Source organism: Choloepus didactylus, chromosome 6 (genome assembly GCF_015220235.1).
Source record: "Choloepus didactylus isolate mChoDid1 chromosome 6, mChoDid1.pri, whole genome shotgun sequence".
NCBI lineage: Eukaryota > Metazoa > Chordata > Mammalia > Pilosa > Megalonychidae > Choloepus > Choloepus didactylus.
In genome coordinates this window covers 34,069,685-34,141,441 of record NC_051312.1, presented here as the reverse complement: position 1 = coordinate 34,141,441, position 71,757 = coordinate 34,069,685, and the positions used below count along the sequence as shown (strand labels likewise).

General features: G+C 49.1%; 1 long non-coding RNA gene across 1 annotated transcript; it reads left to right on the top strand.

Annotated features, from left to right (window-relative positions):
• The first annotated feature begins 34,537 nt into the window (after positions 1 to 34,537).
• On the top strand, positions 34,538 to 67,936 carry LOC119535920. Its single transcript, XR_005217316.1, has 3 exons — positions 34,538 to 34,563; positions 37,118 to 37,153; positions 67,744 to 67,936. It is a non-coding gene; the product is annotated as an uncharacterized LOC119535920 (long non-coding RNA).
• Positions 67,937 to 71,757: the final 3,821 nt, after the last annotated feature.

Genomic DNA, 71,757 nt, shown 5'->3' with positions numbered 1-71,757 from the left:
GTGGTGATAGGAGCAAAGGGGGAAAATACAGCAGGGGAGGGGACAGAGCTGGGGATGCTATTTTTAGATGAGTGGCCAGGGAAGGCCTCTCTGAGAAAGTGACATTTGAGCAGGGACCTGGAAGACACAGGCGGTCACCGTTCTAGCTTTGGAAATGCCCAGAACTTTGCATCTCGGGAAGAGGAGCTCCCCACCCCCTCCCCTTACCTGGAGGCTGGCTCTCATCCCCTCCTGGCTCTCTCCCAGGGGACCCTGGCTCTCCAGTCCTCCCCTCACTGCCACCTTCTACTCCACCCACTCGCCCGTCCAGGTAACTCCCAAATCCACCTTGCTGCCGTTTGCCTCCTCTCTGCTCAGCCCCACTGTCCCAACCTCCAGCTAGATGTCTGCACACGGCTGCCTGGCTCCCGCAGACACTAGGACTTCTAAACCTGGACTCGGTCCCTTTCCCAAAGGCCCACTCCTCCTCCTCCCGGCCGCTGGCTGCTGCAGATGACACCCACTCTTCAGCTCTCCAGGCTCCACACTGGGCCGTGCCCCCCACTCCTTCCCTCTCACCCCTGCTCAGCTGCCAATCTGGCATCTGTCCTCTGCTCCCGTCTCACAGTCGCCAGCCTCTCCCTCATCTGCCTCATCTGTTTGGAAACAATCTTGGCAGACATTTGCTAAGAACTTACTGCACACAAGCCACTAAGTGCTTAGTGTTTATGAACACAATTACTCATCACAACGACCCTTTGAGGAAGAATTATTATCATCACCCCCATTTCATAGATAAGGAAACTGAAGCATAGGGAGTGAAGTAATTCACTCAAGGCCACGTAGCGAACAAGCGGTTGTCTTAATCTGGTTCCCCAGAAACTGACCCCAAGGAAAGGATTCAAGTGCAAGAAGTGTATTTGGGAGGTGATTCCAGGAAACACCAAAAAGGAAGTGCATTCATTTCCCAGGGCTGCCGTACAAAAGTACAACAAATTTGGTGGCTTCCATCAGCAGAAATTTATGATTGCACAGTTCTGGAGGCCAGAGTGTGAAGCCAAGGTGTCAGTACGGCCATGCTCCATCAGAAACCTGTAGGGGAGAATCCTTCCTTGACCTTCCTGCTTCTGGTGTTTGCTGGCAATCCTTGGGGTGCCTTGGCTTTTATAGCTGCAACACTCCAGTCTTCGTCTCTGTCTTCTTCCCCCGTGTTGGTGTCACCTCTACCGGTCGTATTGGGTTCAGGGCCCGCCTTACTCCTCATCTCAACTAATTCCAACTGCAATTACCCTATTTCCAAATAAGGCTACGTCCTAAAGTACTGGGAGTCAGGAGTTCAACATATTTTTGGGGGTACCCAATCCCACCCGTAACAGGGAGTAAGGAGGTGAGACAGAGAAGAGAAGGCAGCCGGTATGGGGTGTGCCTCCCACTGTGGGAACTGGAGTGTAAACCCTCCGGGGAACTCTGGGAAACCATGCAGAACTGGGAGCTGGGGTATTGATACACCAACGCCCGTGTGCCCTTGGTGGAGGCGTGTCCCCAGTGAGCAATAGTTCCTGGCATTTCTGGGCTGCTGGTGGAAGCAGGGTGGGCTCCGGCAGCCTGAGAAAGTCCTTGGCAAAGCAATGTTGGTGCCGACAGTTGGAGTTGGGCTGGTCAAGGGGACGTGGACAGGCACCAACAGTGCCTCTAGCAGGGGTAGAGCTGGATCCAAATCTGGGCAGCAGCTCCACTACCAGCCTTGTCTCCCGCTCCTTTCTGCAGCACAGCATGTCTTACGCATCCAGCCCTGCACCTTTGCTTGGGCTGTGCTGCTCCTTGGAACGTCCTCTCTTCATCTCTGCCCGTTGGTGTCCTGGGCTTCTGAGAGTCCACTTGGCCCTCACAGCATCTCCTGAGCGCTGGAGCCAGAAAGAAGCCCCCCGACCCCTGCCTCCTCTGAACTCAGCAGCTCCTGTTTGCCCATTTCCTAGCTCACTCACCTCCCTGCTTTGTGCTGCAGCTGATCAGAGGCCCTGGTGCCGTGGTCAAGCCCCTCACCCCAGTGGTCAGGCTCTCAGATGCTGAACCCCCACTCTGCAGCTTACTATGTGACCTTGAGCAACTGACTTGATGGCTCTAGGCCTCGGTTTACTCATCTGCAAAATGGGCAAATAATAGTATTTCTCTCAAAGGGTTGCTGTGGGGATTAAATGGGCTGATGCATGTAAAGGGCTTAGCACAAGGACTAGTTTACGATCGGCTTCCTTGAATGGTAACCATTATATATGGGCAAGAATCACTGCCTCCCCCCAACCACACACACACACACACACACACACACACACACACATACACACACACACTTGGCTGGGCCACACATTCTGTGCATCTTAGTTCCCTCTTTATCCCCCCGCAGTGCTTGGCACAGCTTTCCCACCCAGCAGCTGAGGGATACTGTTAAAATTTAAGTCAACCCCCACTCCTGCTTGAAACTTCCAGTGTACTGTCATTGCAATGAGGACGAAACCCGGAGCCTCACACCGGCCCTGTAGACCCCACATGCTCTGGCCCCTGCCAACTCTCCATCCCCTCCACGCCCCTCTCCTGAGCTCCGGCCACACCCCTCCTTGCTGGTCATCCCTACCTCCCTGCCTTCGTTTGCAAGGGCTGCGAGGACAAATACTACACAACACGTGAGCTAAACAATGGGAATTTATTGTCTCGTGGTTTCAGAAGCTAGACGTCCAGAATCAAGGCTCCGGCAAGGCCATTCTTTCCCCCCAAAATCCGTGGTGTCCTGGTGTTGGTCGCGCCATCCTTGGGGTTCCTTGGCTTGCATCTCTGCTTCCATCACATGGCGCTTGCTCTCTCCTGCTGTCTGCTCTTCCGGTTTCCACTGATATCCACCCCCCCCCCCGCCCTCCCTGTGGCCTTCTCTGACCTCTGACCTCTGGTGTCTGGTTTCTTGTCTTTATAAGGCCCCCTGTGATATGGATTAAGGCTCGCCCTGACTCGATTGCCCATGCCTTAGCTAATAATAACATCTTCAAAAGGTCCTGTTCATAGATAGTTTCACAAGATGAGGATTTCAAGGACGTGCCCTTTGTTGACATACGTAATTCATCCTACCATACTCCCCGACCACGCAGGCTCCAACCCCAGGGCCTTTGCACCCACTGTTCCCGCTGCCTGGAATCCTTTTAGCCCAGATGGCCCCACAGCCCCTTTCCCCATGCGTTCAGGCCTCTGCTCACTGTTACTGCTCAGAACACCCTCCACTGAATGCCTGGTTGGATCTTACATCCCGTTCACCAAGCCTCCCTTTCTTTTGCCTGACCCTACTTCATTTTCATCTTTTTTAAAAGCATACTCCGTTTTGCTTCCTAATATGTGTCACTTACTGATATTATATTTATTTACTTGTTCACTTATTGGCTCTCTCCCATGCCAGAATTTAAATTCTCTAATGACAGAGACTTACGACATTTTGTTTTCTGCATATGTCTGGCACCTAGAACATGACAGGTGCACAGTAGGTCCTTGATAAATATTGGCTGAATGAATGAATGAATTGAGGGAATGCTCAATTAAATGTTCATTGCTACAAATGGTCTCTGGAGAGTCTGTGTTATTTTCTTCCAGGTCAAAGCTGCAGAAAGTCAAGGGATAGGGCCATTTCCCCACCCATGCCAACCATGGCTCAGAGTGGCTTTGCCTTTGAACTCAGCTGTGGGGGTTTCTCCTTTGACCCTGGGCCTCTTCCCATGTATTCAGTGCTCCCTCCAGGCCAATGCAAAGGGGCCCTATCCTTGTTCCTGGAGGGTCTTGTGGATCTGGGCCAGGACCATAAGGAGCCCAGGGAAAGGAAGATAGATAAGTCTATCAGGCCAGGCCTCTGGGACCCAGACTGGGCCATGTCCACATTGGCCGCTCTTTTTGCAGGGTCCTGTTCCTCACCCCAACCCTGCCTTCTTTCAGGAAATTGGTACTGGGGTCAGAATCCCAAGGGATTTGAGCTCCTGGGTGCCATGTGCAGTGGTGATTCAGCTGTCCCCCAGCCTTGGGTGCTGGTGGTTTGGGGAGAGTGGGAGATGGAGAATATGGGAATGACTCAGTATACAGGGTCCCAGCCAAAGCAGCAGGTGCTTGAGTGACTCAGCTAAGAGCTGGGTGGGACTGCGGGGGTGGGTGGGTGGGGTGGCTGGTGGGAGCTGGGGCTAGAGCCGGGCGAGGGGAAGTTGGGGAGTGTCACCCCGCACACTGGACAGCAGCCACCTGGACTCTAGCTTGGAGGAAAGACACACAGGACCGTGCATCTGAAGGGCTCCATCTACTGCTCTCTGCACACCTGTTGCCTGCACCGAAGCTAAACCCAGCCTCATTCAAAGTCCTCCAGGATTTCACCCCCATCCTCCTCCAGCCTCATGTCCTGCAGCTCCTCTTGGCTCTGCTCCAGCCCCATGGGACCATTCAAGTTCCCAGATGTCTTCCTTAGCCACCAAACCTTTGCCCAGCCTGTTCCCATTGCTTGGATGGCTCACTGTCACCTCCTGATTCAGCAGATGCAACTCGAACCCTGGGCCCCTCCAGACCCCAGACTCCAGGTATGAGTTAAACACCCCTGCCCCATGTTACCTCAGCATCTTGGGCCTGACTTCACCCTCATGGCCCTTACCTTCCTGATATATAACCGATGGCTTATTTGCCAGTTTCTCCTGCTTGACTGTGAGCTCCCAAAGGGAGCAATGGACGGACCCTTGGGGGCTATTCAGTGAATGCTGGACGGATGAGGGTCCGCTATGTACCAAGCATAATGCCAGGCACTTGGGGACACAGCAGTGGACAGAAAGGGCAAGATCGGTCCCTGCTCTCATGGAGATTACCTTCCAGTGGACACAGCGGACAGCAAACCAGCAAACAAACAGGACAACTTCAGTTACTGGAAAATGTGGTGGGAAAATAAAACACTAGGATGCAATCACTTCAGGGGTCAGTTGAGGGGCTCCATTAGAAAGGGAGGCCGGGCAGCCTTCTGAACACTGACATTTGGGCCGAGACCTGAATACTGAGAAAGAGTCAGCCATGCAAAGATTCAGGGCAGAGTATTCTATCAGATGAATAAATGAATGATGGAACAAATGAAAGAACAAATAAATCCTTCCGCCTGGCTCTCCCACCTCTTGACTGCTGCCGGCCATGCATGTCAAGGCTTGAACAATGTCAGTGCCAGAAACCCACATATTAAAATAACATCCCCCTTCCATCATTAACAGGGACATTCCACAGGGAGACCCCGGGCCCTGTGAGCATGTACCATTTTAAGCGTCTTTGTTCTTTGACCCCTCATCCTGCTCACATCGGAGCCAGCAACCTCTTTGCCAAATGTGTCCCTGATGAGAATAAAAGCAATTGATTTATGGCCTTGGACAATGGTGCCTCTGACAGGGCAGGGAAGGGCAGCTTTTGCTCAATTGCTGAATAGCTGCCCGGACATTGGACACTCGAGCCAAACCCAGGTCCAGACGCTCCAAGCCAGGCTCCGTGGGCTGCCCAGCATGTTCCAGCAAGGCTGCTTTACAATTAGGCTGGGCGCTGAGCAGCTAGGGAGCAGCAGCTGCTGGTGCCTCTGGGGCTCTCCATAAATCTGCAGGCTTACCCGGGATAGCCAGCTGCCCAGCCACGCCACCAGCACCCACTCTTTGAGTTTTTTTGGTGGGAGCAGAGGGGCGTGGCGGTGGTGGTGGTGTGTGTACAAATGTGGTTGGAGAATGAAAGTCAAAAGGAGGAGGCAGCGTGATTATGTTGTCAGTCGGCAGGCGGGATATAAATAGTTTTAACAGGCCCCCTCTCTGGCTCTGGGTGCTGGAGAAGACATCTTGAGATGTTCGTATGCTGACTTGAAGGGTTGCTTCAGTGGCTGGCTGGGCTCCCCGCAGGCTCATGCCTTCCCCCCCAACATCAATCACAGCCATGTGCTTATTTCCTCCCCACTGGGAAGGCCCCTGCTGCCTGTCTGGGTTCTGGAAGGGTCTGAGCTACCAGATTCAACAATAGTCCCAGGAAGATAGATCATTTGAAAGACGGGGTGTTTGGGGTGGGTGAGAAGGGCAAGAAAGGAAAAAAGTATTCCTGGCACATTTACTGTCTGCTCAGAGAAGATAAGCACCTTCCCAAGGTTAAGTGCTGGACTTGAACCCAAGTCTTATTGCTTTTAGCCATCATGGTGTGTTGCTATTGACACCTTTCTCATTCATTCAGTCAGTCACTGATTCATTTTTGAAATATTTCTTGAACCCCATTTGGAGTGGGAAAAGCATAGATTTCAGAGCCCAAACATCCCTGGTTCAAATCCTGCCACTCCCTAGCCAAGAGGCCAAAGGCAGATTGCTTTGTCTCAGTTTCCTCATTAGCAAAAAAGGATACTGACACCTGGATCCTGCCAGGTTCTTCTAAAGATCAGCATGAGTGTACGAGTGTGTGGTGTTCAACTTGGCACACACAGTAGGACCCCTGCCCCTGTGTCTGGCCCTGGCTTAGCTATTGTAGAGAATCAGACATGGATGCCACAAAGACTTGCCCTCAAAATGTTCAAAGATTGAGGGACAGACATGCCGCAACTGATCTACTACTAGGCAAAATGGAATAATAAAATCTACATAGAAGCATAAGCAACAATCTGCAGGAAATTGCATTTGGATGCCATGATGGGGACATTTTCATGGAAGATGTGGCATTTGACCCCATGGATGAGCTGAAGGAGAAGGCATGTCCAGGTGGAGAAGACAGCATTGGCAAAGGCTTGGAGAGACAGAGGCTATCTGGGTACAGTGATTAAATCAAGGGGACTGAGAGAAGGATTGGCAGTCTGCTAAGGTAGGTTAAAACCAGATCCTGGTGGGCTTTGGTTGTTACGCAAAAGAAATTGACCTTTGTTCTCTGGGCCTGGGGGAGGGGAGGGCAGGGATGGCATTAAAAGATTTTAAGGAAGGCTGTGACATAATCCAGCCAGGATCTTAAGAAGAGCTTCCCGGGAGCAGTGTAGAGGTTGAATTAGAGGGTCTGAGACTAGAGGTAGAAACCGGCTCAGAAGTTCTGTCAGGAGATACAGAAGGATCTGGGGGAAAAATCAGATAACTTTTTGAGCACTTATTATGTGTCAAGTACATTTTCTCATTCACCTCTCAATGGTGTTCCAAGTTACAAGTGCTTGTTCCCATTTTACAGATGAGGAAACTGAAGTTCAAAAAGCTTAAGTAACTTGCACCAGGTCATGTAGCCAGTGAGATGCAGAGTTAGTTACATCTTGGTCTGTCTGAATCCAAAGTTCCACACAGGCAGGGAAGGCGCAGAGGTGAGTACTGGGAGAGAGAGGGTGGCACGTGTAACAGATGTTGGTGACTTCTTCCATCTGCCCCTCCAGAGCCACATCCGAGCCCTCTCCAACCCGCTCTGTACCTGGGAGACTGAGCTGTATGAGCTGTATGGGTGCATCCACAGGCCCCCTGGTCCTTTCCCATCGGTGCCTGGCTGGGTCTCATCAATGGGGCAGGAGAGCACAGGGAGGGAGGAGTATGGAGCACGGAGCATGAGCCGCAGGAGTATCACTCCCAGCTCTCTCCTGCCTCCCGTGGGCCATGTCCCTCTATGATACACTGCTCTCCAGGTTCTGGAAGCCACTCCCTTTTCTTGCCTTTTCAGGCCTGGGGGTCGTGACGGCACCCCAATGTTAACAGATGGGCCCATCTATGGGTCTGGAGCCCTGGAGAGAGGTCAGTTTGGCAGCAGGCAGCAGCTTAAAATGTTCGTGCCTAAAGTCACGGGGCAGCGAGCTCGCCCAGGGAGCGCGTGGAGGATGACGCTCCGGGACCATGCTCAGGAATGTCTGAAGTTCAGGGGTCGCCAGAGGGTGGGAAGGCTTGATGCGGCTCAAGTCTCCCCTCCTCACAGCCTGGGCTATAAATTGTCCCCCACCGACTTGCCCTCCTTCCTCCTGAGTGGGGTGGGGAGATGTTAGTCCCGGGAGACGGCGCAAGCCTCCTGGGGGGCATTGTCCTCCCTGCCTCCTGGGGTTTTCCCAGCCGCACACTTAGCAGCCTGCCTTTGTGCTCAGAAGGCCTCTGAGGGGCGTGGGCTACTTCAGGGGTTATCAGGAAAAACTCTGCCTGGGAATTGGGTGACCTTTTTTACGAAGCCTCCCTGGGGCCCTGGTGGTCTAAGCGCTCTGAAGCCAGTCCCAGCGAAGGAGGCTGGGTTATGAACAGGCCATTGAGTAATCGGGACCCCTTCTGCCCCCTGCTGTGGCCTGTCTCGTCCAGCTCCAGAAGGACACTGTTCCCAGCAGTCAGCCAGTCACAGGAAGAACACTCCTGGCAGAGGGGAGAGGGAGCTCAGGGTGCCAAACTCTATGGATAGGGTCAGAGCAGGGGATGGAAGGAAGGGGCCTGGGAATTTGATCTCTACATTGGTGCTGCACACATCTACATCTCTCCTAGCTTCCCAGAGCTGCCAGAGCAAAGGACCACAAACCAGATAGCTGAAAACAACAGAAATTTATTCTCATGGTTCTGGAGGACAGAAGTCCAAACCAAAGATGTCAGCTGGGCCATGCTCCATCTGAACCCTGTAGGGGAGAATCCTTCCTTGCCTCTTCCAGCTACTGGTGTTTGCCTGCAGTCCTTGGCTTATGGATGCATCATGCTGCCTCCTCCATCTCCACGTGGCTTTTTCCCCAATGTATGTCTGCTGTCTCCTCTCTCCTTCTTATCAGGACACCAGTCATATTGCATTAGGGCCCACCCTGGTCCAGTTTGAGCTCATTTTAACGAGTCACATCTTCAAGGACCCTACTTCCAAATAAAGTCACATTCACATGACCAGGGAGCTAGGACCTGAACATATCTTTTTGGGAAACGCAATGAACCTTAACAGCATGCAACTGAAAAAGTCACCTTTGAACACAGGTCAAAGAATCTGTGAAGTAGAGAGGGCCCTCCAGGACCCATACTCTCATTTCACAGGTGAGGAAACAGAGGTCCAGAGAGAAGAGGTGACCCAAAGCCTGAAAGACCATCCTGGGTGTGCCAGTTTGAATGTATTATGTCCCCCCAAACGCCATTATCTTTGATGTAGTCTTGTGTGGGCAGACATATCAGTGTTGATTAGATTGTAATTCTTTGAGTGTTTCCATGGAGATGCGCCCCACCCAACTATGGATGATGACTCTGGTGGAGGTGTGGCCCCACCCATTCAGCGTGGGCCTTGATTAGTTCACTGTAGCCCTATATAAGCTCAGACAGAAGGAGCAATTTTGCTACAGCCAAGAGGGACACCTTGAAGAATGCACAGGAGTTGAGAGTGGAGCTGCAGAAACATTTTGGAGACGGCCGTTGGAAGCTGATGAAGACATTTTGGAGAATGCCATTTTGAAATGCAACCTGGGAGCAAGCAGACACCAGCTGTGTACCTTCCCAGCTAACAGAGGTTTTCCGGACACCATTGGCCATCCTCCAGTGAAGGTACCCGATTGCTGATATGTTACCTTGGACACCTTATGGCCTTAAGACTGTAACTGGGTAACCAAATAAACCCCCTTTATAAAAGCCAGTCCATTTCTGGTGTTTTGTGTCCTGGCAGCATTAGCAAACTAGAACACTGGGCAGCCCCAGGCACTCACAGCGCCTATCCCACCCCACTCCCCGCAGCTCTCAAGTGCCAGACCCCGCAACTATGTCAGAGAATTATTATTTCACATGTATCAGTGTCCACAGGCCTGCTGCTGGTCCTGATCTGGATTTGTACCCACTTTTGTCCCCACCATGGAAGCAGCTGGCTGCCCTATGGCAGGTACTGCCTGGGTGTGAGACAACTGCTTTTCACAGGGTGGAAATTAGATCTGCTTCTCGGGGGAGAGGTGTTTGTGAGCCGAAATGCCAGCCAGTTGAGCACAGCCTGCTGTCTGTCTGCACTCCACAGTTTCAGCCACACTGCAGGGAGGAGGGGTGAAGGGGCCCTGGGCTGTCAGGACCCTGGAGGATGTGCAGGTAGAGAAACTGAGGTGCCAAGAGGAAAAAGGCTTTCCAGGGTTGCACAGTGACGATACCACCCTCAGCCTCTGACTCCCTCTCCAGTGCTCTTTCCCAGCCCTGGGCCACCTCTTCACTCATCATTCGAAGGCAAAGGGGGCCCAAACCAACAGTGGCCAAAATGGACTTCTCCCTATTTGTTGGTTCAAGCTGGGGTCTTACAGCCATGATGGACTGCATTATTGTTCAGTACATATTTGCCAGCCTCCTGTGGTGGTCTCAATAGTATCCCCCCAAAATTCATATCCACCTGGAACCCATGTGACCTTATAGGGAATAGAGTTTTTACAGATATAATCATGTTAAGATGAGGTCATATTGGATTATGAATGGATAAATAAAATGTACATGAACAAAACAGAATATTATTCAGCCATAAGAAAAAAAATGAAGTTATGAGATCCTGCATTATGGTAGAAACTTGAGAACATTATATTCAGTGAAACAAGCAAGACACATAAGGACAAAAATTGTATGAAATCACTTATAAGAGATGAAATAGCAAATTCACAGAAATAGAAAGCAGATTAGAGGTTACCGGGGAGAGGAAGTGTTTGTTGGTAAAAATGGAAAATAAAAAAGATTTAAAGTAGCTCTGCAATCATAATGAATCCAGGCTCCTTCTTCTCTGTTGCTTTGCTAGTTGACACATGTGGCTTCCAATTCATAGTCCAAAATGACTGCTTGAGCTCCAGCGGTCACATCTGTATTCCAGTTAGCATGAGAGAAGGAGGAGAGTAAAAGGCCTTGCCCTCTTCCTTTAAGGGCACCTTCAGGATGTAATGCATGCTATTTCTCTTTATATTTCAAGGGCCAAATTTAATTATATCCCCTTTCCTAGCTATAATGGAGGCTGGAAATGTTAAGAAGAGGGAAATTTGGACAGAGAGACACAGACATAGGGAGAAGACCATGTGATAACAGAGGCAGAGATTGGAGTGATGTGTCTACAAGCCAAGGAACACCAAGGATTGCCAGCAACCAGCAGAAGCCTGGAAGAGACATGGAAGGATCCTTCCCTAGAGTTTTCAGAGAGACAATGGGCCTGCCAACACCTTGATGTTCAACTTCTAGCCTCCAGAAGTGTAAGTGAATAAATTTCAGTTGTTTTAAACCACGTTGTTTGTGATACTTTGTCACAACAGTCCTAGGAAACTAAAACCCCCTCTCACTGTGGATAGAAAGCACTCCCTTGCACTATTTATATTGTGCTTGGCTGTGTGATGTGCTTTGAGCAAGAAATAGTAGCAGACATGACACAAGCAGAGTTTTGACATGTGCTTGCATGGATTGACCTCTCCCATGCCCATTGCCAGGGAATGCCTTTTCCAAGGCAGGGAGGTCCAGAGCATGGGCTCTGCCATCTGACAGAACCGCATTCCACTCCCAGTCATACCCTTCCCTGGCTGTGTGACCTCAGACAGGGCACTGCATGTCTCTGGGCCTAGATTCCATTTCCTCAAATGGGGCTAACAGCCCCCAAATGGCAGGGCTGTGAGGGGTTTTGGGAGATGATGTATGTAGAGCATGGAGCAAAGACCCTGGCACAGAATTGGCTCCTGATAAATGGCAGCAGCTGGCTCTGCCATCACTGTGTGGCTCAGGATGGCTCCTAACATTCTGTCTCGGAGTCCTGGGCAGTGCTGTCTGCTGCCACCAGGGCCTGTCTCCCCACTGGGGAACTGCTGATGCTTCCAAGAATCTACACAGGAAAAGGGGGTAAGTCAGAGGGGTTTTCCTGTCAGAAGAGAGAGCTCTGAGGGTCCCAGGAGCATAGATCCCAGCCAACTCCTACAAAGAAACCACAGGGAGCGTTTGAAGATGGCTGAGCCGTCACGTGGTGATGGACAGCCAGGCCTCACAGCCAGAGTGAGATTAGGTGGCAAGGGGCACATCACCCTGGAGGTGAGCAGGCTGAGCTGCTGGGAATTGGGTGCAGCTTCCCAGCTGGAACCTTCCCCCCAAATCCCCCGGGAGGAGCCAGGCTGCAAATGGCACTTGGAGTTCCAAGAGCATTTCCCTCGGGAGCAGCTTTGCAGAGAGGATGGAAATTTCCTAAGAGGATATGGTGTCTGGTGAATCTCCTGTACCTCCCTGACTCTGAGACTTGCTCGGGTTCTCTGTCTTCCTTACTGTCCTGACACATCCACTGTCACTGCTCATGGGGTCCTTCAGTCAGTCAGGCACTATGCAGGCATTTAATGAGCATTTACTATGTACCAGGCTCTGTGCTGGGAGGAAGACTCCAGCAAGGAGTAAGACATGGGGGCTCCTGTCCTCATGGAGTTTACAGTCTGGGAGCTGGAAGGGTGCCCTTGAACCATCTCTCCTAACCTCTCCCTATTCCTCTGTGGTCCAGGCCAGGCAAGGGTGAGGCATCTTGCCAATGTTAAGGTTATGTGAGTGACCAGGGAGCTTGAAGTTCTGCTCCCCTTCAACTTGCTGTGTGACCTTGCATAAACCACTTTCCCTCTCTGTGCCTAGATTCCTACCCCTTTAAAGGGAGGGGCAGTAGACCAGATGAGCCCCTCTTCCCTGGGCCAGTCTAGGAATGGGCTCTGGGACATGGGGTTCACTCACAGAATGCAATTGCTCCCTTGGCATGTCTTTGCCAGGCCTGGTCCTCCTTTCTTCAGGAAGACCCTGATTTAGGTGTTTAAAAAGAAGCCATAAATAAGCCAACTCAGTGATGAACTCACTGACCTCCCCCCTATGTGGGACCTGACTCCCAGGAGTGCAAATCTCCCTGGCAAAGCAGGATATGACTCCCGGGGATGAATCTGGACCCAGCATCATGGAATTGAGAACATCTTCTTGACCAAAAGGGGGAAGAGAAGTGAAACAAAATAAAGCTTCAGTGGCTGAGAGATGTCAAATGGAGTCGAGAGGTCACTCTGGTGGACATTCTTACTCACTATATAGATAACACTTTTTAGGTTTTAATGTATTGGAATAGTGAGAAGTAAATACCCGAAACTATCAAACTGAAACCCAGTAGCCTTGACTCTTGAAGACAATTGTATAACAATGCAGCTTACAAGGGGTGACAGTGTGATTGTGAAAACCTTGAGGATCACACTCCCTTTACCTAGTGTATGGATGGATGAGTAGAAAAATGGGGACAAAAACTAAATGATAAATAGGGTGGGATGGGGGGATGATTTGGGTGTTCCTTTTTACTTTAATTTTTTTAATTCATTTTATTGAGATATATTCACATACCATGCAGTCATACAAAACAAAGCATTCATTCAATTGTTTACAGTATCATTATATTTTACTTTAATTTTTATTCTTCTTTTTATTTTTTATGGTGTAAGGAAAATGTTCAAAAAATAGACTGGGGTGATGAATGCACAACTGTATGATGGTGCTGTGAACAGCTGATTGTACACCACGGATGATTGCATGGTGCGTGAATATAGCTCAATAAAACTGAATTTAAAAAAAAGCCATAAGGAAGACAGTTTGGGTCACCAGCAAACTTTGGCCAGTTTTTCTACTGCCCCTTTATTCTCCTTCCTAAGCAATATTTAGAGGTCACCACCTTGGTTGCAGCCTGTTTAGCACTACTTCTTGGGAGCAGGATGCCCAGATCTTAGTGGCCAGCTTCTGAGTCACTGTTCGTCTATTTTGTTCCCAAGAGATAAGATAATAATCATTAATTATATGGTGACTATGGTGGGGTATGTAGTGGGGAGGCTTCGTGCCTATAAAAGAAAGCGGTCCCTTTTCACTTGGGTTCTTGGTTCTGGCTGGTGGGGGAAGAGGGCCCTGCGGAGCAGCTGGCTGAGACCACCAACTCTGAAGCCAGCTGCCTGGGATCAAATCCTGTATGATCTTGGACAAGTTGCTTAACCTCTCTGTGCTCATCTTGCTCAACTGTAAAACTGGGATGATGAGATTAGTTCCCACATGTTCAGAGTTGTTGGAAGGATTAAAGGAGTTACTGTTTGTAAAGTGCTTGGAGCAGGGCCTGGGGCCAGTAAATGCCTCAGTGTCTGTTGAATAAGCACCATGTCTGTCCACCCCCCTCAGCCCTCCAAGGCAGGTCTGGGGAGTCCCAGGGGGAACAGAGTAGACACCAAGGCCTGTGCTAATCAGGAGCTGAAAACAGCAAATACCTATGGAGAACTCAGGCACTGTCCCAAGTGGTTTTTAGGCACTCCTGCTTGGCAGAGGGAGAAACTGAGGCATAGGGATTGTGCGTATCTGGCTCTGGGCAACAGACTGTAGGGCTCCGGATGGGTGGAGAGCAGGGGTGCAAGGGTCTCGAGTCCCAGTCCAACTAGCTGCGATCAGTTTTGTGGTTTGGGGCAAAGGATTAGCCTCTCCATTTCCTCAACTTGAAATGGGGAGCATAGCACCCACAGGGTCGTGGGGAGGATTGAGTGGAAGAATGGGGGTGGTACAACTAGCACCATGTCTGGCACCTGAAGGGGCTCAGGAATGGTGGAAAGTTCACAAGTGTCCTAACCCCAGGACAGCCCCAGGCAGCCAGCGCCCTTGGGGCCTCTTTCGGCTTCACTGGAAATATTTGGAAAGAATTCCCCTTGCCCCCACCTTCCATCCCCACCCAGAGCCCCAGGCATCTGTCACAGGTGTAAGGATGGGGGGTGAGAGGGTTTCAGACCCACAAGTCAACTGCGAGCCAACCAGCCCTGGGTCCCCCTCCTGCTCCACCACTTACAAGCTGTGTATCCTTGAGCCATCGTTCCCCTCTCTAGCCTCAGTTTTCTCATGTGTGTGAAGGGGGCAGCAACAACCACCTCACAGGTGTGCTGAGGATGGAATAAAGACCATTTGGCGCCCATGTGGTCCTGGCCATGTGCCAGCCGCCCTTCTGTACACATCCCACACAGCTAATTCACCTAACAACCCTATGGGTGTCATTATCCCCATTTTACAGAAGCAGAAACTGAGGTTCAGAGAGGTCAATAAACCTGCTTAAAAGTGGCTTTGGTAAGCAGCTCCTGAGGATCCCTCGCCAGCTCCCCAGATTTAAAAGCAGGAGGACGCGGGCTGTGCTGAGATGTCCCTGGCGATCTGTGAACTGTCCTTGACCAGGTCTGGGGTTCCAGAAAGACCACCTTCGTTCCCTGCCCCATCATGCCTCACAAAGTCATCCCGGGATGGAGCCGCAAGCAGGGACTGGAGCAGTCAAGCTTCTCACCTCAGCTCTTCTCAGAGGCCAATGTGGTTTCCCCATGGCCAATTCTTTTTCCCCAGAGCTGCTCCTTCCAGTTGCTCCAGTTTTGCATCTCCTGGGGCTCAGGGCAGATTGCATTCCTCTCCCTGTTCACAGCAGGCAACATGCAGCTGCATAGAAACTGGAGGAAAGCTGACCTCAGACTACAGTTCATCTATCATGGCTGGTTGTGGCTCTTGGGATCATAGACCTGGAAATGGAGGTGCAGACAGGGGTGGGGCACTGCCCAGATGTGAAGGAAACTCAAAGCAGGGTCAGGACAAACCCCGAAAACAGCTACCACTGAAGGGCCTTACGACATGCAAGGAGCTGTGCTAATTGCTTGACTTTTTTATTTTTTATTTTGTTTTTTTTTTTAATATTCATTTTATTGAGATATATTCACATACCACGCAGTCATACAAAACAAATCGTACATTCAATTGTTCACAGTACCATTACATAGTTGTACATTCATCAGCAAAATCAATCCCTGACACCTTTACCACACACACAAAAATAACAAGAATAATAATTAAAGTGAAAAAGAGCAATTAAAGTAAAAAAGAACACTGGGTGCCTTTGTCTGTTTGTTTCCTTCCCCTATTTTTCTACTCATCCATCCATAAACCAGACAAAGGAGAATGTGGTCCTTATGGCTTTCCCAATCCCATTGTCACCCCTCATAAGCTACATTTTTATACAATTGTCTTCGAGATTCATGGGTTCTGGGTTGTAGTTTGATAGTTTCAGGTGTCTACCACCAGCTACCCCAATTCATTAAAACCTAAAAAGGGTTGTCTATATTGTGCGTAAGAGTGCCCACCAGAGTGACCTCTAGGCTCCTTTTGGACTCTCTGCCCCTGAAGTTTATTTCATTTCCATTCACATCCCCCTTTTGGTCAAGAAGATGTTTTCCATCCCACGATGCTGGGTCTGCATTCCTCCCCAAGAGTCATATTCCACATTGCCAGGGAGATTCACTCCCCTGGGTGTCTAATCCCACGTAGGGGGGAAGGCAGTGATTTCACTTGCCAAGTTGGCTTAGCTAGAGAGAGAGGGCCACATCTGAGCAACAAAGAGGCATTCGGGAGGAGGCTCGTAGGCACAATTATAGGGAGGCCTAGCCTCTCCTTTGCAGCAACAGTCTTCCCAAAGGCTAATCCTGTGGTAGAGGGCTCAACCCATCAAACCACCAGTCCCCTATGTCTGTGGGCATGTTATTATTGCTTGACTTTTATTTAATACTCAGTCCAGCACCATGAAGTAGGTGTTGTTATTTCCATTTTACAGATGCGGCAAATGAGGCCCAGAGAGGTTAAGTTGCGTATCCAAGGCCACACAGAAAGTGACGGTCCAGGAATTGAAACTGAGATCTGTCCTGACTCCTAACCCAGTGTTCTTTTCTTTTTGTCACACCATCGATAATGTATTTTGAGTTTGTGGGTCTGAGATGGTTGTGATTCTGCTCATTACTGCCACAGCTCAGAAAAGCCGGTAGGGGGCAGGATTTTCTGCTTAACCCATCCATCTGGGTTCCCTCTCACGGGCTCTTTTTCCTGAAGGCTCACAACCATACGGAAAGGATCCACCCCCACCCCCCCCAACCCCAGCACACCTTCTTGTTTTCTCCCTCTCCTTCCCTTGCTCTTCCCACACTGGGGCCATATTGGTCCCCATCTCCACCCACCCCCTCGCCGCATCTCCTACCCCAGATGCTTCTACTCTCCTCTCCACCCGTCAGAATCCTGCCCAAATGTAGGTTCAAATCCCTCCACACCTGATACAAGTGGTGTGATCTTGAGTAGGTCCATTGTGCACAATGAGCCTCAGTTTCCTCATCTGTAAATGGGGTGATGCTACTGGCCTTGGGGAGGTAGCTGGAGGACTAGATGAGATACTCTAAGCAAAACAGTCTTGCAGGCAAACAAACCATGGAAGTCCCCCAGGCTAGAAGCTGCTGCAAATAATGGCAGTCTTGGTGGCAGGGGGTGGAGGTGAGTCTGAGGACACAGAGGGCAAGGAGAGGAGCTGGGCAGGGCAGAATCAAGAGGGTTTTGACTTGGGTGCTAGAGAGTGAGGACTCCTAGTGGACCATGTCTAGGTGACACCACACAACAGGGCATTCCAGCCAGTGGGCTGCAGCAGGAGCCCCAGAGGAAGCAGCCAAGAACCTCACGGGCTGGACGGGGCCCAGCCTGGGGCACCCAGCAAGTGAGCAGCAGGCTGAGGTTTGGGTAAAAGACTCAGAACAGCCCTTCAAGGTAGGTGTTGGTATCCCCACTTTACAGGTGAGGAAAGTGAAGCAGAGAAAGGTTCAGTAACATTTGCTGGGTGTACTGGTTTGTATATATTATGTCCCCCAGGAAAAGCCATGTTCTTTGATGCAATCTTGTGTGGGCAGACATATTAGTGTAGATTAGATTTTAATTCTGCGGGTAGCTGAGCTTGTGCCTCGACTTACCAGGCCTGGGCCAGGGGACTTGATATCACCCCCTGGGGAGGGTAGTAGGTACGGGCGTGAGTGCCCTCTGCAGCCCCCCCGAGCCTGAGGAGCGAGGTCAAGGCAGCTCCCTTTTCCTCACCCAAAATGCCACTGGCAGGGGAGGCTTGCCGGAGGAAACCGCCTTTCTCCCAACTGCCCTTTCCCCACTTCCTTATCTTACCCACTCACTCCCTGGTGCCAAGGCCACTCCTGCCACCGCCAGCGCGCATGCACCGTGGCCAGAACAACCCCCGCCCGCTGCAACGGCTCCTGAATCCTCTCAGAACCAATCCTAGCCCCTCTCCCTTCAATATTGCCATTTTAGGTTACTTCACCTCCTTTCCAGCCCTGCCCCTCTTACCAACCTATATAACCTGTAATCACCCCTGAATAAATCTCTTTGGCGCATACCCCTACTGGATGAAGAGTGTTTTTGTCCTTATCGCCGCCCTCCACACCTTGCACGCCTCTCGCCGAGGACTTTGGCCACGTCCTCCGCCTCGCCCTCGCCTCCGGGAAAGAGCCCCCGCCGCCGGTACCCTTTAAGCAGCCCCGAGAGCTGAGGGCTCGGCTACCGGCCGCCACTCCCCCTAGAAGCAGTAACCCCGACCGCAACTGGTGCCCCGTGTGAGGAGCGTCTCCACACGACAGTTTGGCAGGTCACCCGCTCGCCCGGACGCCCCTCCAGCTTCCCATTTCCTCGCCTGCAAGGTAAAGGGCCGCCTCTCCCTCGCCGCTTCCGGAGCCGTGTGAGGTTCCTTGCTCCGAAGCCGCTCCTCCCTTCCCCCACGCTCTCTTCATCCAGTAGGAACTCCTCCCTTCCCCCACGCTCTCTTCGTCCTCTTGTATGCGCACTTCTATGACCCCCGTTCCTCCTAACACTCTCCCTCTTCCCCTCCATTACTTTGCTGTAGTTCTTTGTATCTTTATTTCCTCATTTGGCACCGTGTGCCTCTTTGCAACTGCCCCCCCTGACTGCTCTCGTTGCCAAAGGGCACTGCTTTCTGCTCTCGCCGTCTCCTTCGGCCTTGCAGCCACAGTTTATCTCATTCTCTCTGCTCAGTAAACAACTCCTCCTTCTCCTCCCCGCCAGCCGGCCGGCCCGGCTCGGGAACAACTCCCCCTCCTCTCCCCTCAGCTATGGGTAATCGTATATCTACATGTCAGGCACCTCAAGTTCGTGCTCTAGCGGGTCTCCTAGACACGCATCGCTGTAAAGTGTCTGTCCGGCAGCTGCAGATATACTGGGATCTCCTGCTGCCCTTTAACCCATGGCTCACCACTTGCCATCTTTGGGACCCTGTTACTTATGATCGCCTTATTGATCGAGTCACTAACGCCATGGAACATGAGAGCAAGCGTTTCCCTCCCGGCTTGCTCCCCACCTTAATAACCATCTTGCGACGCTTGGGGCCTCCCACTCCCGCCTCTCCCTCCGGCGAGCTCCCCTTCGGAGCCGCTACCGGCAGCTGCCGCCGCTCCTCCCACCCTGCCGACTAACAACCCCTGGCTGCCTTCTACACCTCAAGGCAACCCTTGGGGCAACGCTCCCCCTACCCCCACTCCCGCGCCAAGTCCTCTGCAAGCGTGTCCTCCTTTCTCTCGTGCTTTTCGCTGTTTTCCTCTTAACCTCGCCCCCACCCCACAGAGGCCGCATGACTGGTATCCCATTGACTTAGATACTATCAAGCAGCTTCGCAAGGCCGTCAAGGAGGACGGGTTAGGTAGCCCATATGCTTCCCAAATACTACAGGATCTCGCCATGAACTATTGCATCCCCCAAGACTGGGCCTCGCTTGCCCGTTCAATTTTTAACCCCGGTCAGTTTGTTGACTGGCGTGCTCACTTCCAGGCAGAAGCAGCTAAGCAAAGTGAGCAAGATGCAGCCATTGGAGTCTATCATCCCCCCGAAGCCTATTTGGGCACTGGAGCGTTTCTAAATGCGTCTGCTTATATTAATGTCCCTGCCACCTTCTGGACTGTCCTCAAAGGCATCGCCTTACGCGCGTTTGCCAATTGCTCTGCCTGTCGGCCTAATAAATTCACCAAGCTCTTTCAGAAACCGAGTAAGCCTTTCGCCACCTTTGTCTCCAGAGTCGAAGAAACCTGCACTCAAAAGGTAAGTGATCCCCAGGCCCAATATTACATGTGCCCATCCTCAAATCCTGGAAAATCGTACTGTAATTCCCCCAACGAGTACTACTGTGCATACTGGGGGTGTGAAACATTAGCCACTAATTGGAAGCCTCCTGTTCCTAATCATTTCCTTACCCTAAAGTGGGCCCCTACAGGGTGCAAACTCCCTACTGTTAACTGGCTCGGCCAAGAAAGTGAGAGATCCTGCACACATCTTAATCTTACAGTGCAGCTCCCCACTAATCCCTCCTGGTTACTTGGTCAAACTTGAGGCTTCAGAATCTATAAGAAAGGAGCCGACCGAGAATCACTTATTCTAATAAAAAAGGAGGCTATAAGCCAACCATACCAAAATACTGCTTTAAAAACACCCTCTGACATTGGTCCCAATAAAGTCATTAACCCCCTTTTTCCACAGCTCTCCAGCCGCACCTCAGCTCCAACCAGCTGCACCTCAGCTACAAACAACGCATCGCCAACCCCACCACCCCAGCTTCCTCTGCCCCCTTCTCATTATTCCTCTCCCCTCCTCAGCCTCATCCAAGCCGCCTTTACCTCAGTAAACTCCTCCAACCCCAATTTTACCTCCTCCTGCTGGCTCTGCCTCTCCACCTCTTCCTCACTGTACGAGCCCGTTGCCTCCAACCTCTCCTTTTCAGAAAGCACAGAAGACAGCCCCTCGGAATGCAGTTGGAATACCTCTGCCGTCCCCCTAACCTTTCATTCAGTCTCCTATACGGGAAAGTGCGTCCGTCCTCGCTCCAGTAACTCTCCCGACCTCACTGCCTGTGCCAGCTACTCATCTCCCAGTAGCTCGGCAAAATTTCTCATTCCTCATAACTCCTCCCAATGGCTCTGCTCCTCTACAGGACTTACCCCCTGTCTCAGCACGAATATCATCAGCGAATATAAAGAAACTTGCCTCCTAATTGTCCTTATCCCTAGGGTCTTATATCATAGCGAAGAAGACTTCTTCCTCCGTCTGGAAAGAACTGCAGCTCCTGCCCTTCTGCAAAAGCGAGAGCCCATCACCGTCCTTACAATTGCCTCCCTCCTAGGTCTTGCCGGCGCTGGCACCGGAATCGCTGCGTTAGCCAGTCAAGGCTCCGCCCTAACTCACCTCAGGGCGGCTGTTGACGAGGACATTCGCCACCTACAAAACGCTATTTACCATCTAAAAAATTCCGTCAATTCCCTCTCTGAAGTCGTGCTCCAAAACCGCCGAGGTCTTGACCTTCTCCTCCTCAAAGAAGGAGGCCTCTGCGCCGCCCTAGGAGAAGAGTGCTGTGTTTATGCCAATTCCACAGGTCTCGTCGAGGACAGCCTGAGAAGGGTCCGAGAGGGACTGGAAAAGCGTAAAAGAGATCGTGAAGCCACCAATTATTGGTCCAGTTTTTTCACTCCCATCCTCCCATACATCCTTCCTTTTCTTGGCCCCCTATTAATAATTATTCTAGCTCTCATCTTAGGACCCTGCCTCATCCGCAAAATTGTCCAGCTTGTAAGAAAACAAACAGATGCCATTTTTTCCTCGTTCGTGCAAATCCAGTATCAGCGACTCGCCACCTCTGACGCCCCCCACTCCAAGATGACAACCAACCCTCCGCGACCTCAACGCCACCGGTCAACCCGCCGACCGCGAGGCCCTTCTCAATCACCTGAACATCGCTCTCACCTCGAGTTCCAGCTTCTCTGAACCCCTGAACTTTAAACCCCTGAACTTTAAACCCCTGAACTTTAAACCCCTCACCTTCGCCCAGCCTGCTGCAGCGGAGCCATTGTCAAGCGCCCGGGCACCACACCAACACTAAGCTCCAGCCTCGCTGAACCACCGTCAACCCCTTTTTCCCTTCCCTGACCTCCCCCTTCCCTCACCCTTAGCGGACCTCTCCGGTAAAGCCTCTTCCTCTAATTAGAAAAGAAAGGGGAATTGCGGGTAGCTGAGCTTGTGCCTCGACTTACCAGGCCTGGGCCAGGGGACTTGATATCACCCCCTGGGGAGGGTAGTAGGTACGGGCGTGAGTGCCCTCTGCAGCCCCCCCGAGCCTGAGGAGCGAGGTCAAGGCAGCTCCCTTTTCCTCACCCAAAATGCCACTGGCAGGGGAGGCTTGCCGGAGGAAACCGCCTTTCTCCCAACTGCCCTTTCCCCACTTCCTTATCTTACCCACTCACTCCCTGGTGCCAAGGCCACTCCTGCCACCGCCAGCGCGCATGCACCGTGGCCAGAACAACCCCCGCCCGCTGCAACGGCTCCTGAATCCTCTCAGAACCAATCCTAGCCCCTCTCCCTTCAATATTGCCATTTTAGGTTACTTCACCTCCTTTCCAGCCCTGCCCCTCTTACCAACCTATATAACCTGTAATCACCCCTGAATAAATCTCTTTGGCGCATACCCCTACTGGATGAAGAGTGTTTTTGTCCTTATCGCCGCCCTCCACACCTTGCACGCCTCTCGCCGAGGACTTTGGCCACGTCCTCCGCCTCGCCCTCGCCTCCGGGAAAGAGCCCCCGCCGCCGGTACCCTTTAAGCAGCCCCGAGAGCTGAGGGCTCGGCTACCGGCCGCCACTCCCCCTAGAAGCAGTAACCCCGACCGCAAATTCTTTGATTGAGCGTCTCTATGGAGATGTGACCCACCCAACTGTAGGTGATAACTCTGATTAGATAATTTCCATGGAGTTGTGGCCCTGCCCATTCAGTGTGGGACTTGATTAGTTTACTAGAGCATTTTATAAGCTCAGACAGAAGGCGCTCACAGCTAGCTGCAGATGAGACAGTTTGAAGACGGCCGTTGAAAGCAGACTTTTGCTCCAGAGAAGCTAAGAGAGGACAAAAGCCCCAAGAGCAACTGACAGTGACATTTTGAAGAGCAGCTACAGCCAAGAGGGACACTTTAAAGAATGCACAGGAGCTGAGAGAGGAGCTGCAGCTGAGAGACACATTTTTGAAGACGGCCATTGGAAGCTGATGCAGACATTTTGGAGAAAGCCATTGTTTTAGTTTGCTAATGCTGCGGAATGCAAAACACCAGAGATGGGTTGGCTTTTATAAAAAGGGGTTTATTTGGCTACACAGTTACAGTCTTAAGGCCATAAAGTGTCCAAGGTAACACATCAGTAATCGGGTACCTTCACCGAAGGATGGCCAATGGTGTCTGGAAAACCTCTGTTAGCTGGGAAGGCATGTGGCTGGCATCTGCTCCAAAGTTCTGGTTTCAAAATGGCTTTTTCCCAGGACGCTCCTCTCTAGCAAGCTTGCTCCTCTTCCAAAATGTCACTCACAGCTGCACTGAGTTCCTTCTCTTTGAGCCAGCTCATTTATATGGCTCCACTGATCAAGGCCCACCCTGAATGAGTGGGGCCACGCCTCCATGGAAATATCCCATCAGTTATCATCTACAGTTGGTTGGGGCACACCTCCATGCAAACAACTCAATCCAAACATTCCAACTTAATCCCCACTATTATGTCTGCCCCACAAGACTGCATCAAAGAATATGGCTTTTTCTGGGGGACATAATACATTCAAACTGGCACAGCCATTTTGAAATGCAACCTGGGAGCAAGCAGATGCCAGCCACGTGACTTCTGAGCTAACAGAGGTTTTCCAGATGCCATTGGCCATCCTCCAGTGAAGCATTAGCAAACCAGAACATTGGGTCACCCAGCGAGAAAGCAGCAAAGCCAGGATTTGAACCCAAGAAGTCTTTCCCCAAACCATGCCCTCTTAACCAAATATTCTTGACTCCAGCTCACTGTGGGTTTGACCTGAAACACCTATCATGTCACAATTTGCCCTGTCCTGGACCCCAGCTGAGCCAGGATGTGGAGATTCCCAAGGGAAGCAGGAAGACTAGGCTGGGTGCCAGCCAGGCCTTCTCCACCCCAGGCAGTCAAATTCTTCCTCCTCCTGCCCTGGCTTGGGGCTGCCAGAAAAAAGACGTAGTTCCAAAGACAATTTCTAACAATTAAAAATTAAACGGAGAAGAAACAATTAAATGAGAGTAGGAGGGGGCCATGGGGCCTTGAACTTGTGGGGGTGGGGCTAGCTGCAGGCCCCAGCCAACTCCATGCGTGAACTCCCTTTTTTAAAACAGACCATGGTGCTGTGGGCCTTGGGCAGCCTGTAGGGGGATTCGGGGCTGACTCAGCACCATCAGCAAGGGCTAGGCAGCAGGGCGTCTCAGGGCCCTGCCCGGGCTGGTGACTGGACACGGTGCCTTTCTCTGGCTGGCAAGAGAGGCCCAGGACAGCAGGCCACAGAAAGAGGATATGGGAGTGTTACTGGACCAAGCCAGGGGATTCTTTTGCCCGATGCGCACAAATGACCAATTCCTTAGACACCGGGGTTTCAAAGAGAGAAAGAGTTTTATTTGCTAGACGTGAAGCAGAACAGATGGCCTATTGGTCCAAAATCTGTCCCCCCAAACTGAAGTAATTCTGATAGTTTTAAAGCATCAAAAGATGGGCAGGTTTTAGGATAATGAGTACAGGGGCCCCAGATTATGTAATTAGAGGTGATCTAATTATTGAGCATGCGCAGATTGATTACATGCTTAGTCACAGAACATATGTAAGAAAATGGTAGCCTTAATATGATGATGAGTGTGATTTTTAGTATTATAATGAGGTGTAGGTGACTTGTAGGTTAAAGTCTAAGTTCCTGCGCATGTCAGGCAGGCCCATTTTGGTTGATCCAGCTTCGGTTAACAAGATAACTTTGGACTTGGGATGGATTAGTTATGGGCTGACCCAAGACCCTTCATTAATAAATATTAGGGGCTGACTTTAGTGATCGTAAGACTCTGAAGTCAAAAAGCTGGATAAATGGGTACCAGTGAAGGTTAGTCACAGGGTTTTTACAGTCACAAGGGCACAAGATAAAGGCTATACAATCATTATCAAAGTCAAGGCAGCTGGATTACAGTTCAGGTTTCAGGTATTTCCCTCTGTCTACCCTAATATACCAGAAAGTAAAAAGGAATATCTGTATAATGATTCAGTAATCATAATCAGCCCTTAAATCCTAACTTCTTGGTTACAGGAGAGGAGGGAACAGGAACCAAAAGGCCTCTCCAGACCCCAGAGACACTTCTAGACGGCTGGCTGGATCCCTTCGCCTTCCCTTCCTTGCATAGCAGAAGTCTTTCTCTCCTGCCAGGGCTGGGCTTGGTGGCTCTGCTCACCCTGCCCTCACCCTGTAGACCAACCACGCCTCCTCCCAAGATGATGCCCAAGCCCCTTCCTTCCTTCTCCCAGCTCCCCTCTCAAGAGGAACGCTCCTCCTGCCAATAAACATGGTGAGAAGATCCCAAGCAGCTTCCTGATTCCTCATTCCCCGCCCCACCCCCACCCCTTTTGACGTGCATGGTGCCCCCTGGAGTTGTGCAACACAGAGACCTTTCCTCCCTTGGAGTAAGAGGTCTGAGTCATCCAAAAGAAGACCAGAAAATGAAATTGGGGAAAGTGGAGGGGTTAAGAGAGGGAGAAGGTAGAATGGAGGCAGACAGAAGGTTCTAGAAGCCACATGCTACACGTATGCAGAGGGCCTCCACCTCCCTAGGGCTGGGGCAGGGCAGGGGTGGACCACCTCTTCCTCACTCCCAGGCCACGTGGCCCACAGGCCCTGGGCTGATTCAACAAAACCCAAATCACCCTACCTCCTGGTAATCCTTTCCCTGCCTGCCTGGCAGTGATGCTGCCTGGAGCAAGTCCCCACACATGGCAAGTGTGAACCCCTCTGCGGGGCAGTCCCAGGGACGCCTGGAGAGGCCTTGGGCTCAGAGTTGAGCTCAAATCCTGACTCCGGATCTGTAGACCCTGTGGCTCTGGGCAAGGGGTTGGACCTCTGGGCCTCAGTTTCCCCATCTGTAAAGGATGGTGCGAATCAGAGGGAACTGGGGAGGGGAAATCAGAACAACAGTTAATGGTATGGGTGCCTTCTAAGTTCCAGCCCTTCTAAGCCCATCATGGTATTATCTCACTTCATTCTTACCCACACCTATGAGGTGGGGTACTATTATTTTCTCCATCCCCAGATGCAGAACAGAGCCAGGATTTAAACATGGACAGTGTAACCACATCGCACACCCTTAGCCACCCCTAATGGTCAAGGTGACGGAACACTCAGGCCACCAGTGTGGAGACAGAGTTGAACCCACAGCTTCCACCTCTCCACCCCACCTCCACGCAGGAGCCCCCAGTCCCCTTCTATAACCCTACCTGTGTTGCTGGGAGACCAGGTCAGTGGGCATGGAGTGGGCAGGTAGTGGGCGTGGGCTCTGTAAGGGAGACTTGGGAGGGGACGTTGGCACCCCATAGCTTTGGCAGAGTGTCTATCTCCTCCCAGGCCGCTCCAGCCCCCTCCACGCCTCACCTCCTCCCAGCCCTGTCTTCTCCCCACTGCTTTCCTTTCTGCCCCTTTCTTCCCCTTCCCATGGAGGATTTATGGCTTTAATATTCTCCACCAGCCTCCCTGGCTGTTTAGTCCCCTCTAAAGATCCTTAAAATTAAAACACTAATCAGAAATTTATTTTCCCATCAATCCTCCCCTTCGGGTTGTGAGGCTCAGGTGCTTTCACAGCTGGTTGGCTGGCCCCAGGGAGGGCCCCCATGGGGGAGACAGGCCTGGAAGCAGGGAAGGGAGAGCTCTAGCTCAGGTCTTGGAAAGAAGTGGCAGGAGAGGGAGGGAGAGCAAGAGACCCCAAGAGACAGAGAGGCAGGCTCGGGGTCGGAGAGAAAGGAGAACAGCAACATGAAGAGACAGAGCAGACAGTGAGAGAGAGACAGAGAGAGATGGGAGGGCTGGGATGGGGTGGGAAGGGGCAAGGAGGGCTGACACAGAGGCCAAGGCCGTAGAGAAGCACAGACAGCAGGAGATGAAACAGAAAGGTAGAGATCAGGGAGAGCAGAGGCTGCGTGACTAAGAGAGACAAAGTGAGGAGGGAGGGAAGGGGACCACAGAAGACAGATATAAGAGAAATCAGAAAGAAAGCAAAGGGGACTGGGGAGACAGACTGGAGGGGCCCAACCTGCACTCTTGCAAACTGGGGGCGATTGTTTGACATGTCCATCTGCCCCTACCAGACCACAAGCTCCCTGAGAGCAGGGCTGGAGGTTTTTCCCCTTTTGTGTCTATAGTGATGAACTGGGCAAGATGGTTTCTGGCTCCAGGCTCCTTCCAGCCTTGAGATCACTACAAGTCGCTTAGTGAAGCCCTTGGGAGGCCTCCCCTTCCCCTTCCCTCGAGCCACTGAAAGGCTTGCTGGACCCCAGCCACTGCCCCCTCCTTTCAGTACAGATGGCTCCTGAAAAGATCTCACCTATTTCCACCAGCCCCCTGCCTACACAAAGGGGCTGTTTGCAAAGCATGTTTCTCCTGCCCCAGCATCACTGTTTCCCATCAGAGGAAACTTTTGAGATCAGTCTGGTTGCCCTGAGCACTGAACGAGGAGTCTATCTCCCTCTTTGTCTCTGACTGGCTGTGTAATTATGAGCAAATCACTGGTCCTCTGTGAGCTTCGGTCTCCTCCTCTGTAGAGTGAGGGGTTCGGGTGACCATGTGGCCTCTTTTTGCTCTGAGAGTCCACAGTCTTTGACCTGAGCATTTCAGGAGGCCCAAACTGAATATTGAAATGAAAAATCTGCATCTTATTTAATAGAAAGTATCAACGGCCTGCTAATGTGGAAGGCACTAAGCCAAGCACTAAGGAAGTTGACCTAAAGAGCCCTGGACCTGACCTTGATTCATGATGAGGTCACAGCCTCTCACAGCCTCAGTTGGCTCATCTGTAAAATGGCAGACATGGCACCCATCCTGCCTTAGAGTGCTACTGTGAGGCTTGCATGTTTAGGAAAGGGCTTAGTAAACAGAGACGGCACCAGGAAGTGGTCACACAGCATCAGAAGCACAAGGAAACCTCATCAGGAACTCATTCGCCTGCTCTGAGGTCCCCAGGCCCTGTTTGACCATTGAGTCTGGCTCAGGTTATGCTGGTGCCAGGGCCAGGCCTTAATCTTGTGGACATTTCAGTCCTGGGAAGCCTGAAGACCAGAGGGCTTAAGTTGGAGCCAGAACATCTGAGTTTGAGCCCCTACTCCATCTTGCCTGGCATGGGACGGGATGATTAAGCAACACAACCCTGGGTGGAAGAGCCAGGCCTGCAGCAGGTCTTCAGGAAGTGCTTGCTCAGGGCATAGCACAAGCCAGAAGAGCACCAAGGGAGTGGCAAGCAAGAGTTCTGACGTGTCATGTCACCCAGGCCAGGAGACCTGGGACTGGGGGTGGGGGTGGGGGTGGGGGTGAGCTCCAGCCTCCCTGGCAGGGGAGGCCTTTCCTGGGCCTGCATTAGCATTTTCCAAGATGACTCAGCAAAACCAGGGGGCTTAGCCGGGCCTCCCCTTTATGCTGATAGGTTTGTTCATGCCACAGCCCAGCTCATCTGCCTGATCGGAAATCAATGTGTTTATGATCTGAGGCCACTTGCACAGAAAAAGGAGGGAATAATTGCTCTTCTGCGGTTCTGAATAGTAGCGCATCCAAGCTACGAATTTAACTTGCTGGGCACTTCCCCAACCTGGTATCTTTCCCCCTCAAGTTGAAGTCTCCAAGAGCTGGAGAACCCAGGGTCCTCAACAAAGGACCTTTTGTACTGCTCTCCTGTAGCTGGAGCCCTCTCACCGAGAACCTGCTGCTGTCAAATCATGGAACCTAAGAAAAGGGGTTTGGCCGTGTCCTCAAGAGGCTTTGAGCCATGAAAGAATGGAGATGGTTCTCTAACTTATACTCCTATGAAAAATAACATACAGGTATATTGGTAAAGGTAGATTCTGTTGAGAGAAACAAAATAATTATATTGTAATTCTGTCTGACACTGTGACCATGTTTTCAGAGAACTGCATGATACAGCAATGTGGTATAATACAGGAATCATAGGTAAAATGAACATTGTGAAGGCAAAATGAATCCATGATAATACAGACACTTATGAGCAAACATATTGGGAGATGGAATCAAAACTCTCTCAGAACACTATACCTGTGGAGGGGAATTGGTGTGAAGAAAATTTGGATTTAATTAATGATAGATCGATGATGATTCTTAATCACTCAACAGATGTGGACCAAACAGTGCAGATAGCTGTAGCTCAGAGAGGTTAAATAATTGTAAAGTTCATACAGAAATATGAGGAAGTTTGCACTGGTGTTAGCGGATGGTTTAAATCCAACCAACCCCTCGCTGGTTATTACCAGTGATTGGAGCCTGTGTTAGCATTTTAATTGCCATCCAACTAAGGATGATCTTTTTGTCAAAAAAAAAGGCCTTGCCTATAGGACAAGGGGGCAGACTGTACCGTGAGCAGTTTTGCTTATGTTCCTGCATAACACCCACCCCTGGTCAGAGGGTGAAACATACTGATTAAAAGTGTTGCTCTGTAACTGTGGGTGGGAGGCATTTCAGGACAGCTGGAACCTGCTTGTCAATAGTATCTATTGATAACAGTGAGGTGGATGATTTGTACCTTGTCTTGGGGAGACCACTGAAGGGCTCTGCTGTTGAGGCTGGTTATGTGTCAGGAATATTCCTATACGACCAGAAAAACATTTAAAAATAAAATCCTAAGCTGAGACTCATCTCTAGTTCCAAAGCGTGCCATGCACATACCCCTCACAGAGGGCTTCCGGCTCCAGCTTTTAGAGCAGGGGGGTGCAGAGGAGCCTGCACCCGTCTTCTCAAGACCCCTTGCTGGAAGGCAGCCTTTGGCTGGGATGCAGATCCTTTCCTTAATGTTCTCACTAGATTGGATATCCTTTTCTTGTAATAATCTGTAGATTTGTAAGCATTGTCATTTTGGGTCCTGTGAGTCTCTTAGGCAATTGAATCCACTTTAACTGCCACTATTAAAGGTTAAAAATCTATCTCCCATATTTTATAGATGGAGCAACTGAAATCCAGAGAGGGGAAGTGGCTTATCCTCATTTGTGCAGCTGGTTAGTGGTAGAATCAAGATCAGAACCAAAGGCTCAGCTCTCAATCCAGAGCACTTTATCTGTTGTTTCCTCCTTGCCTTGCTCCTTAGAGGTGGAGGGTCACTTCCCAGGAGGCCTAGGAAACCAGAGAGCTGCTCAGACCACTAACACAGACCTCAGGGGGACAGAAGAGGAATTACCCTAGGATGAGGTGAGGGTAGAAAGCAGGAAACAGACTGTAAAACTCGTTGAAATGCTCCAGAAGAGGGGCAGATTGAGAAAGAAGCTCAGGACGGAGTCTATGAATGGAGAGTGTATCAGTCAGAGGAGGAAAACTGCTGTAACAAATAACCCCCAAAGCTAAGGCACTTGATTCAAGAAAAGTTTCTTTCTGATTCATGTCCTAGGGCCAGGGCAGCTCAGTGGAGGAGGGGAAGCCCTGCCCTGTGCAATTATTCAGGGGCCCAGGCTACTTCCAACTGGTAGCTCTGCTCCCCTCTAGGTCCTTGGAGCGCTCTCCATTTGGAGGGAAGATGGGGAAAGAGAGAGAGAGAGATTTTTCTAGCAGGCCAGCTCAGGGATCACCTCTTTTATGAACACTGTTAGTTGGCATGTCAGTGTGAAGGAGCCTGGACAGAGGGCTAACTTCCTTTCTTGCTGTCAGGTGATAGAGGAGGGGTCTCAGCACCCCATAGCTCTGTGATATGATCTGCCACACCCATCGAACAAAGCACCGGTAGGATGGGAATTGTGAGTTGTTTTTCCCCAGGACAGGCTGTCTTCCTACTTAGAAACACTTGTATTCCTGGAAAAGGCCCTGTTGGAAGTTGACACCAGTAGCTTAAAAAACAGCAAGAAGTGGTCATTTGTATATTACCCAGGAGAGAACCTTTGCTGGAGTTTTCTACCAGGACTGGCAGAGGCTGGAGCCTGGCTCAGAGTCAGGCTGGGGAATGGCTCCAGAGCCAGATGCCCCGGGACACTGGGGGTGTAATAGGGGAGGAGCCCAGGCCTTGGGTCTAGACAGCCCTGGATTCTAACCCCTACTGCAAAGCTGCAAGACCTTGGGCAAGTCAGTTCACCTCTCTGGGCCTCATCTGTAAAATGGAGCTAATCATAGAGACGCAGGCAATCACCATGCCTGGGTCCAGGAAGCTTTCGGCAATTGTTCACTCCTCCCACCTCCCTCCCTTCTTGAACACTTTGTGAAGAGGAGAAAGTCCAGGGCCCATTTAGATGAGCATTTAAGTCCCCAGAAGCAGTCCTGTAGGAATGTGCTGTTTTCCCCGGGGCCGAGTTGTCACCTGGCTACTGGAGGACGGGAAATGAAGCTTCTACACCTGGATGCCCCCAGATGTCAGGGACGGGGCAAGGGTTGGATGCTCAGTTTTGCCATGAGCTCCTCCGTCTCCAAACTTTTTTTTTTTCACCCAGCCTGGGAAAGCCTGGGCTTGTAAAGTGCACTTATTGGTTGAAATGATCTAAATCTAATCTAATTCTCCCATAGAAACAGTGTAATGACATACCCCACAAAAGGCCCGGTGCTGAACATTTCATAAAATGCACAAACATCTTCGTTAATCACCTTTAAACGGCATCCCTGGGCTCTGGGCAGCGGCAAACTTCCGGAAGTGCTTCTAAATCAATTAGCGAGGGCGACGTGGTAAGCGCTCATATAAAATGCCGCTTAATATGGAACAGTCGTGAGGAAAGGTTCCAAAGGTCCTTGTCAAAGTTCTTGTTAATTTTCGCCTCATTTTCTCTGCCGTGAATAATAGCACCTGACATTTATTGGGTGCTCACAACGAGCCACGCACTCCTTCAATCCCTTTACAGAGACACCGTGTCGCTAAGTCCAACCTGGCGACAGAAAAGAAGCCTGGAGCACAGAGAGGTTAAGGATCCTTCACACAGTCACACAGGTAGGAAGTGCCGGAGCCAGGCTTTAAACCCAGATGATGAAATTCTGATTAAGAGCCTATGTTCTTAACCACGTCAGGAATCTATGGGAGGTATCAGAAGGGTCACCTTCCAGAAGGCTTTGCTAGCCAGTTTTGGCAGATGACTTGAGAAGGTATTTAGGTACCAGGGCCCCTGCTGGTTGGCTTTGAGAGTTATCAGCCAGTCACATTTGTTTAGTGCCTTTCTGATCCAAGTTCTGTGCAATTCAGTAACATTTACCCAGCCCCACCCTAGGCGCCAGGAGCTGTGCTAGGCACGGGAGATAACTAGGCATTTGAGAACTGGTTCCCTCCCTCCAGGGGAAATTCATCCACAAGCCACTCCAACCCAGGAGAAAAAGGACAATAGAAACACACCCCATGTTGGATGTGGATAGTGGAGGAGTCTGAGAGAGATGGAAAAAAGTGATTTCTGAGAAGGAGTTTGAAAGATGAAGTAGAGTTTTCCAGGCAGACAAAGATGAAAAGTCTATCTTGTCTACCCTAGATCAGAGGCGTTCAAGGCAGCATGGAAATTGGGTGAGCCTGGAATGAGTGTGGGCTCCAGGGGCCGTGTGGTGTGGCTGAAGTGTGAAGTATGTGTTGTCAGGGGTGTGGAGGGGGGAGTGCTAAGGCTCAGTGCTGAGCCCTGCAGAGCTTCACAGACCATTCTAAGGAGCTTGGACTCTCTCCTTCAGGCAGGAAGAGTTGTATTAGACAGAACCCTGTAGCAGACAACAGAAACCCAGTCTTGGAGTTGAATGGTTTTGCTTCATGTAACTGGAACCATCATGGTTCATGGCTTTCAGGCATGGCTGGATCCAGGTGCCCAAATTACAGCAACAAAATTCTGTCTCCCTTCATCTCTTGGCTGTTCTTTCCTCTGGCTTAATCCCCAAGTGGGCTCTTCTCAAGTAGTGACAAAGATGAGCTCTGGCAGCTCCAGGGTTACGTCCTGCCAGCTTGGCAATCCTAGTGGAAATAGAGGGCCCTGCTTCTGATAGTTCCAACCCAAATCCTAAGGGCTGGTGTTATTTGACTCTTATGGCCTGGTCTGGGTCATATACCCACCCTGGAGATAAAGAATGGAGGTGGTAGAGGAGTTCCCCAAAGAAAAATTGGCAAACTGTTACTAAAAGGGTAAATGGATGCTAGGAAGGCAAAAATAGTAATGAATACTTATTAAGCCCTTACTATATGCTAGGCCCAGATCTAAATGGTCACAACAACTTTATGAGGTAGATACTAATATTTTTATCTCCAGGTTACAGATGAAGATTCTCAAGCACAGAGAGGGTAAAAATCACTTGCATAAGCACACGCCACAACAAAGTGGTAGAGCTGGGATTTGAACCTAGACAGTCTGTGGGCTTGTCCACTCCATTAAGCATTTCTTAAACACAATGGAATTCTACCACACAGCATGATCTCCAAGACCTGTGATCATTTCTAGGCATCAGTATAACACAGGAAAGATTATTTTCCTGAAACTGGCAGGTCCACTGCCCAAACAGCTTGTGCTGTGATTGAAGAATGAACCCTAGAAGTCAAGAAGCCAGGTTCCAGTTCTAACCCTGACACTCAACTCTGAGGCCTTTGGTGAGTCCCTTGACCCTCTGGGTATTCTCCACATCTGGAGAGCAGCAGACCTGAGTACCACTGAGACCCCTTCCCGCTCTGACATCCAGCCTGCAGGCTGCCTGCACCGAGTGCTGTCTGGTTGGCCTGGTGGTGTCTGCACACACATCACAAACCCAATCACTGCAAACTCACAGCTGCCCGCAGTGGGGACGGGCTGGTCTGGCACTGTGACACCTCCCTGCTTCCTCTCTCTGTGACCGATAGCAGAATGTGATTGGAGCATGGCTGGAATGATGGGGACAGACAAGCAGAGGCCCTCCATCCAAGGACCTGGGAGAATGGGCTTATAGACCAGTGACACCATGTGCCACCCACTGGGCAACCTGCTGCCAGACTGGGGACCTTTGGGTGAGAGATCCTGTTCAAATGCATGGTGATGTAATAAATGCAGGAGGATGGCTTCACTAGAAAGTACTACTGCTTAATCCTTAAATTGAATTTTATGTGAATTTTTCTCCCCTTGAATTCTCCTGGTACTTAATTTCAGTGCTTATCTCTGACCCTGACTTAATGAGTGAACCGGGTCAGGCATATTTTTCCAGACAGCGGGAAGGCTGCTCCACATGGACTTGTGGCAGAGGCAGCCGTTCCCCCTCCCATCAGGAGCCTTCCCGCTACAGGCCCTCTCTGCCAGGCACCAGGACCCTGCCTTCCGGGAGCCCTAATCCTTCTCCTGAGCCCCACCTCTGGCCAGGCCCCACCTCTCACTCTCATTTCCAATATTTGGCCCTTCCCAAGGCGCTTGAGATCCAGAGGGGGCCTGGCCTCTTTTGTCGCCCTCCTTCTTGGGGACTGGGGAGGGGCCAGAGGCTCTCAAGTGGGAACAACTGTTACTGATGGACCTCGCGCAGGTGCCGCTTTTGGAGGGTAAAAGAAGATGTCTGTCCCTTCCTGTTCTCCTTCCTGTTTTCCCCACCCTCCCCCCTCCACCTTGTGCCAAGTTCAAGATGCTTTGTCCATTTTATAGTGTAGCCTGGCAACATGGCAAGAGCCGGGAGAACTGGGTGCTCTTTCCCTTATTTTTCCTTCCCTCCCTTCCTTCATGCTTTCCTTCCTCTTCTACCCTCTTTTCCTCCTTCCCTTTTTTGCATTCACTCAAATATTTCTTGAGCACCTACTGCATGCCGGACCTTGCACTGCGGAGACCTCGAACAACACAGGTGAGGGAAGCCTCTGCCCTCCTGAGGCTCGTGTTCTAGCAGGAGTGACAGCCAGCACGGGGTCAGCCATCGCTGCCACAGGAACAAATGGGAAGGCGTCATCCTGAGCTGGTGCCGTCTGGGCTGTGACCTGAATGACAGGGAGTTTCATGACAAGAGCAGGGGAAGGGCATTCCAGGCAAAGGGATCAGCAAGTGCAAGAGCCCTGGGGCAGGAAAGGACTTGGCTTGGTTGAGGAACAGAAGGGAGGCCAGAGTGGCCAAGGCAGATACCCAAGGGGGGAGGTGGCCTGAGCTGAGGTCAGAGAGGGGCAGGGCCCAGATGGGACGGAATTTGGAGTCGACTGGAAGTGAAATGAAATCCACTTTTCCTTCCTTCCTCACTGCCTTCTTCTTAGCATCGTCTGAGCCCCCAAGAGGTTGCTGTGCACGGGTCCCTGGGAAACTGAGACTGGGGAGCTTAAGGCTAGGGGTGGCCGGTTAGGTCACCAGAGCTCGCAGGTCAGAGACAAGCAGGGCTCCTCACCCAGCCTGGGGATCAGGGAGACCTTCCTCCTAAGAAGTGATGCTTGAGCTTCCTCTAGGACAGGGCTGAGCTCTGGAAGCAAGGACAGGAGGGTAGAAGACTTAAAGCACAGGGAAAGAGAACAGCATGTTCAAAGGCCTGGAGGTTGGGAGGCTGGTCAGAGAAATTCCGGTAGTTCATTCTGCTTGGGGGGCCCCACGAAGAAAACTGCTTTGCAGTTAAAGGAGCAATGGGAGGAGGATAGGAGGAGGGGATGGAGAAGCGAGATGTGCAATGGGCCTGAGCGCTGAACACCAAGGGGAATTGCCTCAGGAGTTGCTCACCTCACCCTGACCCCGAGGATGCCCTGACCCCTGACCAGAGAAGTCCAAACCCACTCTGAGATCCGCATCCCTAGTGTGGGAGGTGGGACCTGGGGCTCCAGACCCCAGCTGGGTCCTGCCATGGCCGCTCCCTGGCTTTGGGACTTTGGACATGCTTCTTAACTGTGTTGTGCCTCAGTTTCTCCATCTGAGCAAATTGGGAGATCTATCCGCCTCAGAGAACTGTTGAAAACATTTATGAGCTAATATATACAAAGGCCTGGCACACAGTTGGTGCTCAATAAATGTTATTATTATCAATAGGCCAGCAGGTGAATAAGGGAAATACAGCACCTTTCTGGCAAGAACACGATGTGATATGTGCTATAATGTGGGGGGAAGAGATGAACAAGGTGGTGAAGGAGGGGAGGGCATCGTTAGAACTGAGCTAGGGGCCCCAGAGTCGGGGTTGAGAGTCAAGGAAGGCTTCTTGGAGGAGGAGATGTGCTGGTGGGCCTTGAAGGCCAAGAAGAATTTCGTCATTAGAAGGGGGGCAGTGTGTGGGCCAGAGGGAAGGGTGCAGCAGTGTTTGTGGAAGAGGAAAATGCCCCACGAGATGGGCGAGACAGGCTGCTGGGGAAGATCGAACAGAGTGACAAGGTGAGGCAGAGAGGAGGAGGGGAGCCACATAATGCAGGCCCAAATGTCATGGGAAGGAGGTTCAACTTTAGCTGTAGACCAGGAAGATTTTCTTCTCTGAGCTGGGAAGTGAGTGACATAATGAGATCAGATCAGTTTTAGAAGCTTTCTCTGGCAGCTGCCTACAGTGGGGGAGGAGGCTTCAAGCTGGGGAGGGGGGAGCCCGAGGCTCGCATGTGGAGGAGGCTGCAGCTGCCTTGGGGTAACAGTGAGGGGGCAAACCCAGAAACCAGGGTGTGCAGGTTGTGCTGGGAGGAATGAATGGTTCCCTGGGCCCTGGGCCCAGCTGTTCCATGAACTTGCTGGGTGACCTTGGGCAAGTCACTTGCCCTCTCTGGGCCTCTGTGTCCTCATGGGGAAAATGAGTGCACTAACCTAAGTCCTGCAGGCTGTGTAGGTCCAGGTTGGGGCTCTCAAACGCAGATGCATGGGGAACAAGCAGGAAATGTAAATAAGGGAAGTGGGGGTGGGTGTTGATCAGAAAAAGGTGGTAATTGTGGGAAACTGGAAGAAACTTGCCTTGCCCAAAGAGGGATTGCTGCTCTCCCACAGCCCACTGTTGCCATAGGGTGTGTGTGTACTGGGGTTGCCGGCAAGTCTTCAGATGTTTTTAGAAAGAAGCTAGAAATCCAGTTGTTGTTTTTTACATAAGAAATGATCTGACATTTGAACACTGGCTCAATTGTTTTGAAAAATCCCTGGGTCAGTGATCCCACACTCATCTAGTGGCCAGAGCTGACCCACAGCCTGCCAGTTTGAGATCCCCCCCTGTTCTGGCATTTCTGGAAATGGGAGACAGAGCAAGTTGAGGGGAGGGAACTGGTAAAGGGGCCCAGTCACAGGAGACAAGCTGATGCCTCCTTGCAGCGATCTCTGCCAGCTCTCAGCCCAGCGCTGCCTCTTTCCAGCTCACTGACTGGAGAACAAAGAGCTTGTTTCCATTAGAAGCAGAACGGGCCCTGAAGGCATGTAAACCAGCTCCCCTGTCCAGGAGGCTTTTAAATATACCTTGTAAATTTGCCTTTCAGACCTGACTGGAGGCAGCCCTGTCAGAAGAGATGCTGGTGAGCGGAAGTCTGCAGTCCCGTCCTTATCAACCAGGCCAGGGGTGGTGGGAGGAGGGCGGAAAGACTCCCAGGCAGACACCCTGATACCTCTGAGAACTTGTTCCTCCCACTGAAATGTGTGGTTATGAAAACACTTACAGGGTGGATTGCACCACTGCCTGGAGGTGGATATGACCATTTTTTTATAGCAGGGGGATCTGGAGTTCTGGAACTTGCAGAAGTGGGGCTTGAACCCAGGTAGACTGGCTCCAGAGCCCAGGACCCCAACCACTACACTACTTACTCACTGGGACGTCAGGTGTGGGGTGAGAAAGGCATATGGACCAGAAGCCAAAGCCACCTCTGTTGCCTTTGAACTTGCTGGATGGCCTTGAACAGCCCCTTCCCCTCTCTGGGTCTCAAAAGGGGGTGGCTATTTGACCTTCAGGGTCCTTCAGCTCTGGCATTCATTTCTTCAACAAGTCCTCTAGCACCTATTCTGTGTCAAGGCCCTGGGGAAAGAGTGCTGAGTTAGACAGAGAGACAAGACAAGGTTTCTGTCCTGTTTAAACTCTGGCTACTGGGGTGCGAGCGGCAGGGAGGGGAGTGGAAGGATGGGTGCTAGAGACATGGGATGATGAAGGAAGGCAAGGGGAGGTGAGCATGGCAGCAGGGGCAGCTTTAGGTGGCATGGTCACGGAAAGCTTGTCGAGGAAGGGACATTTAAGTTCATAAGCAGGCGGCGAGAATGAGTTAACCACTTAAAGACTTACTGGAGAATCACTCTGAGCAGAAGCAGGGGCCTTTGGGAGGGAGCAGGCTCTGTGTTCTCGTCCTCAAGAACCAGAGAGAAGCTGGTGTGACATAAGGAGTCAGCGAAATCTTCCTGTCCTTCTCTTCCTCATGCCCTCAAGGCCAAGGGGCAGGTGGCCGAAGGGAGAGAGAGATGGCCCAGGCCTTGAGAACCCCCAAACCCAAGGACTGGCGCTTTAATAGTCCTAGGTGGGCACTCAAGGGGGTTGCAATTTGACGATCCCAGCCTGCTTAGTACAAGTGGAAAATTACCTTTGCATCTATTCCCTATTGCTTTTTGATCCCAATTTCATCATTCAGATGTACAGCAGTGCATTCTCAATGATACAATTTAATTAGGCTCAATTTGTATAGCTAAATTATTAAAGACTCATTTGGAAAGAGCTTCATGTCCAAGGTTCACTGGGCTCCACCGTTTGCATGAAAACACATTTGGAATAGGGCCGCTGACGACCCTGGCTTCCCTGCGCTCTCCTACTCCGCCTCCAGCACACCCAGTCTGGCTTGTCATTTAATTTCCATCTCATTTAATACAATGTCTTTGGACATCTCTGGGTCCTGGAGCATCTGACAAGCGTCTCCTGTAATTACGCAGAGTTTCCTCATGTTTCTTCAGTCGGTCATCAAACATTCATGGGGCACATTATGGGAGCGAGGTCCTGAGCCAGGGGCTTGGAAGGGGATAAAAAGGTAGCAGAGAGGCAGGACTGCACGCACAGGCACTAAAGCCTGAGGGGTGAAGGGGGAGGGAGAAAATTCATGAGCTCATTTTCATCCCCTTGAGAGTCCTGGGTGGGTGGAGGGCAGTGAGGGACTGTGGACCCGGTTAGTAGATGGGGCTGCAAGGCTCAGAGTCTCTAAGTCGATAGCAGAGTCAGGGCTTGAACCTAGGGCCCTGGGCTTCTCCTGTTTCTCCAAGCTCTCTCTACCCTTGTGCGTGGGGTGCGTGGGGCTTTTTCAGGGCAGGGCTGGAAGCAGGAAAGGACTGGGGTGGGGCCAGACTGCTGGCAGATGTCACACCTGGATACCCCAGGAGTCTCTGAGTCAATGAACCTAGGGACAGACAATAGAGAGCCAGAGGGAGGGAGCAAAGAGACTGAGAGAGAGATGGAGATATAGAGATGAGACGAGGAGGAAGAGAGAGACACACAGAGGGGCTCAAGTTAGGGAGAGAGACTGAGAAAGAATGACAGAGAGACAGGGAGAGCCGGAGACTGAACCTGGGGACCTTCCCCTCCATCGTGTGGCTTGGCTTTACTCCGTGATGTGATGTGGGGCAGGAAATGAGCCCAAACCAATACTCACTGGGACACTGCAGAACACCCCTGTGGCTTACCACGAGGCACCACACTGCGATTCCAGGACCAGAGATGGGTGGGGCTTTTGGGGACCTGACAGGGCAGGCAGGATCCGAATCCCCCCACCCCATCCCACCCTCCATCAAAATCACCTGGGGGAGTTTTTGAAAATACAGATTCCTAGGCCTCCCACCCGGGGGTTCTAATTCAGCAGACTTAGCAGAAAACTGCAGTTTTGTTTTGCTCTGTTCTGCTTCCCTTTTTCAAATCACTTGGGTACATCAGATGATCAGACTGGTTTACAAATGGGACCACCAGGGAGAGGACGTGACTTGCCAAGATCACACAGAGAATTGACCACAAAGCCAGGGCTGAAACCCATAGCTCCTTGGCCGGCTTCTGGGGGGGGCCTCCCTGACTTACCTCACTGCTGGTTGTTTCTTTAAAGATTTGGACAAACCATGGGCCAAGGCCCATAACTAAAAAACGCCAGGGCCTTGTGGTTGCTCTCTAAAATGGGATCACTGTCTCTTACTGGTCTTTTTATTGAAGAGTCTCCACCAGCAACCCAAGATAACATTCTTAGGATCCCCTAGACCCAAAATTCCAGAAGCTCTGCTCTCCCTCTCTTCCACATCTCCCCACCTCCCCTTCCAACCCTGCTGGCCACAGGCAAAATGGCGGCAGCCTCCCAGCCACACTGTGGAAAGGACTTGTCCAAGGTCACACAGTGAATCAGGGCAGGATTGGGACTGGATCCTGGGGTCCCTATTCCCTGTCTGTCTAGCTCTCTTTTTAACCAGTTATCATCAGACCTGCTGGCTCCAAGCTCCCCTCAGTTTCTTTCTTGGATCACAGACAACCTAACTTGGCATCTCTCCCCACAGTCCACGGCCCTGGCTGTTTTGGCTTGCTTGTAGGGCATTGCAGAATGTTCATCAGAGGGTAGCAAGAGAGGAGAAAGTTTGTCCTTGAACAACTGCTGTCCCATGGCTGTGCACATTTCCCAAGCATATGATGACATGGAAATCAGAAGCCAGGGTGTATGTGATACCATCTCACCAGTATCCAGCCAATACCTCCTTGTCCACCACCCTGTCTGTGGCCCTGGGGCGGTCCAGGTTCTCCAGGGTCAATTTTCCTCCAGTGAAGATGGTGGGACCTATGACTGAAGGCTTTGCCCGAGCAGCTCCTGAAGGATCTGAGGGCCTCAGAGGCTGAAGGGACCCCCAGGAAAGCACAAACCCAGCTTGGAGCCCTGGAACCACTCAGAAGTTTCTTCTTAGACCTTAGATGCCTTTCAGCCCTCCCTTCTTGTTCTACTGTGGAGGAGCTTGAGGCCCAGAGGGTGGGAAGGACGTGTCCAAGTCCACACAGAGGCTCACAGCAGGGGTCCCATGTCCTGCTCCAGGGCTCCCAGCATCTTTGCAGCAGAGGATTATGGGAGCCTTTGAAGCTCCACTGAATGTGGCACTGATGGAGATGCTACCTTCTCTCAACACCTTCAGAAGCTAGAGAAAGGAGCTTCAGAGATTCAACCAGATTTGGATCTACCCTGGAAGAGCAGAAGAAGTGACAGAAAGCAACAGTTAGAACCCCATGAATGCAAATAATAACCAATTTTAGGATGACATGGCGTTACCAGCTGTAGCTCCAGGGTAAGTCACTTAACTCTGCCTCAGTTTCCTCATCTCTAAAATGGGGATGATGACCCTTATCCCACAGTGTGGCTGGGAGGCTGAAATGAGAAGTGCACACCCTTCAGTTTCCTGCCCCCATTTTGCCTGTGGTCAGCAGGGTTGGAAGGTAGGTCAAGATGATCTTTGCAACCTCCACAAGTTTACCTTCCTGCCACTGGGCCTTTGCACATGATGTTTTCCCTCAGTCTGGAACCCTCACCTTGCTCACTCACATTCCTTCTGGCTAGTTTTCTGGCTAGTTTCCCATCTCCATGTAAAGGTCACCTCTACCAGGAAGCCTTCTTGGAATACCTAGACTAAATTAAGTTCTCTTATAACATCCTCCACCTGTTCCCTAAATATCTCCTTCATAGCACTTTTCTGGGTTGCAGTTAGCATAGAATATCACGTGTAAGAGTATCTGTTAATCTCCCCTTCTAGAGTGTCAATGGGAGCAGGCACCACCTCTGACCTGTTATGCTCCAGTACCTAGAACAGGGCTAGGCAAATAGTAGATGCTTGATAAATGTTTGTTGACTGACTGAGTAGATGTTTGAATGCTTGAGAAGTATAAGTATTATAAATGCCCAGCCATCCTGCAGACCACAGCAGCATCCAGTACCATCACTGAGAAAGGGAGAGCAAGGGGGCTGCTGCATCTCTACCTTTCCTTTTCCCTCTTGCCCAGTTTGCTGCTTTGGGGGAGCTGGGGAAAGGGCTCACACCAAGGGGGGCCCCTGCTGCGATTTCCCCAACTCAACCTGTCCTCCCTGCTCTGCCATCTCCAATGTTGCCATGGAAATGATTGTGGCTTCCTGGATGGGGGGAGAGGATTTCAGGTGGACCGTCAGCACTGGGAATTGACTTGGAGACATGAAAGCCTCCATATGTCCCCATGTAAATACTTAGTGTAGAGAGCAGAAGAAAAGACAGTCGGGGCTGTAAGCATCTTCACTTCTGAGGAGGGTCTTTTTCCCCCTACCCAGGACTTCCCCTGGCTGTGGCACATCTCACATACTGTGGGGAGCTGTCAGCTCCATGGAGCGACTAGGGGAATTAAAAATAAAAATTGACTTTCAGACAAGAAAATCGGATCTGACAACTCAAGTCATTCAAAATAGCCGAGGTTTGCAGATTGCAAATGTGTCTGTGTGTGTTGCTCAGATGTGGCCCCCTCTCTCTCTAAGCCCGCTTGGCAGGTGAACTCACTGCCCTCCCCCCTACATGGGACATGACTCTCAGGCTGTAAATCCCCCTGGAAACGCAGGACATGACTCCCAGGGATGAGGCTGGACCTGGCATCATGGGATTGAGAACATCTTCTTGACCAAAAGGGGGAGGAGAAATGAGACAAAATGAAGTTTCAGTGGCTGAGAGAGTTCAAATGGAGTCCAGAGGTCATCCTGGGAGGTATTCTTATGTGCTATATACATATCCCTTTTTAGTTTTTAGTGTATTGGAATAGCTAGAAGGAAATACCTGAAACCGTCACACTGCAATCCAGTAGCCTTGATTCTTGAAGACAATTGTATAACTATATAGCTCATATAGTGTGACTGTGTGATTGTGAAAATTTTGTGGCTCACACTCCCTTTATCCAGTGTATGGACAGATGAGTAGAAAAATGGGGACAAGAATTAAATGAAAAACTGGGGGGTGGGGTTGGGGGATAGGATGTTAGGTGTTCTTTTTTACTTTCATTTTTATTCTTATTTTTATTTTTTTGGAGGAAGGAAAATGCTCAAAAATTGATTTTGGCAATGAATGTACAACTATATGATGGTACGGTAAACAATTGATTGTACACTGTGGATGATTGCAGAGTATGTGAATAGATCTCAATATACCTGAATTTAAAAAGGGGGGAGGCACTGGTGGAGGGGAAGTTGTCTCAGGGAGGAGTCTGGGATGTGTTTGTCTTGGCCAAGGCTTTTGAGGTGAGGTTTCCAGCAGCAACCCACCCACCTTATCAATTGCCTCTCTATCAGCTCTTATCCTGGTCTGAAATCATTCCAGGATATGAGTCTCCCACACCCACTTTCCTCCTCCAAGACCTGCTGGAGGGGTGGGATGGGGTCTGGTTTCTCTGTACATTCTCTGGAATATAGTAGGACTTCAGTAAGTGTTTGCTGTTATATATTTCTTGCTATGAAGGACATCATGTTTATTCATTCATTCAGAAAATGTTTATTAAGAGTGCCTACCCTGCATCAGAAACTGTTTTAAATGCTGGAAATACAGCAGAACAAAACCAGACAAAAATATTTACCCTCAGGGACTGTGATGGTTTGAAGCCGTATGTACCCGAGAAGAGAACTATTTTTAAAGCTAGTCCATTCCTGTGGGTATAGACTTTTGTGTGTGGGGAACCTTTGATTAGGTTATTTCAGTTGAGGTTATTTCAGATGGCTCTTAATCCTCTTCCTGGAGTCCTTTATAAGAAGCTGAGAGAGAAGGACCCACACAGAAGCTAAGAGAGACAGAAGACAGAAAAGACACAGAGAAGCTGTGACAGAAATTCCAGAGATGTGACAGAAATTCCAGAAAACAGAGAAACCACAGAATCAAAGAGGAAGCCACTGAAGCCAGAAGCTGGATGCAATGAAACCTGGGGGAGAAGGGAGAGACCAGCAGACATCACCATGTGCCTGGCCATGTGACAGAGGAGCTAAGGATCACCAGTAGTCAGTCTTGCGGGGATAAAGCATCGCCTGTTGATACCTTGATTAGGACATTTTTCAAGGCCTCAGAACTGTAAACTTGTAAGCTAATAAATCCCCATTGTAAAAGCCATCCCATTTCCAGTGTATTGCATTTTGTCAGCTTTAGCAATTCAAAACAGGGAGCATTTGCTCTAATTAGGGAAGACATATAAGAAGCAAGATGAATAAAATGTATGGCATGTTAGATGGTAGTAAGTGCTAAGGATAAAAACTGAAACAGGGAAGGGAGTTAAAATGTATTAGGAGTGGGAGAGGGATAAAAATTTTAGATAAGGGTAGTCAGGGAAAGTCTCACTGAGAAGGTAACCTCTAAGAAAAGGAATGGAGGGAGCTGGGCATGTAGTTGTCTGGGAGAACAGTGATCTCCGCAGAAGAACACCTTGTATGACGTTTCTGAGGCAGGGACATGCTTAACATGCTCAGATGTCCAGGGAGCAGCAGGAGGCCATGTGACTGGAGTGGTGTAAACAGGGACGGTGGTAGAAGGTGGGGTCAAGAGGTAGAACTGACTCTTCTCTGAGTCTGGGTTTATTCCAGGAATGCAAGGTTGGTTTAACATTCAATCTTTATAATTTCCAACATTAATAGAATAAAGAAGAGAACTTCATGATCATTTTAATGGATGCATTCCTGGAATAAACCAACTTGGTTGTGATACAGTATTCATTATATATGTCACTGATTTGATTTTCAATATTCTTATCAAGTTTTGGTATCAACATGATGCTAGCTTCATAAAGCAAGTTGAGAAGCGCTTTCTTTTTTTCTATTTCCTGGAAGAATTTGTGAAATGTTGTGTCACTTCTGTCTCAAATGTTTGGAAGAATTCACCAATGAAGCCATCCAGGCCTATACTTTTCTTTGTGAAAAGATTTTAAATTATGGGTTCAATTTTTAATAGATATCATGCCATTCATATTTTGTCTTTTCTTATGTCCATTTTAGTGAATTGAATATTTCATGGGATTTTCCATTTCTTTAAAATTTTTACATTTATCAGCATAAAATTGGTTATAATAGCCTCCTATTATTTATTTTTAAGTCTGTAGGATATGTAGTGATGTCCCCTTGTTCATTCCAGATAGTGGTAAAATGTGCCTTCTCTCTTTTACTCTTGTTCAGTGTTTCTAGGGGTTTATCAATTTAATAACTTTGTCAAAGAACTAAGTCGCTGAGCTTTGTTAGGCAACGGGGATAAAACTTGATCATAATGGTGTCACTGTTCTCATTAATTTTACATATTAGGGGAAGAAGAGAGATGATAAACAAGCCAATGTAATTAAAAAAAAATTTCGACAAGCAGTAAGTTTTATGAAGGAAACAAAAGAGAGTGACTGGGAAGCTATTCCAGATTTGTCACTTAGATGGTGACATTTGAGGAGAAACTTGAAAATAAAAAAGAAAAAGTTGAAAACAGAGGTCTGGGAAAAGAGATTTCTAGGCAGAGAGAACAGCATACGTGTTCTAGTTTGCTAATGCTGCAGAATGCAAAACACCAGAGATGGATTGGCTTTTATAAAAAGGGGGTTTATTTGGCTACACAGTTACAGTCTTAAGGCCATAAAGTGTCCAAGGTAACACATCAGTAATCGGGTACCTTCACTGGAGGATGGCCAATGGCGTCAGGAAAACCTCTGTTAGCTGGGAAGGCACGTACCTGGCATCTGCTCCAAAGTTCTGGTTTCAAAATGGCTTTCTCCCAGGATGTTCCTCTCTAGCAAGCTTGCTCCTCTTCAAAACATCACTCACAGCTGCACTCAGTTCCCTCTCCTTGAGTCAGCTCATTTATATGGCTCCACTGATCAAGGCCTACCCTGAATGCGTGGGGCCATGCCTCCATGGGAATATCTCATCAGAGTCATCACCCACAGCTGGGTGGGGCACAGTCCAAGCAAATCTAATCAGCACCAAAATGTCTGCCCCACAAGACTACATCAAAGATAATGGCCTTTGGGGGACACAATACATTCAAACTGGCACAATACGCCAAGGTTGGAGTAGGAGTGAGAGTGGTAAGGCCAAGGGCTAGACAGACCCTGCAGTGGCTGAAGCACTGCATGTTAAGGAGAGAAAGGCACAAGAGGAGGTCAGAGAAACAGGCAGGTTAGCACCCGATAACCTAGGGCCTTGTAGTCCATGGTCTAGAATTTGGATTTTATTTTAAATACAATGGCAAGTGTATTTATCAGCTATTGCTGCAACAACACTGCATAACAACTCCAAAATCTCAGTGGCCCTCGATAGCAATTAATTTTCTCTCTCACTAGCCTGCAAGGTCAGCTGGGATGGCTGTGTTCCACACTAACCATTGATTTTAGGTCTTCCCCATATGTTCCTCATTCCCGGACCAGTTTTTACCAAGGCATGCTCTCCTCATGGGAGATACTAGATATACAAAAAGCCAAGCCAAACTCCACAAGCTCACTAAAAGCCACTGCTTGCGTTGTGTCCATTAACATTCCACTGACCAAAGCAAGGCACCTGGCCAAGCCCAACATCTGGGACAAGGAAATACATGGTGTTTACTCTAATGGGAAGCACTGATAATTTACATTGTGAAGGGTATACAATTATTACAGGGATGAAATGAAAAAATTAAAAGCAATAATCCAATTTACCATAGTAAGATCACTGTGCCTATTGTATGGAGGATGGATGGAAGGGGAGGGGTGACAGTGGAAAAGGAGAGACAGGTCCAGGTGAGAGATGGCATAGAAGTGGACAGAGAAGTGGACAGACTAGGATGTATTTTAGAGCTGTGGACAAATTCCATGGGGGTGACCGCCAAGACACTCCCCTGGCCCACATCATCCAGCCACACTGGCCTTCTTGCCACTCATCAAACACTTCAGGCATGCTGTGATTCTGGCCATTGCAACTGCTGTTCCCTCTGCCAGGACATCGGAGGGAGGGCCCTCAGATGCTGACTTGGGCCACTTCTCACGTAATTCACGCACTGCTTAAACAGCTCCCAGGTGAGGTCATTCCTGACCACCCTACTAACGATATAGCACCTACCCTTATCCCAATCTGCTTTTTCCATAACTCTTACCATATTTTTTTTGTTTATCAATTTCCTATCTCTCCCACACTACAATAGAGGCTCCAGGCACACAGAGATTTGGGGCTGTTCTGTTCACTGCTATACTGAGCAGCTGGAGTACTGCCTGGCACATAGTAGGTACTCAATAAATCCTTGTTGGATTAATAAATGAATTCCCACAGGCCAGCGCTGTGGGGTCAATATGTGGCATCTCCTGGAGGACCCTCCATCAGCTCTCCAGACTGCAGAACCTGGCCCAGTCCTGGTTGAGAAACTCCTCCCCACTCCAGGCAGCTGGCACACAGGGGCGAGGGGCTGTTGGATGCCTGGGACTGTGGAGAAGCCTTCCCACCTGATGAAGTCATTAGACAGTCCACCTGGGGAAATTCAGGGAAACTGGTTTATATGGTTCTAATGAGCATCTTACCCACAGGCTTGTGGTTTCTCAGCTAAAGTGGAGCAGGAACTTCAGAGACGAGACTTTGCATCCTTCCCAATTCCAGGACCCTGGGGCCAGGACAAGGGTGAGAGTGAGGGTTTCCGAGGCCTCCTGCTGCCCCAAGATTCAGCTCCTGAAACAGAGACCGACATCTGCAGGCAAATCTGGGAGAGAGGGAGAGAAAGAGACTTCTGAGACGTTTGTTGGCAGTGGGGAGCAAATCAAGTAACCAGGGGTTTGGTAATGAATTCATTGCTTGGCAATGAATTTTCTCAGCTTTTGTTTTTCATAAAAAGTCATTTTTTCCACCTCAATTCTGAAATATATTTTCACTGGGCGTGGTATGCTAGGTTGATTTTTTTTTCTTTCAGTAGTTTAAAGATGACACTCCATTGCCTTATGACTTGCATTGTTTCTTATGAGAAATTTGCTGTCATTCTGTCTTCATCCCTCTATAAATAATGTGTCTTTTCCTCCAGCTCTTTTTGACATTTTTCCTTTATCCCTGGCTTTCAGAAATTTGATTATGTGTTTTAGTGTCGTTTTCTTTGTTTCTTCTGCCTGGGTTTCCTTGAGCTTCTTAGATCTATAGGCTTATAGTTTTCAACAAATTTGGAAATTTTTCAGTCCTTATTGCTTCAAAAATTTTTTTCTGTTCTGCCTCATGCTCCCTCCTCCTCCTTTTCCTCTTTCTCCTCCTCCTAGTTTTTTCTAAAACCTGGGTTATATTTTTGATCATTTGTATTACTTTTTCTTCAATTCCATTAATGTAATATAGTTTCTAATCTGCTATTAATTCCATCTTGTATTTTATCAATTCATATACTTTATTTTTCATCTTTAGAAATTCATTTGGGTCCTATATATTTTAAATTTCTCTCTATATCATGTTAATGTATTTCTCTGCCTTCTTGAATATATAAGACAGAATTAAAACACCATTGCTGACTAATTCCATTATCTCTGTACTTCCTGGGTCTGTTTCAATTGATTGGTTTTTCTCTTGTTCTGTAGGTCTTACTGGATGCTGAACATGGTGAATTTTATGTTTTGGAGTGCTGGATTTTGTAGTATTCCTTTAAAGAAAATTGAACTGTGTTCTGGCATGCAGTTAAATCATTTAGTAGTCTTGTTTTGGGGGCTGGTCCAAAGCAGCCTTTAGTCTAAGGCTAATTTCACCCCATTACTAAGGTAATGCCCTTCTGAGGACTCTAACTGATGCTCCATGTATTGTGAGGTCCATCTACTCTGGACAGTGGAAAGACAGTGGAAACAAACTAACCTGGTGTGTGCTCTGGAATTGTTCAGCCTACAGTTTCCTAGAAGTACTTTTCCCAATGGGGCTTTACCCCACACATTGACAAATTTAGTATTCAGCCAAATATTCAAGGACATCATTCTGCAGATCTCTGGAGATCTCTCTCTCTCTCTCTCTCCCTCCCTCCCTTCCTCTCTCCCTTTCTCTCTCTCTCTCACCTACCCTCTTCTCTCCGTCTTTTGCCTCTGTGTTACATCCTGCAAATTCAAGCTATCTCAGCCTCCACAAACGCCACAAACACAATCTCTGCTTCCTCAAGTCACTGAGGCCACTGGGCTCTGTTTGGATTGCCTCTCCCTGCTCTACTGCCTGGAAACTGCCCTCAGGCAATCACAGATCTCCCCTCACTTGTTCCCCTGCATTGCCTGTTGTCCAAAGTTTGAAAACAGTTGTTTCACACATTTTTTCTAGTTTTCTTGGTGTTTTCAATTTGAGAATAATTCTGGTCTTCCTTACTCCTTCTTGGATGGAATTGGAAGCCCCCCGCCATACAAGGAATTTTAAATAAGAATCTAAATAAACCTAAGACAAAGCTTCTGCTGGCATAAGGACTATAGTTCTTGCGGAGTAGAGAGGAGAGTGTCCTCTGCTTCCCTCTGGCCCCATCTTGGCCTGGCATTAGCAAGCAAAAGCAGGGTTAATCAGACGTGTGCAATTCAGGGTTCCCATTACTTTCAGATATCTGAGCAAGAAGATGCTTGGATGACAGGACATTTGAGGAGGACAGTAGGACTGCAGGGCTGCCAATCTGTTCAGCACCACTCTTGGACTGTGGTTTGCTAGTATCGTCACCAAGAGAAAAAAAATCCAACCACACAAGAAAAAAAGAAAATATATAAATGTGGTGACAAAGCCCTTTTCCAGCTGGAGCTTGTGGAGATTTTAATTTTTTTTCCTAAACAAGTGGCAGTGAAAGCTTTATTGCACCCCACAGCCTCCCAGTTTCTCTTTTTTATGATACGTAATGTGTTTGCAAGTTTCTGTCCATTGCTGAGTCTCCCTGTGCTTTGTCCTGTGTGAAACCACTGGTTTCCATGGCAACTAGTCTGCCGGCTCAGGGAGCCAAATAGAGGGACAGAGGTTCTTAGGTGCAGCTGTGGGAGCTAGCACAGGTGGGAAAGGGATATGAGCGTAGGTATACAGGGAACTCGCCACCAGCCTGGCTGCCCCACCCAGCTTTGCACCCCTCAGTGGCTGCCCAGCACATCTGCAGGATGGTGCTCCTGGGAGGATTTGCCTACTATTGAGCTCAGTCAATCACCAATATTTACAGGGCACATACGGTATGACAGTCACTGCACCAGGCACTGGGACACAGAGGCAAATTAGACTCAGCCCCTGCCCCTAAAGGGCAGACAGTATCTCTTGAGACAAAAGTGGTAGTAAAAGGTGTCCACAAGGAACACTTATTAAGTGCAGCTGAATGCCAGGTACCGTCTGAGAATTGCATTAAATTTCATTTAAATTTTAAAATTAAATGTTAAATAGGGAGGAGAAAGGGGTAGATATTGCATAATTGGTGCAGAGTTTCTGTTTGAGGGGATGAAAATGTTGGGGTAATGGAAGTTGATGATGGGTAGCACAATATTGTGAGTGTAATTAATATCACTGAATTATACACTTGAAAGAGGTCAAAATGGGAAAATTTAAGTTGTATATGTTACCACAATTAAAATTTTTTTTAAAAAATTTTAATTCTTACAAAAACCCTATGATTTAGTTATTTTCATTATTTGCATTTTGGAGCTATAGCCTTTGCTTATCCAAGGTGACATAATTGATAAGCAGTAAAGTCAAAATGCACACCCGGGTCTCTTGAGTCTAGACCCCACCTTCTGAGGTGCCATGCAACTTCCAGAGACAAGCAGCCAAATAATACATGACACCTTCTCAAATGTAGGTATTTGGAAAGTGCCATGGGAACATACAGGCACCATTTCTTTCCTGGAGCTATCAAGGAAGACATCACAGAGGAGGAGGTAAAATGAGTTGGGTCTTGAAAGATGCATAGGAGTTTTCTAGGTGGTCAAGGCAGGAGGAAGAGCATTTCTGGCAAAGAGAATAGCATGAGCAGAAATACAGAGGCAGGAAAGCATATGGTAAGTTTGAGGAATAGCAGGTGGTCCTGAGCAGGGAAGAAAAGGGGGCAGCAGGAAAGTTTGAGGCAAGATTGCAAAGGGCCCTGAATGCCATTCTAAGGTTTGAAGTTTCTTACTACAGGCAGTGGGATCGCCTCATTGTTTTGTTTTAAAGTGTTGTTTCTAATTCAGCAGATATACAATCAGATATATGTTGAGAAAGAACACTCTGGAAACTGATTGGAGAGAGCAAGGATGGCAGGGGCAGGGAAGTGATGGAGGCAGGAGCCCAGCCAAGAGGCTGTCCTAGCAGCCCAAGTGAGAAGTGATGAGGATTAAAACCAAGGGGGCAGCAGAGCAGGAGACGGACCTGATTCAGGGGTTCTTCAGAGCACTGAGGGTAGAGTTTGGGGCCGGCTGGCTGTGAGGGGGAAGATGAGGGGATTCGGGGCTGACATTCAGGATCCTGGCTTGGCCAGTGGGTGGGTGGTGTCCTCCATCACTGGGAAATAGGGGTTGTAGCAGATTTTGGGGAAAGGATAACTTCTGTTCTTGGGCAGCCAAGTTGGAGGGTCCCACATGCTGGCCAGGGAGATGGCCCCAGCTTTTGTCCTGAGGCTCAGAGTCTAGGTAACATAGAGGGTTTGGAGCCAGTGGTGTCCATCCTGCCCTCCACTGAGGATGGGAACTGGGCCCCACCTCTGAAGAAACTCCTCAGAGCCTGACAACCCTTGCTTACCTTGGGTTTATGGTAAGCAAAATGGCAGACGAAAGCAATCAGGTTGGCTTAGGCCAAGATGTCCAGCCGGCTCTGTCAACTCCTCCACCTTTTCAGAATGAAAGCAAAGCAGGACTCCTGGAGGGCTGGGTTTTCAATACTTCTTTTGACACTGGGAGAAAGATGCTACCATGGAAGGCAGGGGAAAGGGAATCCTGGGTGGGATCTCGGGCTGTTTGGGGCTGGCATCGCCCCTTCCTTCTGTCTCTCTTTTCTCTGCCTCTCCTCTCTCTGTCTCTTTCTCTTATCAGGGCCGCCATTTTGCATACCGCAAGAGGGCACCTTTGGAGTTGGACAGGTGACAGCTCTTGCTTTGTATGTCCCTGCCCTTGCTTCAGCCTTCATGCACAACCTCACTCACATCAGGCTCTCTCCCTTCTCCATGTCTCTTCTGTCTGGGTGCCTCAGAGCTCAGAGAGAACTCCCGCCAAGTCTCTCACTCTATCACTGTCCCCGCTCTGCCTCTCTCTGGTGCTCTGTCCCTCTCTCTCTCTTCTCTCTCCCCTCTCTGCCTCTCTGTCTCTGTAGCAGTCTTTGCCTCAAATCTCTTCCCTCCTTCTGGAGATAAATGTATCATGGAACTGAAGCCCCTGGAACACGAATTAAGCACAGGGACAAATCCCAGTGTGGCTTCCGAGCTCCGTGCTGTGTGGCGATGGCATTAATGAAGGGTCACACAGCTGCATCCCCGCTTAATTCTCTGAAACCCCACATACTTTGTCCAGTCAGCAGGAAGAAACAGCCGACACCAGAAAACTGAAAGACCCTCAGAGAGAGAGGGTCTTTAAAAATAGCTCTCATGGTGGGAGGGCTTCGCTCGGCCAAGCAGTCCCTGGGCAGCCAGTGAGGGCAAACCTTTCTACCAGCCCGTGCTCCCAGCCTGGACAGGCCCCCCAAGGCTGCACTGGAGGGGCTTTACCAAGGGAAATTCAAGTTTATAAAGCTGAAAGCTGCACTGTCCACAAGGTCAGGGTGGGCTAGCAAAGCCAGCCGAAGCTGAGTTAATCAGCACGCCGCCTTGGTTCAGGCTTTGCCCTCTTCCCCTCTGGACAACCTGTGGATGCTGGTCACCCCTCCATGGCTTCCAGAAGGCCGGGCCTGCCCCCATCTCCCTCACTCCTGCTACAGGGTGTGATGGGGCCAGCGGCTTAGCTACTGAACTTGGGCAAGTCACCCAACCCCTCTGTTACCTCTGCTGTGACATGGGGGAGCCCTGGTACCCCCCTCTTGGGGGAGCTGTGAGTTCAGTGCCTAACCAAGTCCTGGCACATGGCACAGGCTCTATAAATAGACCAAACACACACTGTCCACTCAAAAGCGCCGTGTCCTGGCAGGCACAGGGGGCTTCTCCATGGCTCACCCGGCTCCTAGCAGCACCCGTCTGCTGCTCTCATCAGGACTTTTCTGTCCAGGCAATTCCTGAGTGTCTCTGACCCCAGCAGTGGAGGCGGGGCCCTTGCTCTGGGTCCTGAGTCACCACCACCCCTTAGGCACCAACTCCACCCCCAGTGCCTCTGCCACTGTAGCTAACAAAGCTGGGATGCTGTATGTTTGTGCAAGACTGAGTAGGGATCCTGGCTCCTGCCCTTGGGCAAGCCACTTAAACTCCCTGTGCCTCAGTTTCTCCATCTGAAAATAAGGATGACAGCAAGTCTCTGTAAGTGCTCAATAAATATTCACCCTGGCAATCATTGATCTACTTGTTGTCGCTATGGATTTGCCTGCCCTGGACATTTCATATGAATGGAATCATATATGTGGCCTTTTGTTTCTGGCTTCTTTCACTTAGCATAATGTTTTCAAGTTTCATCCGTGTTGTAACAATACTCCTTTCCATTTTACAGCCAAATAATATTTCATTATATATTTGTTTTTCCAGCCATCTACTTGATGGACATTTGGGTTATTATGAATAATGCTGCTATGAGCTTTCATGTACAAATTTTTCTGCGGACATATGTTTTCAGTTCTTTTATCTAGGAATGGAGTTTCCAGGTCATATGGTAACTCTGTTTAATCATTTGAGGAGCTGCCAGACCAGCAAAGTATGAGGGTCCCAATTTCCCCGCATCAGTGACACTGGTGATCATCTGTCTGATTAGAGCCATTCTAGTGGGTGGGAAGTGGTATTTCATTGTGGTTTTGATTTGCATTTCCCTAAAGGCTAACAATGTGGGGAATCTTTTCAAGTGCTTATTGGCCATTTGTATATCTTCTTTGGAAAAGTATCTGTTCAGATTTTTTGTTCATTTTTAATTGGATTATTTGACTTATTATCGAGTTGTAATCATTCTTGATATATTCTAGATATAAGTCCCTTATCAGGTACATGCTTCGTAAATATTTTCTCCCATTCTATGGGTTGTCTTTTCACTTTCTTGATTGTGTTCTTTGAAGCAAAACAGTTTTTTTTTATTTTGATGATATTCAACTTATCAATTTTTTCTTTTCTCACATGCTTTTTGTGTCATGCTTAAAAAGGCTTTGCCTAACCCAAGATCATGAAAATATACCCTTACATTTTTTTCCTAAGTGTTTTATTGTTTTAGCTTTTACATTTAGATCTGTGGTTCATTTTGAGTTAATTTTTGTGTAGACTATGAAGAAGACACTCAATTTCATTCTTTTGCATGTGGATACTTAATTGTCCCAATACCAGTTGCACCTGTTTTTAAGACTGCAATTCAATGAGTTTTAGCAAATGCATATACCCATCTAGCAAATGCACGTCCCATTCCATCATCCCAAAAAGTCTCCTGTACCCCTTTGCAGTCCACCTTCCCCAAGCCTGGCCCTGAACTACCGCAGATCTACGTTCAGTCACTACAGATTAGATTTGCCTTTTCTACAATTTCATATAAATAGAGTCAACAGTAGTATGTACTCTAGTCTGTCTGGTATCTGCCATTATATTTTTATCATTTAATCCTTCCAACAGTCCTGAGGTGAGATGGCATTATTATATCCATTTTGCAGCTGAGGAAACTGAGGCTCCAAGAGGCTAAGTGTTGAATCATGTGCTTATAAGTGGTGGAGTTGAGATTCAAATCAGTGCCCACCATAGTCACGTGTCCCAAGTTCTGATCCATTAGTGGGTTAAGAAAGATTTGTGGTGTCCATCTAGGTCTGTATCTTGTCATACCTTAAGTTCCTTCCCCTGGGGTTTGCATCACCAGGGCTGACCTTTCTGTGCTCCCACACCACCCCTGCCATGGGGCAGGAACCTGGGGGAGGTGCAGTACATGGCCCAGCACCCCCAACCCCCACGGTCCACCCCCACCCGGCCTGGCTGTTTCTTGTACCCATCCAGCCGGAGGCCCACCAGACCCGCATGCTCCTTTCCCTGCCTGCTCCGTCCTCTGGGCAGCTGTGGAGTAAGAAGTGGGGCTCTCTCACTCCCACTGCAGGTGAGCAGTGCTCTTCCCCGACCCTGATGTGCTGTCTCTCTTTCTTTCCTTCACAGTGGGTAGCATCTTCTCCCTTCATCCCTCCCGGCCTTCTGTCTGGCTGCCATCCCACTGTCCGTTTTACAATTCTCCTGAAAAACAAAATCTCTAGATTGTTTTGTCCTCCAGCTCAGAGACCTGGGAAGGGAACAGTGAAACTGGAGTTGCTCTCTGATATTTTTTAAATCTTCTGATCAAGCCTGAAAAGTAAGTGTCAGGAAGGTGCCAAAGGCTTCCCAAAGCAAGTGATAATTGTCAGGCTGTCTGTGAGACCCCTTGAATAACCAAAGGAAATGCAAACCCTCTCCCCCATTTAGAAAATAAAACCCACTCGGCAACATCAGCCTTCTGATCCAACAGCTGCCTTCGTTCAGATACCAGACCATTTTGGATTCAGATTTCATATAATCTGGAAAAATGTAATCTTGTCCTTCCATCCAAAGAGCCAGCCAGCTGTCTAAGTGTTAGAAGAGAGTGGGGTTTCTTAGCCTGGCTCCCCAAAAGCAGAGCCCAAAACAAAGGATTATGCAAGTAGTTTATGTGTCCCAGGAACCGAAGAGCAGAACCAGGAGAGAGAAAAAAGGTGGGAGAGAAATCCAGTAGAAGGTTGCATCATGGAGTTGACTGGCCCAGGGGCCTTATGAAATGCACATCGGAATTGTCCAGGGGAAGCATCTGTCTGTCCGCCTCAGTGCTCCTTCGATCCAGGCAGGCTCCCTGGGTATTAACTCCCCCTCACTTGCAACTCATCCTTCATGAGTCACAGAGCTCCCACAGGCAAGCCCTCTGATGCTGCTGCAATGGCAGAGGGAAAGAACATTCTGGAAGGTATATCTTCAGTTAGATGCTCCAGCCTGGAAGCAACACACACCTCTTCAAATCACAGCCATGGGTCAGAATAGGTCACATGGCCCCACCCAACCACAAGGAACCAGGAAGCACAATCTCACCATGTGCCCAGAAAATGGTGAGCCAGAAATATTTGGTGAATAGCATTAATAACCACAATTATTCATCTCATCTTGGTTTCTTCATCAGCAAGACAGGAATTATTAATGCCACCCTATACTTGCCCAGAGGTTGTAATAATCAGAGTCCACACTGCTTTCCAGGGTTCTTAAGCTCAAATCTGCTCTTCTCAAACCTCTTGGGTCCTCTCCAGAGCTAGGGTCGCTGGGGGCTTGGAGAGAGGACAGTGGGGGCCTCTGGTGGGGACAGGGGAATGGTAAAGCCATTGTTCTCCAGGCCTTCAGCCCCAGGGAGGTTGGACCTGACTTTTGAGGCCTCCATGTTTTGAGGCTCACCATCTGTCTTAGTTTCCCGGCTACTATGATGAATACTACCCCACGGGTTGGCTTAACAACAGAAATTATTGGCTCACAGCTTCAGAGTCTGCAAGGCTTGCTTCCTCCCCAGGTCAGTAGCATGCTGGCTGGCCGGCCATCCTTGGGCTCTCCTGTCACATGGTGATGTCCTCTCTTTCTCTTCCAGATTCTGTTGACGTCCAGCTTCTTGCTCCTCGCTGTGGCTTTCTCTTCATAAAGTTCCCACGAATAGGCTTAAGGCCCAACCTTATTCAAAGCCAACATCTTCAAAAGGCCATGTTTACAATGGGCTCACTGCCACAGGAGTCATTACAATCAAGAACATGTCTTTTTCTGGAGTACATAATTCAACATACCCCACCATCTAGTAAAAATGAAGATGGCAAAGCAGAGTTACACAACTTGTGGCCTATAATTAATGTGCACTTTTAACTAACTAATGCTTTTACCGCTTACTCACAGCCCAGTGATTACCGTAGACCCTCATTTGGAAATAAGTCTAAAAGTTTAAATGGGATGGCCTTTGGGAGCATAAGACCCTTCTCTGGAGGGAGGGGAGAGTGGGAGGGAGAAAAGGGAGCCTCCAGCTTTCAGGCTTCTTGGAAGGTTTCACCCATGCACTCCAGCCTTGTCTTGCAGGAAGCTTTTAGTGGCTTCAACCTTGCGGTTACAGGGACAGTTCAGCCATCAAGGCGATACCATTTTATGTTCAAAGTCTGAGACTGTTCAATCGAGCTACAAGCAGAGCAAGCAGCTGTGACTGAAGCTGCCCTAAAGTCTGGTCCCTGTACATCTCACCAAGGCCTGCCGTTGCCCCCATTAGGAAGCCAGTCATTCCTTTGGGATAAGTTTCCAAATCTCTGGGGTAACCAGAGAGAGATAGGCTGGGACATGCAAAGGGCCCCAGAAGTCCTTGACACTTGATGTCAAATTAGCTCACTGAAAGAGGTTCTGACCACCCTAGAGGGTCCTGAGCCAGGGTTGGAGGGCCACCTTTTGTCTCTGCTTCTCCCCTTCACTGTTGGCTCTAACACCACCCCCAGCCCTGTTTTTTTTTTTTCTGGTTCTCCTGACCCTGCTGCAGTCAAATTTGGTTCACTCCAGTCATATCCAGAAATACCCTCCATTCATTCATTCATTCATTCACTCATTTATTCGACAAACACTTATTGAGTGCTGACTGTATACCTGGCACTGAGCTGGGCCTGGCAGTCTTGTCTATAGCAGTGAGCAGAGCAGATGTGGTCCCTACCCTCATAGACCCTTTAGTCTAGTGGTAAAGAAAGACCTTAAAATCACACCTGCAACAATCCAATTAAGAATGGGGTGGGGGTGGGGTGGAAGGAGGTGCAAAAATATTTGAACAAACACTTTACCAAGGAAGATACATGGATGGCAAATGGGCAAGTGAATAGACACTCAACATCAGTAGTCATTAGGGAAATGCAAATTAAAACCACAGTGAGGTACCACTACATACCCTGGAATGGCTAAAATTAGAAAGACTGACAATACCTAGTGTTGACAAGGAAGTAGCAAAACTGGAACTCTCATGCACTCCTGGTGGAAATGCAAAATGGTACAACCACTTTCAAAGTTTAGTAGTTTTTTAAAAAGTTGAACATATACCTACTATATGATCTAACCATTCCAATTCTAGGTATTTACTCAAGAGAAATAAAAGCATTTGTCCATACAAAGATGTGTACCTGAATGTTCATAATGGCTTTATTTGTAATGGCCAGCACCTGGGATCAACCCAATTATCCAACAGGTGAATGGATAGGCCAACCGTGATACATCCATACCATGAGATTCCACTCAGCAATTAAAAAAAACAAACTATTGATACATGCAACAATGTGATTGAACCTCAAAATAATTATGCCGAGTGAAAGAAGCCAGACCAAAAACATAAAACAACAACAACAAAAAAAACCAAGTGTATATACTGTAGGACTCTGGATATATAAACTTCTAGAAAATGCGAACCAGAAAGCAGAAAGCAGATCAGCTGTGGCTTGGACCAGAAAGTGTAGTGGGAGAGGGAATGGAAATAGGGTGGGGGTGGGGAGACTACAAAAGATCAGGAGGTAATAAATTTTGGGAGAGACAGGTATGTTCATAATCTTGATTGTGGTGATGGTTTCACAAGTGGATACACACGTCGAAACATCCAGTTTTACACTAAACATTTACAAGTTGTATATACATTGTAAGCTATTTTAAAAATTACAACTACACAATGAATCATTTAATTACAAGTGAAATTAAGAGCTACAAGTGAGGTGGACCAGAGACTCTGAAAGTTTACAACAGGAGGAGCTGACATATTTGGGGGGTTGAAAATCACTCCTGGGAAAAGTGATGGATAAGGTGAGATAAGAAAGGCAGGCTGGAAATGGCAGAGCAGAGGGTGAAGGGGTGGGGGCACTGAGGAAGGCATGGCTCTAGGGTGGGAGGTGGCTCAGAGAAAGCCAGAGAGGACTGAGGGATGCTCACGACACATGGAGCCTTTGTTTGATCTGGACCAGATGTCTACGTCATCAGGCACAGGCTTCCCACGGACTTCTACTCCTACAGCTGGCCAGGCCCAGGCTCATCAGATGACAGGGCCCCCACTCTAGCCTGGGAAGCGAGGCCCACACAGGCTCCACACTCCCCTGAGCCCTGACCCTTCCCTGGGCCTGGTGAGGGCCCCCAATGTGCAGCTTCCCTCACTCGGGCTAGTCAGGTTTGCTGCCTGACCTGTCCATTCTGTCGCTGTTCGGATGAACATGCTTCCTCTGGACCCAGTCTGCCTGGTTAGGATCCGAGCTCCATCACTCACCAGCTGTGTGACCTTGGGCAAAGTACCTAACCTCCCTGGGCCTCAATTCTCTCATCTGCAAAATGGGAGTGATAACAGGAGTTCATTGGGTTCTTACGAGGATGAAATGAACTGGCGTTTCTAAAGCACTTAGAAGAGTGTCTTATTTCTTTCGTTACATATAAAATGAAATTCTGTCCTGTGCAATAAACATGAGGATCAGAAACAGCTCTGAGGAGGGAGGGTGATGTATGAGGGAAGAGGGGTCTCAGGACTAAGAGAGGGGAGGGGACCCAGCTGTTATGCAGGCAGCAGCAGGGGCCGCTCACCTGGCTTCTCGTGACTTGAGGCAAGTTTGGCCCCATAAGCCTCCATGGCTCCTCCTTTGTGGCCCTGAGCTCCTTGCTGAGATTCCTCTGGCTGGAGACAGCCTCTTGATCCCCCAGAATTTCCCAGAACTCTTGTCATCTGCCTTTGCTTGGGGATGCTGGGAACACAGAGATTGATTCTCTGTCTCACCTTTTGTTTTCTTCTTTGTTCTTCTGCCTCCCAAAAGGGAAGGAGCAAAATGCCTCTGCTTGGGACTGGCTTTTCTGTCCAAACTACAGCAGGTTACCTTCTGATCCTTTGTTAGTGGAAAAGAACCAATCCTTGCATGTGGATGGCTCACAGTCATATAGTGCCTAACATCCCATTTGATTCTCGACAAGCTTGTGCAGATGGCAGAGCTAGGCTTACAATATAGATGAGGAAACTGAGGCTTAGAGAATTAAGGGCACTTGTGCTGGGTCAGAGCCCCTGTTGTAAAGAATCACCCTCAACTCCATGACACACTACATGTTGCACGGGGCCTCATAGTTTATAAAGGACCTTCATATCCAGTCTCATGTGGGAATATCACAAACCCCTGCAGGCTAAAGTAGGGTGGCTACTATCAGTCTCAATTTACAGATGGGAAAACAAAGGTTTGGAGGATTCATGGCATTTCCAAGCTTCCATGGCTAGAGGATTCAGTTCAATTCAACAAACATTTATTGAGCACCTACTATGTGTCAGCACTGCACTAGGTCTTGGGGAACAAAAGAGAATCAGACATGTCTCCTCACTCTCAAGGAGCTAATTTTGGGACCATGTGGGAGCTGCCTTTGGGGTGGATGCCCAGAGGTCTAATGGGCAGCCCATAAAGGAGGGGGTTCTGGGGAGGCTTTCTGGAAGTGCTGATGTCTGAGTCAAATCTTGAAGGATGAGTAGGAATTGGCCAGGTAGGGAAAGGTGGGACACACATTTGGGGCTAAGAGATGCACATGAGCTAAGCCTGGGGTTTGAGTCCAAACTGTATGGGCAAAAAGCCACAGGTGGTTGGTTCTTGTAGAGCAGATGTTTTAAAGCTAGGTCTCCTGACACTACTACCTCCTGGTCCACAGGAGCAGGCAGGAGGAGAGCCACCTCCTCCTGCGTGTGTGTGTGTGTGTGTGTGTGTGTGTGCGCACATGTATGCATGTACACACAAAGCCCTGTAGGCATGCAATGGCTGCAGGGTCAGATGTGTAGCAGATTCCAGTGGTTGAGGGTATGGTTTGAGAAATCAGACAACTTGTATTCAAATCCTGTCTCCATTACTTTTAGCTGTTTAACTTTGGGTATATACAAAACTTCCCTGTGTCTCTGTTTTCCCATCTGTATTGGAGATAATGATAGTGCCTGCTTTGTGGTGTGGCTGAGGGGAGTGTATTGGGCAATACTGAAAAGCTCCTTAGAATAGTGTTTGGCATGTAGCAAGCACTCAATAAACACTAGTCGTTATTATTTAGCTAACCCTAACAGTTAGGACTCCCCTGTCCCATTCTTTGAAGACTTGTGAGAACTTGAGCTGGGAAAGAACTGCAATTTCTTTGGGCTCAGGGTCCTGCCCGTCATGTTTTCTCTACAAGGTATGCCCTCGGACTGGCAAGTGATCTCAGAAGACAAGGGAAAGTTTATTCTGAGTGTACTCAGGAAGCAGCAAGTCTAGAGGTCATTATTTATGGGAAGCACTAGGATGTGAAGAGGGGCATATTTACTACACTTGACTCTGGCTCTGGAGGGCAGATGAAGGTAGAGCAAGCACTATTGGTCTGAACAATGGAATGAACTGCCTTGAAGGTAGTAAGCTCCCTGTCACTGTGCTTCCTGTAATTAGGTTTCAAGCAGTGGCTAAAGGATCATCTGTCCTACTCTGCATTGGGTAGCTGGGCCTCTGAAGTCCCAATGAGACGCAAATTATCTGGTATGATAGATCCAGAAGTACACAGGGTGAGGGAGGTGGAGGGCGGTGGGGGGTGAGTACCAGGAGACAATGGCCTACAGTGGGCCATTAAGTTTGGCAATACCTTTGGATTAGCAATTGTCCATTACAGAAATGCAAAGAATGGTAGTCCTATCAGTCATTTTCACTTTAGTATAAATTAGTGATTATTTTCTCCATGACAACTGACTCATACTTGTAAAGGATAGAAGCTACCAAATAAGGAGAGAGAAGGACATGGAAAGGAGAGAAAAGGACATGGCAGGGTTCTGAGACAAATGTCATTAACCCCACAATTTTGCCAAAGAGTAGCCCTGACAACAATCTGACAGGAAAGAGAAATAAAAGTACTCTATGGCAAACTTATGCCATCATTCATTCATTTCAGCAACCAACTATTGAACACCAACTGTGTACCATCTGCCTGTGTGCAGGGCACTGGCAATACTAGATGAGTCAGACACAGGATCCAGCTTTTTAGAGCTCCCAAGCCAGTAGGAAACAGACATGGACACCATGGCTGCAACTGGTGTGACTGGTGCTATGATGGAAGGATGTGCTCAAGCAGTGGATGATCCTTCCCATCAACTACACCCCAGGCCTGTCTCAGAGCCACTCCCCACCCCCAGCATGAACAGATTAACGTGATGCCCATTTTGCAGACCACAAGACTGAGGCGCAAAAAGTTTGCACAACTCCTCTGGGAAGCAGCAGAGTCAGGACTAGAACAGCAACTGTCTCACTCCAGGGCTGATCTCCTTCTTCCAAATGCAAGCACACTCCTTGGGGCTGGTTCCCGGGACACCCCTGGCCCATTGGCCACCCCCGTCCATGGTCCTGCCTGCCCACTGGCCCTTCTTCCTTCCTCCAGTCCCTCACCAGACAAAGAAGATGGACGATGTCTGTCGTGGTCTGAGGCTCAGGGCGAGTGCATAATTAGACTCCGAAGAAGCCATCTGCTTTGGGCCCCTGGAGGGAGTCTCAGGCAGGCCAGGGCAACACAGCTGCTTCCAACCATGCAGGCAGCTCTCCCTGCACAGCCCCTACGTGCAATGCGTTTAAATGTCTCCAGCACCAGGCAGGCCTGGCCACCTCCTCAGCATGGGGCCATGGGGACCCGGAGTGAGGGCCTGGGGGCTCTGTTAGGTCTTTATTTCCTTGTCATGTTGCTCTGCTTTCTCAGGGCTGTAAGGTGGGGCTGGAGGGAAGGGGGCAGGCAGGGTGGGGAGAGATATGCAAGGTTACCAAGGTGCAAGGCGATCATTGAACTGTAAAGCTGGGGCCTGGGTGAGCGTCATGTGGGTCCTTCCATGCTCCAGAAGGACAAACTGAGGCCAGAGAAAGGAAGGGACTGGGCTGAGGTCCCATCTTCAAAGGTAATCCAATTCCTTGCGGAGGTAGGAGAGAGGGCAGGAGGGTGGGGCCCATCAGCGAAGTGCTCAGCTAATAAGGAAAAAGCCACCATGTGTTTTTACCCTGCCACAGAAAGAATTTTACCTACATGACATTGTTTGATCTTGGCAGCCTCTTTGGCTGGTATTATCGCCAGTGTACAGAAGAGGCTGCTGGGACACAGAGAGGTTAGTTAACTTGCCCAAGGCCACACAGCTGTCAAGTGGAATGAGGCTTTGCACTTGGGTCTGTCAGAATTCATAGCCCTTCTCTTAGCCACCAGAGAGGCAGTCTTGCAGTGTGGGGCAATGGAGAAGCACATGGGTGCCGGGGCTGGCTGCTGGCTGGGTTCAAACCCCAGCTCTACCACTTACAGGCCCTGTGAACATTGGTAAACTGCTTTTCTGAGCCCCAGCAACCCATCCCTTTAAAATGGGGATAGTATACTTACCTCATGGTGGGGTGAAGATTAGATGAGCTGAAATGTGTAGAGGGCTTTGAGTTGTGTCCTTCAGAAACATTCCATGCTGGTGTTGTCACAGTCTGTTCTCAACACAACAGCTAGGGGGATCTTTGGAAAATATAAATCTGATCACGTCCCTCCAAGGTTTAAAACACTTCAACAGCTTCCCCTCCACCCAGAACGCAGGCCCAAGTCTTCTCCATGCCTTGGACCTGCCCTCTGTTACCTCCCCAGCTTCCTGCCCCCCACTCCCACCTCCTCACTTCACCTGGGGGCTCTAGCCCTGGCTGCTCCTCAAACATGCTGGTTGTTTCCAGCCTCAGGCCCTTTGCACTCGCCGTTTCCTCTGCCTGGATCACTCTTGGCCCAGATGCTAACACGCTCATTCTAAATGTCTGCTTCAACGGCACCATCTCCGGGAGGCCTGCCCTGACTACATCAAAATGGTCACTGCCACCTTCTCCTGCTTAATTGCTCTGCAGTCCTAATTGTCTGCAGAAAAACCAGATAGTTTCCTTTATCACTGTTACTCTTGTTTATCAACTTTCTCCCCCTACCGGAAAATAAACCCATGAAAGTAGGGATGTTTGTCAGTCCTGTTCCCTCTTGTGTCTCCAGCACTAGAACACTGCCTGCCACAAAGTGGGACCCCAGGAAATAGTCTTATGCATGCATGCAGGTGCAAGTGACTACATCCGTCTGCCTCCCAAGGTGTAAGTGAAATCCAGGCGTCAGACACCAAGGAGATCCAAGACGCAGGGGCCTGAGGCAGGGCTGGAGGGGAAGGGCTGAGCCAAGAGGCCAGCGAGGTCAGGACGGGTCAGAGAAGAGGGCGGGCGCCCTCACCACAGCTCTTCTCCCACGGGCTTGTGATCCTCGTTCCCCTACCCGCCTCCCAGGGAGCCAGAAAGAACCATGACTGCCTAGTTCATCTCCCAGCCCCACAGCCAACACCCAGCACGAAGCCAGCACATGTTTGATGCCGCTCAAAAGAATGGCAGGCAGGGAGAGAGGAGGAAGGGGTGGGGGGAAAGGGAGGAGGGAGGAAGAGAAGGAGACAGGCAGGGAAAAAAGGAGGGAGAGAGGAGCATTTACCAAACATGTACCAGGCACTAGAAAAAAAAATCAATGCAAACATTCACCCATTCATCCACAGACTAGCCATCGCACACACCCCTGTGCCAGGTACTGTCCCAGGCGCCAGAACCTACAAATAAAAGAGATCGACAGGAAGCAACAGCTAATGGACCCTGGAAGAGTGAGGCTGAGGACTTTAAATAGCATCCTTGAGCCAGTGCCTTGTGGGGGGTGGGGATCTCGAGCTGTTTTACTCCAATCATTGAAACTGACATGGCTGATGACACTTCCAAAGGAGGAAAAATGCAGAACAAGCATTTATAAAGCACCCAGGCTATGCTGGGGAGGGAGCTTGGCACTTTGTGTATCTCGATTATTCTCGCCACCACCCTGCACAGAAGGTATTTTTTTAACAACCTTATGGAGGAATATTTTACATATCATAAAATTCATCCACTTCAAATGTACAATGCAGTGAATTTTAGTACATTTACTGAGTTGTGCAACCATCATCATAAATCAGTTTTCATCACCCCCCCCCCCCCGTAAAATCCCTCCTGCCCGTTTATGTTAAACTCTCTCCCACTCCCCCTGCTCCAGGCAATCACTAATCTGCTTTCTATTTCTATAAAGTTGCCTTTTCTGGACATTTCGCATAAATGCAATCATACAATATGTGACCTCTTGTGTTTGGCTTCTTTCATATGAATATTTTTGAGGTCCATGTTCTAGCATCGTTAGTGTGTTCCTTTCCATTCCTGAACCGTATTCCGTTGTATGGAAACATCACATTTCATCTATCCATTCACACTTGACGGACATTTAGGTTGTCTCAACCTTTGACAATATACATTTTAAATAACACTGCTACAGACACTCATGTGCAAGTCTTTGCATAGATGTACGTTTTCATTTCTCTTAGAACAGTATCTAGATGTGGAATTCCTGGGTCACGTGGGAAGTTTCTGTTTAACTTTTCAAGAAATGTATGGAAGTCAAAGTTATCATTATTTTTCACTGGAGACCATGGACGCTCCAAGAGGTAAGGGCAACTGTCCAGTCACCCAGCAACACTGGATCAAAGAGAGAAAGTAGATCAACTACAACACAAATCATGGTCTGGCTTTGTCACTGAACAGCTGATGAGTTCTTTGGCAAATGTGGCTTTTGAAAAGGCTCTCCCACATGGACCTACCTGCCGCTGTGTGCCTGAAATTCCACCATTCCATGTCTTGCTGTTGTGTTAAGAAACTCTTCTTCATCTTTATTCGAAGGGCAAATGCCCTGGCCATGGTAGTGTGTTCATTCTCAAACACCTTTCCGTGACTGATCTCCAGCCAGTGAGCCTGGGGCCCATGAAAGAAAGGGAAAGGGGAGGCAGAAGAGGTATAAAGGGGAGGCTGGGCAAGAGGCCAGGGTGGCCTTGGTCACTTCTGTGTCTGCCCAGGGCTGGTCTCACCCCAGGCTATGCTTGGTTCCCTTCAGTGCACATTCCCTGGTGTCTCTCCTGGGCCAGGCCCTGTGCTGGTACTTGTAGGAAGCTGGGACAAATCAAACCCGATGCTTCATGTTAGTTTGACAAAGTTGTCCAAATGCAATAGACTAGAAATGATCTAGCTTTTATCACTGGGGATTTATTAGCTTACAAGTTTCCAGTTCTGAGGCTGGGAAAATGTCCAAGTCAAGGCAACAACAGGATGATACCTTCTTCCTGAAGAAAGGCTGCTGGTGATCTGGGACTCCTCCGTCACATGGGAAGGCACATGGCGGCGTCTATCCGTCCTTCTCTCCTGGGTTTCTTTGCTTTCAGCTTCTGGCTGCTCTGTCTGTGGCTTTCTTTCTGACCTTCTGTTCACCTCCTCTCTCGGCTTCTCTTCTTTCTCTCTTAGCTTCTGTCTTTCTCTCTTGTTGTTCATGCTCTTATAAAGGGCTCCAGTAGGAGGATTAGGATCCCCCTGGAGCACACCTCAATAGGTCTACACCCACAGGAATGGATTAGCTTTAAGAACATCATCTTTTCTGGAGTACATACAGCTTCAAACCATCACACTCCTGCTCTTCAGGAGCTCACAGCCCAGTGGGGCAGGTGGATTCACCACCACAGACCAGTGTGCCCCAGAAGCCAGTGCAGGGAGAGGCAAATTCCTGGGGAGATGGGAAACTCTTCCTGGATGAGGTGGCATTTGAACAGAGCCTGGAAGGATGCTTGGGCTTCCCTGTGAGGAAAGACTTTCCAGGAAGATGGCTCAGGTTGAACAAAAGTGTGGGGATGGGGAATTCAGTGTGGATCCTTTGGCACCTCCTTTAGCCTAGATCAGGGCTTGCAAACTCAAATGCCTCAGGGGCTGGGTGGCAGCGCACATGAGTGAAGCAGGCCTGTGGGAAGATGTGCTGAGCTGGGGCACAGCATCCTGTCCAAATGGACAGCCACTGTTCTGTTTGAGGCAATTGTTGCTGGGCAGAAATACAGGCCCAGTATTGCAAGATCTTTGAGTTTTCAAAATAAACCAGGAAATCCAAATGTCGATGGGAAATTCCAAATTTTTGCAGTGCCAGGCATGCATTTCAAATTTTTTAAGCACATGTGTGGGCCAGATTTTGCCCAAGTACCTCCAGTTTGCAATCTCTGGCCAATTTACTGGTGGCCAGATAAGCCCTGCTCTTCCCATCCTCTCTTGGCCTTTGAGGAAGGGCCAATCCCGCCTGCTCCCCCTGCCTGGTCCTTCCTCCTGCTCAAAAGGGGGTGGCTGGTGACAGGAGCCAGACAGAACACAGAAGCCAGGAGGGGGCAGGAGCACGTGACAAAGGAGGACTCGGTGAGCGGAATCATCAAACTCCATCAGCAGAAAGTGCACGGGATTGACGGATTTTAATTACATCTCATTCTAATCCTTAACATTTATCTAAAAAGTGATGGGGGCGGGCAGGAGGGCGGGTCACGGGCGTGCACAGCTCCAGGATTGCCGCATGTCTAATTAGAAGTTTTCTCCCTCTTGATCACCTAAAGTCAGATTCATTTACTCTGCTCGAATTGAGGGTTTAATTGGATTCTTGTTTTCCTCCTCCTGTCTTCTCCCCTGTCTCCTGTGCCTTCCAAAGGGCCTCCCTCCATGCAGGCAGCAGGCCACGGCATCTCATCATGAGAGAGGGCAACCCTTTAAGGACCCCCGTTGACGACTGTTCACACCCGCCTGTGTCATCACAGCCATGGCCGGGGTTTGCAATTATTCTCCAGGCCATCAGGATTCGGGGCCTGGTGGGCCTCTTGGGCGAGGCATGGACTCCCTAACACTCCCAGGCCCGCAGGGCCCCTCTCCCCCTCCCTGGGCCAGGCAACATGTCCTTTCAATTCATTGTGCAGCTGAGCGGGCTTAATATGGCTTAATATCCTGGCTCTGGGAGAAAAGTGGCAGAGAACAGCAATTAGAGGCGAAAGCAGCTACATCTGAGGACATCGTGGAGTCACTAAAACCACTAATTCTTAGGCCAGATAATGAGGTTTCTTCTGTTTTTTTGTCACCTCTCTCTCCCTTGTCAATTACACCAAACGCTGCAGCTTCTCTGGCTACCGGGCTGGTGAGGGGAGGGCGGAGAGGAAACAGGGAGGCAGCTACTTGCTCATGGAAAAAGTTCTCTCTTCCAGGTCAGACCCACTGCTGGAGCAGAGGAGGGCACGATCACATGCGAAAAGACGTAGGTTCAAGTCCTGGCCCTGCACTGGCTGGAGACCCCGTGATGCAGAGCAGAACTGGACTGGAACCCAGACCATTCACATACCAGCTCTCCACCTCCGGGGCCTGCAACCAGCCACTCTGACCCTCAATTTCCTCATCTGTAACACAGGGTTGACATCAAATTGCTACGAAGAGTCAATGAGCAAAAACAGGTCAAGGACTTGACTCAGTGCCTGCCACTGATGGGAACCCACCAACCCGGCAGATGGCAGAATGCTGTGTTATAGTGTCTTAACACGCTTAGCAAGGCACTTGACACACAGCAAGTGCTTAATAAATAATAGTCACTATTATTATCGTGTGGCTATGAGCAAGTTAATTAACCTCTCTGGGCCTTGGGTTTCCCCATCTGTAAAATGGCAACAATCACCATCCCCGCCTATCTCTTAGAGCTGTGAGAGGTAAAGGTGTTAATTCACAGAAAAACCTGAGAACAGTGTCTGACAAGGGGTAAGGGCTCCCTGTATGTTGGTAATTGCTACTTTTAGAAGCTGTCTGAGTTTGGGAAAGTCGATAAACTCTGGACCTCAGTTCTCTCATCTGCAAAATATAATTAAAATATAAAAAAAAACACCATCTGTCCTGTCTGCCTCTCAGGACTGTTGTGATAATTTCAAATGAGATAGTGTTTATAGAAGCATTTGGTGATCTGTAAGTGTTAACTGTTAGCATCACTCTTTTAAGAGGTAATTAATTGGCAAATAAAGAGAAAGAATCAAGCATTTATCCCACTTCTTCCATACAAACTGTACCACTGAGTACACAAATTGTAGATGAGGGGACATTTCTCTTTTTAGAAGTATTCTAGTAAATTAATGAAGAAAGGAAGAAAGGATTAGAATTTCACAATTTTGCAGCCCTTCATGGATTAATGGATCTAGATATTGAACACTGGGAGCCGCCAACACCCCCAGACTGGAGACAGTGTGGGAACATGTACCTTCTGATGGAAATGCACAGGACAATGAGGTTATCTTGCTGAAAAGGCCAAATCTGAATCTAATTAAGGCTTGACATCTAATTGTCAATTTATAGGAAATACAGCAGACAGAGGAAAGTGTTAACACCCTGGAGATGCCATCAGCAAAATGCACAGGACAAGGAGTCTGGTTTATTCAACAAAGAAAATTTTGAAAAAGAGACAAGGCACTTATAGATTAAAAGAGCCTTAGACATATCAACTGATCTTATCTGGATCCCAATTCAAACAAACAATTAAATAAATAAAATTAAGACATTTATGAAGCAAATGGAAATGTGAACCATCACTGGATATTTAATGATATTATAGATTGGGTATTTATCTTTAGGGTGACAATAGTATTATTACCATGTAGAAAAAAATAGCAGAGACGCATATTGAGATAACTTTGGAGAGAATCGCTGCTATCTGGGGTTTGCCTCAAAACAATATGAAGGAGTGGGTAGCTGTAGAAATGAAACAAGATTGGACATGTGTCAATACTTACTGAAGCTGGGTGACAGCTGTATGAGCCATCATTGTAATATACTCTCTACATTTTTATATTTTAGAAATCTTCCACAATAAAAAGTTAAAGGAAAAATGGAATTAGCCAAGAGGACCAGGCTGTACCAGGCATCCTAAGATTGCACAAAGTACAATAGGGGTTCTTGATCAGACTTCCTGAGGCTATTGGAGCTCCCTTTGAGCTCTGGATAAATTTGTTCCTTTTGGGTGCCCGTAGTTATATATAGTCCCTAAGACAACATAGGGAGTGATTTTTTAGTAATTTTAAAACTAAAAGTAAGGGCTTCTCACCTTCTGTCTGATTCTGAGACCACACCCAAGGGCTTCAGAGGCAAGGCTGAAATAATCAGGGAAGGCTACCTGCAGGAGGTGGCCAAGAAGGAAGCAAGAGAAGTATTCCAGGCAAAGCAAAGGTTCAGAGAGAGGCAGGTCCACAGCTATTGTGGGACAGCAAGGAGAAGGTCCTGGTGGAAGCAGGGAAGTCTGCTGGGAGAGCTGTAGATGGTACGTTTGTTTGGAGCCTTGAATGTCAGGCGAAGAGGCGTGATTTCCTTGTGACACTGCACAGCTCAACAGCTCCCCAGTGCCCATGGGAGAGAGTCTGTGTTTTTCTGTGATTTAATGGGGTGGTAGCAATTTGTGAGCTGAATTAAGAAAGAAAGAAGATGGAGGGAGAGTGAGAGGGGTCAGAAAGGGCGAGAAGCAGAAAGAGGGAAACCTCTTAGATAACTATTGATATAGACTAGTGTTTCCCCCAAAACATCGAGAAGAACATCATTCTTTCAAGTTCCATGAAGACAGTACTATGGACAAGACGTTGGGAAACACTGGATTGGTTCCTCTTTGAGTCACAGTTCTTATTAAAATATAAATCTCCTGAGAAGCACTACAGCAAATAAGCCATTTTAATTTTTCTGTATTTTAAAATTAATTTTATTTGCAAACACTCCATATCTCCCTAACATACACCCAACCTTCTCCCCTGCCCTTACCCCCTGGTAACCTCTAATCTACTTTCTGTTTCTGCAGATTTGCTATTTCTAGACTTTCTTGTAAGCGACATCATACAATATCTGTCCTTATGTGTCTTGCTTATTTCCCTGAGCATAATAGTTTCAAGTTTCTTCCACGTGGCAGCTTGTCTCAGAACTTCATTCTTTCTTACAACCAAATAATATTCCGCCGTATGTATGTACCATGTTTTGTTTATCCACTTGTCTGTTGATGGACACTTGCGTTACTTCCACCTCTTGGCTGTTGTGGTTGATGCTGCTATAAACATTGGTATACAAGTATCTGTTTGAGACCCTGTTGTCACTTTCTTTGAGTATATCCCTAGAAGTGGAATTGTCAGGTCATATGGTAATTCTATATTTAACTTTATGAGGAACCGCATTTTAATTTTGTTTGCCACAAAATACCCTTCTTTCTCACTCTGTTTTTGGGAAACCCTGCCCTAGGCCATCATGCACAGTTGTGACAAAATTTCCAGACCTTCAGGTTCTGGATCTACCTGCTGATCTCTTAACTCCCCACTCCCTTAACCTTCCTTACCCCAGGGCCCCCCTTTCATCCATCCACTCACCTGGGTGATGCCCCAGCCCACACACACCCCGACGCCCCATCCCACAGCGGGGGTTGACCCGGCTCCAGCCTCTCTGCAGCTGAGGTGGCTCAGGAGCCAGGCTCTGGGGAGCATCAGGGTCTCGCTGGGCCTGTCAGCAGGAGTTTCCCCATTATGGGTTTTAAATATGGATGAAGCAATTATATAAAATGGGGAAACTGGAGGAGTGGGCACCAAGAGACCTTCCCCTCCCTCCATTTTCTGGGTCCTCCAGGATCCGAGGCCTGGGTGCCAACTCCTCATGTTGTGCCAAGTCAGTGCCCTTGACCCCGGGAGGGCCTCTGTCCTTCCAGCCTAGGCACTGCAGGACTCACCTGGTGGGCTCCACAGCCAACCCGTGCTGTGTCATCCAGGTCACACCATCCACCTCGCTGGCCAACACCCAGCCAGGGTTACAGGGCGGAGAGTGAAGGAAGACCACCTGTCCTAGTTTGCTAATGCTGCCGGAATGCAAAACACCAGAGATGGACTGGCTTTTATAAAAGGGGGTTTATTTGGTTACACAGTTACAGTCTTAAGGCCATAAAGTGTCCAAGGTAACACATCAGCAATCGGGTACCTTCACTGGAGGATGGCCAGTGGTGTCCAGAAAACCTCTGTTAGCTGGGGAGGCACGTGGCTGGCGTCTGCTCCAAAGTTCTGGTTTCAAAATGGCTTTCTCCCAGGACGTTCCTCTCTAGGCTGCAGTTCCTCAAAAATGTCACTTTTAGTTGCACTTGAGTTATTTGTCCTCTCTTAGCTTCTCCAGAGCAAGCGTCTGCTTTCAACAGCTGTCTTCAAACTGTCTCTCATCTGCAGCTCCTGTGCTTT